Source organism: Vigna angularis, chromosome 8 (genome assembly GCF_016808095.1).
Source record: "Vigna angularis cultivar LongXiaoDou No.4 chromosome 8, ASM1680809v1, whole genome shotgun sequence".
Lineage (NCBI taxonomy): Eukaryota > Viridiplantae > Streptophyta > Magnoliopsida > Fabales > Fabaceae > Vigna > Vigna angularis.
Genome location: NC_068977.1, coordinates 24,562,578 through 24,634,666, shown reverse-complemented (window position 1 = coordinate 24,634,666; position 72,089 = coordinate 24,562,578). Strand labels below are relative to the sequence as shown.

At 33.7% G+C, this 72,089-nt stretch overlaps 1 protein-coding gene and 3 long non-coding RNA genes across 4 annotated transcripts; 1 reads left to right on the top strand and 3 right to left on the bottom strand.

The window, feature by feature from the left end:
* Positions 1–36,327: 36,327 nt before the first annotated feature.
* On the bottom strand, positions 36,328–36,928 carry LOC128193647 (uncharacterized). The gene is made up of 4 exons (XR_008245064.1): positions 36,830–36,928; positions 36,681–36,728; positions 36,512–36,565; positions 36,328–36,426 (listed from the first exon to the last, which is right to left on the bottom strand). It is a non-coding gene; the product is annotated as an uncharacterized LOC128193647 (long non-coding RNA).
* Positions 36,929–37,224: 296 nt separating this feature from the next.
* Positions 37,225–37,988, bottom strand: LOC128193616 (uncharacterized). The gene is made up of 4 exons (XR_008244968.1): positions 37,815–37,988; positions 37,656–37,720; positions 37,393–37,488; positions 37,225–37,278 (listed from the first exon to the last, which is right to left on the bottom strand). It is a non-coding gene; the product is annotated as an uncharacterized LOC128193616 (long non-coding RNA).
* Positions 37,989–41,497: 3,509 nt separating this feature from the next.
* Positions 41,498–44,131, bottom strand: LOC128193559 (uncharacterized). The gene is made up of 3 exons (XR_008244878.1): positions 43,330–44,131; positions 42,506–43,210; positions 41,498–41,737 (listed from the first exon to the last, which is right to left on the bottom strand). It is a non-coding gene; the product is annotated as an uncharacterized LOC128193559 (long non-coding RNA).
* A 12,267-nt stretch (positions 44,132–56,398) lies between these two features.
* On the top strand, positions 56,399–59,100 carry LOC108344199 (pectate lyase 1). The gene is made up of 6 exons (XM_052867873.1): positions 56,399–56,731; positions 56,837–57,192; positions 57,284–57,419; positions 57,552–57,741; positions 58,515–58,942; positions 59,068–59,100. Exons 1-6 carry the CDS (start codon positions 56,465–56,467, stop codon positions 59,098–59,100), a joined length of 1,410 nt encoding a protein of 469 aa, XP_052723833.1. The 5' UTR covers positions 56,399–56,464.
* The last annotated feature ends 12,989 nt before the right edge of the window (positions 59,101–72,089 follow it).

Here is a 72,089-nt window from a genome sequence, read left to right as displayed (position 1 = left end):
TTCAATTTTCACCTTTTTATCCTTTTTTTTCTTCCTGACCTATACATTCAATTTTGTTTTTTTCAAAATTTTCTTTGTTTTTGATTTTTTGTTAAGATTATCTTCATTAATTATGTGAAACTTAATCTTTGAATTGAAACTAATTCTATTTTCCTAACAAACATTTATTTGAACTACAGCATTATCGTTTTGGAAATCATAAAGAGATGGCGGAGGAGTTTACACGAGACTTGACTTAATGGTCTCATGTATAATAATTTTCCGGATTCCTTATGTCATTTCACCAATATCAGCAGTTCCATTCTCAAGATGAACAACAATAAATGAAAGAATATTTCAAAGACGAACTTCTGCAGACATTTGCTTAATTAAAGCATCAGCTCTTCGTCTGTTGGGTGAAATGCGAATTCATACAAAATTGTAGAGAGATATGTGATGGAAAGGATCAAAGGAGAATAAGAGAAACATTTCTTATAATTTATAAATATACGTGTGATCTTAACTTTTCGATGTAATAATCATGTAATTGAATCTGAGCCACTGTTGTCCAAATATCATCATCCAGAATAATATTTGACTCTGATGGAGAAGACCCCATCAAGAAGAAAACTCTAACCAAATTTGGTAGAACTTACCTTGCATCTGTAGTAGGGGCTGAATGCCTTGATGGAAGATAAGTGGCTGAAACTGAAACCCATATATGTGAAACTAGTTGAGATCAATGTACTTTGGGGATATCAACTTTCTTTCCTTCCAAAACAAGGTGAACTCACATTGCTTTTCTTCGTTGGAGATCCACCGCTAAGATTATTGTCACGACTTCTTGGATTGGTAGAGTTGGATGAGCTAGAGCTCCTTCTTATTGGAAACTTTCTTCTATCAACCATATGGAGAAGGTAGGAGCAATGAAAACTAAGGGGTGGGAAGCTAAAATGCAAAAGAACGTGCAAAATTGCACAAAATGATAAAGTAAGCATACAAGAAAAAAATATATCCAAACAATCGATTATGGACCCTGTATATAGCAAATGGACCCCACTAGTGCAGAACTGACCTTTAACGTCACCTCAAAGACGTCCGTCTTTCAAATAAAAAAATTAAATTTGATGAATTCAATTAAATTTTAAATTACTCTATAATAAAATAATTAATAACATTACTGCAGTGCAAGTTTTAAAACACCTTTCATTATCATAAAATAATTAATCTCTAAAATATTGTTTTAATAATTAAATAAATCTATATTATAAACAAAATTGACCGTGCAATTTTATATATAAACTTAGAAAACAAGTAGTATATATTTATATAATATTAAAAGTTTAAATAGGATACAATCATTTATTTTTTATTATTTATCCAGAGGTGCAGAGGATAAAGTACTGATAAAGAACTGCTTTGCACAGAAAAGTAAAGGAGAGAGAAAAAAAGTTAACCCCGTTAGTCTGTATTTAACGGAAAGGACTTGATTGAAACAAATTTTACCACGTTTGGACGAAATTGAAACTTTTAAACCACGTTTGAACGAAATTGAAATTTTTTTAAAAGGGTGGACGAACTTGACACACTACACCCAAACTAGGGACAAAGAAAGCAATTAAACCTTGAAAAAAACATTTATTGGAAGTGCTGAGGATGAGGTTGTGTGCAGACCCCGAAATGGTGAAGAGGTGTACAACGAAGTCAAAAACATTGACATTGTGTTTGGAAAACATTGTAAAACTACCTCTGCAAAAAACATTTGGAAGAAACGATCAATATTTTTTAAGCTTCCATATTGGTTTGAACTTGATGTTAGACATTATATTGATGTGATGCACGTTGAAAAAAATGTTTGTGACAGTGTCATCGGAACTTTATTAAACGTCAAAGGGAAGAGCAAAGACATAATAAAAGCACGACAAAATTTGGCTGACATGGGAATCCGATCTGAGTTACATCCACAGATAATAGGAAGACGCACCTATTTGCCCCAGCCTGTCACACACGTTCTAAAAAAGAAAAACAAAGTTTTTGTAACTGTTTAAGAAGTGTGAATGTTCCACAAGGTTATTCTTCAAATATTAGTAACCTTGTGTCTATGCAAGACTTAAAGCTAGTTGGTTTAAAGTCTCACGATTGTCATGTATTGATGCAACAATTGTTACCTGTTGTTATTCGAGGCATATTACCTCCTTCTGTTAGGGGTATTCTGACACGTCTGAGATTTTTCTTTAATGCCATTTGCAAGAAAGTTGTTGACCCTCGAGGTTTAGATGAATTGGAAAATGAGGGAATAAGACTACTATGTCAATTGGAGATGTATTTTTCACCTTCGTTTTTTAACATCATGATACATTTGATTTTTCATCTAGTCAGAGAAATTCGATTATGTGGGCCGGTCTTCTTAAGGTGGATGTACTCAATTGAAAGATACATGAAGATCTTAAAGGGATATGTCAAGAATCAGTATAGACCAGAAGCTTCAATCATAGAGCGATATGTTGCAGAAGAAGCCATTGAATTTTGTTCAAGTTATATGCCATCTTGTGAACCCGTGGGTATTCCCAAGAGCATACATGAAGGAAAATGTGAAGGTAAGGGTACTATATAAACAATATTTCTTTTCAGACAAAGGTAGAAGATGACAAAAGTAGAGTTCAAAATAGTGGTGTCACACTACAAGCTGAGGCTGTGCACTTTGCTAGTTCTAAAGACAAAAATCCAATCACAGCATCCATCAGTTATTTTGGAATAATACAAGAAATATGGGAAGTTGATTACGTCACTTTTAGAGTCCCAGTTTTCAAGAGTAAATGGGTTGATATAAATTCTGGTGTCATGACAGATGACCTTGGTTTCACATTGGTAGACTTGAACAAGATGAATTACACTGATGAACCATTTATCATGGCTAGTCAAGCAAGACAAATATTCTACGTAAATGATCCAGCGAATAACAAATGGTCAGTGGTTTTAGAAGGAAAAAACATGCATGGACATGATGATGACGATTCTCTTGATATACTTGAGACAACATCTGTTGCATCTAGACCCACTGAAGACCCAGTTGATGACGTTGCCGATGTCATCCAGGCAATTCGTAGTGATCACAATGAAGGGATTTGGGAAAAAATAATATCTTAATAGGTTGATATTTTTGTTTTTTATTGACTTTATATGTATGTTCATCATAATTGAATTATTACTAACTTTATATAATTTTTCAGGTATGTCGGCCTTAGACTCAGGATCGGGAAAGACCAGACGTGGTCAAGGCGTCACCCGAGTGGTAGATGTGACATCCGGACGTGTGGATGGTCAGAGGAGACATGTTGACATTGACCCCAGATCAGGTCATCCATCAGGGCCAAATGCTGATAGGTTTAGGAGTTATCTGAGTAAGTTAGCAAAAAGTCATGTCTCTATCCTTCATGCATGTTAGGATGACGTCCCAGAGGTCGACAAGAACCTCTTATGGCAAGATATTCAGGTATGTTTATACTTCATGCAATTTGTGATATACTTATCTTTCATGTTTTCTTATCAATAACATGTTTTTTGTTTTAAACAACAACATTTTGATATTCCAAACACAATACAAATTAGAAAGAAAGTGTTATCGCATATAGCGATAAGATGGAGGGATTTCAAGACAAGGCTGACACGACTATATGTCTTTGGAGACAGGCAACATGAAAATCCCTGTCAGCAATATACATTCACAGAGGAGGATTGGATGCAGTTTCGTGCATCTAGAGAGTCTGAGGAATGAAAGGTATGTTTCTTAAAATCTGAAAATGTATTCATTGAGTTTTTATGATTTTACACTTATTTATATACACGGTTTCACAGGGTAAAAGGTTAGCCACCCAAGAAAGACAAAGGCTAAACGATGCACCACACTTGTTATCACGAGGTGGTTATGCAAAACTGGAAAAGAAACTTAGAAAGTCTAGAGCGGATGCCTTGGGACTTGAGTTGCCGGACCTAGCACCTGCACTTGCTAGGTACGAGCTGTGGAAGGCTGCTCGGACTAAATCTGATGGGAACATGACATCTTCCTCAGCTGCCTTGATCTCACAGAGAATTGTAAGTTCAAATTATAAGCAGTTGTTTGATTGTGTATCTATCACAGCATGTCTTCTAAGTAACGATTGTTTTTTATGTGAAGGATGAGTTGGTTGAGCAGCAGACTCAGGGCACATTTACTGGCCAAGGTAGGGACGACATTCTAACAACGGCCACTGGAAGGCCCGAGCACCCAGGACGTGTACGTGGAGTTCTTGGGACGATTGGTCTTCGTGACTACTTTGGCCCTACACAGAAAACCCCCCCATCAATGAGTCAGGAGACACTAAGGCAGATGAATCTTCAGTGGGAGGAAAGACTCAACCAAAGCATGAGATCAATGGAGCAACGATTCATGGAGCAGGTACAAGAACAAAAAGAAATACAAAGAGCGCTTGAAGAAAAGCTGCATTCCATGACGCAAGGCAACATGGGGGTCGCTGAAACTCCCACACCACCTCGGGTCAGCACTAGAGGATCATGCTCTGCTGTAGAACCCACTTAGTATAGCGGTCAATATGAGCTGTTGGTTGATGGGGATCCCCCACGCATTGTGGCTGTCGGACGAGTGCTTGAGGGAGGGCAGACTATTCATGGTGTTCCCATATTACCCCAGCACGTGCGTGTGACGATTGACGAGGTTCGGGATCCCCAGGCTCAGGTGCCTGTACCCACTCCAGAAATTAACGTTGTGGGGGAGGCCATAGGATCATTTATAGCCTGGCTTAGAGCACTGATCATGTCACACATCCCTACTCCACTGGTATAATGTCTTTTTTATTAGTATGTCTATGTTTATTCTTCAAATATTTGTTGATAACTCTTTGACGTAAATTCTTATCTTCAGTTCATACATCCTCAGAAGCAGCCAATTCATGATATAGTCATACATGAAGATGATGAGATGGCTGAAGCGGAGGATGATCCTCTATCAAAGCTAATGACAAGATTACCCAGGTTGAAGAAAGCACCATTAGAACTATACTGGGATTTGAGAGTATTTGGTCTTCCCCCACATGTGCCAGTTTATATCACATTATCTGATGCATTGGAGATGATTGGGGGAGACCAGATGTTGAATATTTCCATCATTCAACTGTGGTGCATGTAAGATAGTCAATTTGGTCTTTCATATTACTTTGATTTAGATTCTTATAGTTTCTAACAACTTAACTTTGTTGTTTTAGGTACATGGGCACAATCGTTGTAGAACAAGGTCGGTCTTCCATGTACGGATTTGTTGAACCTCAGACCATTCAACCGTCTGGTAACACACTTCAAAACAGACAACATTATTTGCAAACATGGATGGATGAGTCAAAAAGAGACGTATACCTTGTGCCATACATTGATGGGTAGGTGTTGTTATATGTGGCCAGTTCATTATTATAGTTTCCTTAATTAGTTAAATAACTATTTATCCTTTATGATAGCATGCACTGGCAGCTGATGGTCATCATTCCCAAAGCATGTAAAATTATATGGTTTTGTTCGTTGCATAGGAAGATGAAAAATGACTTGAGAACAATGCTTCAAGGGTAAGTGTTTCTCCAAAAATGACTTTGAATTTGATGTTCACCTTCAACTTTTATGATAAATATAGTCATATTAATTATACTTTGTGTTTTCCATCTGTACAGAGTTATTGGTAAATCACGTGGTCAACTCGTTCAAATTTTGTATCCAAAGGTTTTAAGTCATTTATAGTTCTAATTCATTATTTTCTATGTTATTGAATGATCTAAATTCTTAACTATTTAGCAGCTAGATTCATGGGAATGTGGCTTCTATGTGATGTATTGGATTAAGACCATCATTCGAGCTGGCATTACAGATGACTGGAATGAGGTAATGACGTATACCTTGAATACATTACAAATCAAATTTATCTTCAACATATATGAAACCATAATGAATCTTTCTTGAATTTTGCAGCGCTTCAAGAGTACATCGCCTATACCAGAGGACACAATTAGACAGATAAGGCAGGAGTGGACCGCTTATCTCCTACAAAGATGGAGTTAGGAATAGTTTTATTTGTTGTTGAACATTGCTTAGTTTTAGTTTAAGTTTTAACTTGATAGTTTTGGTAGTGAATTATATTTTACATTAAGTAGAACTTTGTTTATATGAAACGCATATATATATTATTGCAAAATTATTCTCGGACAATTTTCTGCTTTTCAGGTGTGGTTTTATTGCAAAAATAAATTAATTTTTAAAAAAAACGCCTAGTAGACGTCGTTAGTGCACTGTCAGACGTCTATAGACGTCTGGCAGTGCACACACCGACGTCCAACCCCACCCCCAGCACAAGACAATTCAGGCATGTGGTCGTCGGGTGACACACCTCGGACGTGTGTATAGACGTCGGGGGAGGAGACGACGGACGTTTGTATAGACGTCTGATGGAGGCACATTGGACGTCTATATGGACGTCCGAGGGGGTACACCGGATGTCTGCATAGGCGTCGGGCCTGACACATCGGACGTCTATACACACGTCCGATGTGGACCCCCCGACGTTTGAGTAAAGTCACCCACAAAGACGTCGGGGGAAGGTCGGACGTCAAAAAGCCAAAAGAACGGATGTCTAAAGCCCTTTCTGCACTAGTGCCCCTATATACAACGTTTAGTTTTATAGTTCTAAAAGTCAGAAATCGTGATAATCGATTATTTTTAACAGATAATCGATTATCGCTTCAAAAAACAAAAGCTCATAACTTGAAATAATCGATTATTCCCCAACCTATGACATATTCTAAAGGGAGGGATAATCGATTATCATCTAGGGATAATCGTTTTTTGCACGGTGATTTTTGAAAACATGAAAAATGCAACAAAAAATACCCTTCAGTAATTTCTAAGATCCCCAAGTCCTTCCTAAGATCATGAAATCTATTTTTGGACAATGCTTTGGTGAAATTATCTGCTAATAGGTGCTTGGTATCTACATATTATATCTCATAAACCGCCTTTTGGATATGATCTCTAAGAAAGTAGTGCCTATTATGTGTTTGGTTCTAGAGTACATAATGGGATTCTTAGTAAGATTGATGGCATTGGTGTTATCACACTTAAGAGGTATATGGTCAATGTATATAATAAAGATCTTATCATGCCTCTATACAGAGTTTGGTTTACGAGCGTACCTGATTCATCCTTGTCAAGACAACATGACGTTGACATAGGAGTGAATGCCTCCTTAGCTTTGTCCATTTCAAACTTCTTTAGAATTTCCTTAAAATATTTAGATTGGGAAAGAAACGTACCCTATTTCATTTGCTTTATTTGTAAACCAACAAAAAATGTCAACTCACCCATAATTGACATCTCAAACTTACCCTGCATAGTCTTAGTAAAATCTTCGCAAAGAGATTTATTAATTAATCCCAATATAATATCATCAACATATGCTTGGGTAAGCAAAATATGTTTTCCTATTCTTTTTATAAATAAAGTGGAATCAACTTTACCTCCATTAAATCTATTTTTAACGGAAAATTGCTAAGCCTTTCATACTAAGATCTAGGAGCTTTCTTTAATTTAAAGATGTGATTTAGATATTTATGATCTTTTGAACCAGGTGGTTGTTTATATATTTGATTGTACTTGAACTATATGATATGCATATTCATCATGTTTATATCAGTGATATGTGACTGTATCTGTGGTATGCATATTCATTGGTTAAGATTGATAAAAACTCTTTGCATATTGCATATCTATATGAATTAACTGATTACAATGTTTATGTAATTTATTAGATTCATCAAATATCGGTATTTGCTTAACAATGGAAAAACTGCAAGTTTTAACCGATTATATTATGTAGATAATCGATTAAAACTCCTGTCGTTTCATATACTTGTTTACTGAGTGCAGTGATGAGGTGTGAAAAAGTTTTCAAATTTGCTTAAGTGTTATATTTAATCGATTACACTTTTTTCTTAATCGGTTAAAATGTTCATTAGTTGAAAACTATTTTCTTGATAAGTCATAACTGCCTTAACGGTTATATTTTTACATGCTATGACTTGCATTAATTGCTTAATCGATTACGTGTTATGCTTAATCTGTTAAATGCATTAAATGTATTTCTGTTACAGTAGTGTTAATTGCTTAATTGATTACATTAATAACGTAATCGATTAATTTGCGTCAGAATCATTTCTATAAATTGACGCATAACTCTTTACATTAAACAACTTTTGAATAATATCTTTTATATCTTAAAAAGTTTGTTAAGTTCTTAAATATCAAGAGCGTCTATTCTCCAAGAATCAAGAAGCATTTCATTTGGAAAGAAATCAAAGCAAGGATTCTTGAAGAGTTGTTGAATTTTCAAAGTCTGATCAATCTACACTGTGAGGTGTATTGCTAGAAGATCAAAATTGTTTGCAATCTTTTGAGATTGTGGTTTCCCTGTTGCTGCTTGCCAGGAAGAGAACTTTTGTGTTCTAGTTACTTTGAGTGTTATATCTCAAAGAGGGTTCAAAAAGAGGATTGTTCTTTTTTGTGTTTCATTATAGTATATTTAGAGTTAGAGAGGAGGATACATATAAAGGGTGTCTCTTTATTGCTTGCTGTAAAACTCGATCTATATAGTGGATTACTTTCAATTTCAGGTTGATTGCAAGAGACTGAATGTAGGCAATGAGGTCGAACTAGTAAAAACCTTGGTGTTGTTCTTTCTATCCTTTATCTCTTTTATTTCCTTGCATTCTTTATTAAACAAAACTAATTCACCCTCCCCCCTTTTGGTTGAGAAACTAGGCAAATCTATTTCTACAATATGTTATACCCCCAATAATAGGGTGTGAAAGAGTTTCCGATAAAAAAACCAATTTGGGTTTTCAATAAGCCAAACTAACTAAGCATAATGCTTACAAATGATAACCAAGAAGATGAAAATTCTCCAAAACAGAGTTGTTGATCCGAGGCTCTTTTCTCCCAAACTAAACCTTTGATTGACGATCCGCACGGTCAGAATGAAGAACCATACGTTTGGAACCCACTGTCCAAAAATCAGTCTAATCCAACGGTGAACGACCAGTGCAGATTTTATGAAATTATCCAAAACAAAGTTGTTGATACGAGGATGTTTTCTCCCAAACTAGACCTCCGATTAATGATCTGAACGGTTAGAATGAAGAACCCTAAGTTTGGAACCCATTGTCAAAAATCAATTTGATCCAACGGTGAACTACTTCAGAATGACGAAAACACCAGTGCAAATTTTATGTTATGCGGGAATGACTTTTTCTCTTCCTTTCTCTCTCACTTGGATTTTGTCTCTCTTCAAATGACTCTAATGTGCCCTACTAATCTGACCCATCTCCACTAAAACAAAGTGAGGCATAATGATCCACATTATTTGGCCTATTCTCCACATCGGAAGGGAACCCAACAACCCAACACTTAGCATCAAACCCTTTGTTAGGATAACCCAACAAAATATACATAATACATTCATATGGAAAACTCATCACAAATGTTAGATAATCCCTATGCTCATTCATACACAAACTCTTACCCAACAATAACCACATATAATCATAATCATATACACATGTATCAAATCAAGGATTCCTAATCAAGATAATCAAGAACACGTATAACATACAACCATAAACAAACAAAAGTAAGTTTCCCTATACCTTGACCAATCATAAGACTTTATCTAAAACCCTAAAACACCACCAATCTTTCTTTACATTAAGAGTTTATCATCACTCTCTCTCTCTTCTTCTCCCAAAACGCCAATTTCCATCCTTTCTTTGTTTTCTCTATCTGATTTAGAGTTTCTAAACATTAAACCACCCCTTAATTAACTTCTACACCAATTAAATAAAGATAAAAGACCCTTTTGCCTCTAGGAAAAAATATAAAAATAAAGAAATAACATAACAATTATGTTCTAATAAAAATATACACTCAAGAACACTAATTTGCAAACAAAAACCTAAAATCTCAAACTACTTTATTCTTAAAATCTTTATTTTTCTCCTTCTTACTAGAGTTGTCAAAATGGGTCACAACCCGTGAGCCAACCCGACCCACCACGTGTTCGGGCCGGGTTGGGTTTGAAAAAATTGTATTTTTTTTATGCAAGTCAGATTTCAACCCGACTCATTTAAACCCAACTTATGCGGGTTGAACCCATGGTGTGCCGGGTTGGTCACCTACCTAATTTTATTTTATTAAAATTTTATTTTAATTTTATAAAAAAATATTTATTATAATTTTTTACTTGAAAAAATTGTTTAAGTTCTTTATTTTCAAAATTAATTAAACACCCATGTTGAGAGTGAAATTTGGGAGTGAAATTTGTTTAGATTTGAATTATAGAAAGTATGTAATTTTTTTTATTTAAAAAAATTGTATTAAGTGAGACAGTGAGTCAACCCGTTTATCCACCAACCCGTGGTGGGTCGGGTCAGGTTTGAATTTTTTTGGCTCGCTAATAAATGAACCGGGTTGAGTTGGCTCACTAAGTGACCAACCCGTGGTAGGCCAAGCCGAGTCGGGTCGTATGACCCGTTTTGACGGCTCTACTTCTTACCAATAGAATGTATACTTATATTAATATTTACAAATAAATAAATGAATTGAGGTTATTTATGTTACATTAATATATACATTAATTTGGTGTAACATATTTAATGATATTGCATAAATATTATAACGCATGCATTAATTTATTATATTAATGACATTATTTATTAATCAAATGCATTCATTTATTACTTTTCTTATTTTAAATCTTTTTGAAACGGGAAATACTATAAAAATTAATATTAATCCTCTTCCGTGAAACTATTGTCGAAGTTTAAACCATTGTCAACAGTAATTCTTTTAGCTGTCTCTGAATATTTAGAGTTCAGAGAAATGGGCATCATCATGGAAAATGATGAAGACGAGGAAGACGCAGACATAAAGTTTTGAAAGAGTGATGAGATTATCTCAAAATCAAATCAAGGAAGTATACCAAAGGTATAGTATATATAAGCATTTCATTAATTAGATCCTCCACTTTTATTGTTTTATTTTATTTAGTTTTTCAAATTAAAAAACATTTCGTTTACTGAACATTGCATTTTTTAGTGAGACACACATATTGAGAACTGTTTCAGAATTTTTCTGTCAGAAAACATACATGAAAATGGAGATTATAAACATGTCAACCTTAACATATATGAATGAGTGCAGCATAATCTTTGATTTCAAAATGATTCTAGTTTCTAACAGAAGCTTTTTTTTTATGAATGACAGGATAATGATTTGGGATTATTTAGAAATGGGGATAGTTTTGCAGTCAAATTTGTCAACGTAGGATTCCCCCATTTCATTAATAATTTCCCATCTGTCAAATATCTTCAGCTCCAACCTCAGATGGAAATTTAAAAGGAGAATAAGATAAGGATGTTAAGTGTCTGAGAGTTGCTGAAAAGAGAGAATATTTTGAGCACTGTTGAATGGTTGGAGGCTTCTCTGAAAAGAGAGAATAAGAGAAACATTTATTGATCTTTTGTAAATATTATAACTTTTCAATGTAATACTACATTTCATAGTAATTATCAGTTGAGTGTAATATTAATTTGATCTTCAAACTATTCCAATAAATTTCATGAATTCGTAGTTGACACTGAATGTTTGTTTTTAACCAATCATAATATAAAATTTTGTTCTCTCTTTTTATTGATCTAGACTTTGTGTTTTAACATAAGCCTTTCCATTAACCATGAGTTTCGGTTCTTTATGGCATCCGTAAACCTTCGTACAAAATGTCTTGAATAAAGCACTAGTTGTTTGCCGTGTGCTTTTGTTTTAAGCAAAAGCTAATGTGACTAAGCAAACTTTACAAAACTAGAATAGAAAGAAATACCTTTCAGGATTTTCATCTCAAAGTTCAAGAAGCTACACTAAATGTAATACACATTCAAGATTGTGTTGACTTCCATGACTAAATGTAATATCATTCCTGCACCGGATGGTTTTGGTGTTTTCATTTATGAGAAGTATTACAAGATCATTCATATGTTCAGTGCAAATATATATTCTATTCACAACCAACTGACTCTTACCCAAAGAGGAGAGGTTGATAGGATTGATAATTTAGACCTATATGGATAACTGACTTCTAGTATAAAAACTATCTATAAAGTTTATCCAACTAAATTGCTCATAATATGCTAAAAATTATGGATTAATGTCACAAAATACAACTAAATATTTCGATGCATAAAACACAAAGTACATATTCTCCTGAATTGAGTACGATGTTTGGTAGTGCAAGTAATATTCTATCCATATATTATAGTTTTATATCAAATAAAATTATATTGTTTATTACTTGAATAAAATGTAATATCTATAGAGTATATTGTTTAGATAGATTAACATGATATACTTTTCTTTCACAAAATGAAGAGAGTGGACAAGATTTACCAACATAACAAGTAAAATCTTCATCTAATAATAATAATTATCATAGAGTTTGACATATGATGTGATTCTTTACAGTAAACTAATTTTACATTGTGATATTTCTAAAGTCAGTAAACTAATTTACTATCCTATTGAGAATGTGAGATAATTTATAATACATACATTTAAATACTTTGTCTAAAACAATATTGATTTAGTAACTTTTTTAAGAAAGCTAAACTTCTGACTTTTAATATTGTCTAAGATTAGTTCGTTTGTTATATTCTACAATCAGACTATCCATTTTTTATGTGAAAATTTATTATAATTTAAAATCAATTTAACTAGAATACATAATTTAATTATTGATCATAAAAGTTATTAAAAAATAACTAATATTTTTAACAATTTGAAAATTTTAATAAAATAATTAAAAAAATTAAACAATTTTTTTATTATTTTAATTGTATGATAAATGATAATGGGAATAAATTTTGTTAGGCATTTCTTAATTCAAGTGTTGGGTTGTTTTGGTTGCGTGAAGGATTTTTTATGTGTATTCTTCATATTTTACAATTTGCTTATCTTTTTATCCGTGTTAATGGTGGTTTGGTTGGTTACTTTACTTGTGGTAGAGTGATTAGATAGGAGAATAATCTCTTTTGCTTTTTTGTTTTATTGAGGAGATTTTGAGAAAGTGCATTTTAGAGCTTATTTCTAAAGACTTATGCTTCTCATTATTGGTCACCGAGGGATACAATTTCCTTCTCATACTCTCTATGTTGATAATATATTTGTTTTCTTTAGAGGAGAAACTAGTATCCTACAACATTTAAAATCTTTTTCAAATGTTGTTTTCTTAGGCCAATGGGTTGTCAGACTGGTGCAGCGGAATGATTAGTGTGAACAACAAACCAAGAGAGAAGTGAATTAGTTTCTTATCCTAAATCGTGTCTTAAAATATTTTCTCTTGTAATTTAAATTCCTTAACAATAATTTAAAGCAACTAAGAGAAAATTTGCACAAATGATTTTATATTGGTTCAAATCACAACGATCTTACGTCCAGTTACTAATCTCATATGAGAACTAAGGATCCACTGTCACAAACTAATAAACTGTTACAATCACAAAGAAAATAAACAATTTTAAAACACTTCTCTTGTTATCCCAAGAGATGAAACTCACTTCCCTTGGAACCAACAAGGATGAACACGAATGCTTCATGAAGCATGACCACCTCCTCTGAATCTTCACAAAGGATGACAGGCTTTTACTCAGCAACAACTCCCGTGAAAGTTCTTGCTTTATGCCAACACCAACTTCTTAAAGCCACAAGTACAAGGGTTACACAAACCCTATAACACACCTATCACAACACACAACAAAACAGATAAGATTTTTGAAATTCACGTATTTTGTCTTTTAGAATGAGAGTCTCAATCCAATATAGAGAGATCTCACTCAACGATTCCTCCAAAAATTCCTTGTCAGTTATTTCATGCATGATAATCGATTATCTAAATGACGTAATTGATTATGCATTTAATGTATGCACAACGATCAAAAACGTGCTTGAAAACTCTCATAATTGCTCGTTATAATCGATTATGATAAGTCTTAATCAATTATGGATAATCGATTATCATAAGTTAGTAATCGATTATTCCAAGAAAAAATTAGTTTTTGGAAAACCTTTTTAATACACAATACATGTAATAAGGAATAAATAATCCTATACATAAAACTAATGAATTAAAAAAGCTTTAACAAAAAAAAAATTCTTCATGAAGATCTTGCAACTTGAGAATTTGAGACTGGACTTTGAGACATCATCATAACTCTTAAGCTTCACCTTTATGCTAACGATCTTCCCTTTTTTTATGATGATTAAAACTCCTTTAATTTAAAGGCTTTTGTAACATGTACTAATTTGTAATGCATACATAACTTTAGGAAAAAGGATTAATGGATAAGAGATAAATAAATTAAGTTCTCTTTAAATATATTTCTCCCCCTTTTTTATCATTTTTAAAAGAAAAGTTATGTATGATTATCTTATAACACCTCCTTAATATAAGAACTCCCCCTGAATATAAACATAACAAAAATAAGACAATAAAAAAAATAAGGCAAATTATTCATTTTTATTAAACACATGAAACATAAGACATGAAGAGAATAAAACGCAAATGGGATGCATGAAGGACATTTGGAACTCATCGTTGTCATCATTAACTAGGGGGTTAACTAAGTCTTCTAAGGCATGGACCCTATCGTATAGACTCATAAGGAGAGAACATACTTCTTCATGCCTAAATGCTTGAAGAAGAGACATATCGGACAACTACCAAGACAGACTCTTCTAAAGAGTAAGAGGAGTTGGTTAGAGCTGACGCAGACGGTCCCGCTTCATCTTGGATACCATCCATCTACTAGTTTTCATCTTCATCCTCTAGGTACCCCACATCATCATGATGGACGTAGGTATTTCCTTGCAAGATGAATCCCATCTAACGGAGGAAAGATCTCTCTATCTGACTCCTATTGTGCATACTCTGAAAAGCCTCATTAGAGACATCAACTCCCTTGTACTCGCACATCCTGGATACCAAAAGAGCATAGGGAAGAGGGTAATGAGTGAAACTATTAGCCTTCATCATAGTTTCACAGATAAGGTTGGGCAATGAATCATAATTTCATTGATTATCCTATAAATTATCATCAAATCCGCCTCTAAGCATTGCACCTTATTAGAAGCACAGGGACAAAGCAGCCACACAATCAAGAAGTGGATTAACCTCTCATCCTTCTTGAGACCATCCACAAGCAACTACTACCTGTTTATATGAACCTCAGGATTCTTCAAAAAGGAGCGGAAGGCCAAAATCTTGTTGAAGCCTTCTGATAGATGGGGCTCAAGCCCAATTATCCTTTTAGTATTTCTTTTATTTGTTATACAACATATGTACAATGTGTTAGGCATGTGGTAGATAGAAGGGACTTTTAGTCCTATATATAGATGTTAAAATAGAATGGCTCAATTTCTCACACCAAGAGGGGGGTGAATAGTTGAAGTATAAAATTTAAAACTTTCAAAATCTTTTTCACCAAAAGAGATGCCTTTATACTTTCCTTGAAACGCAAGTTAAAAGATTTTCAATGCAGCAGAAATTTAATCGAATGTGTATAAACTATAATCGATTAAATGTAAAAGAGTAGGGATAAGAAAGATCAAACGCTGAGTTGTTATACTGGTTCAGCCAAGCCTACATCCAGTGTCCTTCCAACCACAGGAAGCCAATGCACTATAATGACCAAGGTTTTTACAACAAGGATTTTATAGAGACCTTATGTCAAAAATATAAAACACACCTCTCTAACCCTCTAATCAAAATATAGGTAGTACACAATGCAAGAATCCCTTCTTCTGCAGGCCAACCCCTTTGAGGCACCCTCAAAGTCAAGAACGCAACACATCCTTCTTCCCATAATCACAACAGGGAACTCAACCCAATCTTCAGCAGATTGTAGAACCTGATCTTGCAATAGCCACCTAAATGTGCAGATAGATCAGACTTTGAAAACTCAGCAATCTTGCTCTTCAAGAAATCACAATTAGTTGATCACCACGGTCAAACTAGTTTCTTGGAGCTTTTTCTCTTTTTGTAAACTTTACACTTTTCTGCAAAAGAATATGAAAATGTTAGAATCACAAAAGTCTTTACAGAAATCAAATTCACGTCAATATATAGATAAACTTATATCAGACGCGACATAATCGACTTTGCTACTAATGTAGTCGAATACACCAATTCAATTATAACAGATAGTAGCAATCAAAGCAATTAATTGAATTCACAATTAATGCAGTCGAATATCATTTAATGTTTGGTCAACACATTTAAAAATATAGCCGTTGTGACAGTTATATCAAGCATTACCAGATTTTAAAACAGTAATAAACTTAATCGAATACATATCGCATGCCATCGATTATGCAACAGTGTTATGCAAAGTTTTGAAAACTTTTCTCTGTGAAAAACTTCTCACAGCACACTTGAAAAAGTTTGTGCAAAAACACGAGTTGTAATCGATTGACCCCATAATGTAATCGATTTCAAACTGTTGTTTTGCCACACAATTAAAGTTCAACATTAGTGCTTGTGGTTTTTCTCAACCAAAAACATGTGTCATGTATTCATATATAAAATCACATATATAACACAATGAAATGCAATGAACAACACAACAACAACACAATCATGTTCTCATATACGCATATAACATGTAAGCATAGAACATGTAACACACAATACACATGTGTTATTAATTATGCGTTGTGATCATCAAAAACTCAGATATTACTAAAATTGTGGGTTTAGCTAAACCAGTGCTCCCCCTATCAACAATCTCAACAATAGACATGTCAACACCATTTGTAACTCACTTTTGAGAATAATGAATTAATTTTTCTATAGAGAAAACTCCATAACTCAATTTCCTTTAGCCACCTTCCACTCACATTTTCATTTCTTTCATTTTCCAAAATCCATTTTCTCACTCCTCCACCTAAGAACCTGTCGCCTCGAAATTACAGCCTTTATGCGCTTATGTCAACACGCTTAGCAGCCTCACATGCACGTCATCAGCCACGACTTCACTCGCATTTTCTCACTTGAGAATTCCTCCTCGTAGAAGCACATCTTCATTCGTGTGTCCAAACCCTATCTCAGCCATTTCTCTCACGAGAGTTCTTAACTCCTTCGAAGAACTCCATTTCGGTCTCGCACATCACCAAATCCTTATTCCTTCTCCATACTTTGCAAATCCAAGCCATGGAAAACCTCTCCCATTAACTTTTGGATCAATCCACTGTTTTGTTTTCTCCATTTTCGCCCTTTCCTTCAGTTTCAAAGATTGAATCCTTGATGCCATCCATTTCCACTAATTAATTCTTCCTTTCCAGTATTTAAATCGTTCTAAATCACCATATCTCTAACCTACACCGAACAAACCCTTGAATCTAGGGTTTGTTCGTCACTATCCCTCTTTGACACCAAAACCTAGGGTTCCTCATCTCTTTGCTTCTTCCGTTGCTTCTTCAGTTCATCAGCTCGATCTACTCCAGATTTTATGTCTTCTCATCGATTTTCCTCATAGCGTCGTCTATCACCTTCAATACTTTGAGTCAACATCACAACATCTTCATTCAACTGAATCTGAGACACTGTTATCCAAATATCTGCTCCTTTGACTCTGATGGAGTAGACCGCATCTCGTACCTTCAAGTTAAAGAAGAAAACTCAAACCAAATCCGGTAGAACTTACCTTGCATCTAGTAGGGGCTGAATGCCTTGGTGGAAGATAAGTGGCTGAAACTGAAACCCATATATGTGAAACCAGTTGAGATCAATGTACTTTGGGGATATCAACTTTCTTTCCTTCCAAAACGAGGTGAACTCACACTGCTTTTCTTGGATTGGTAGAGGAGGATGAGCTAGAGCTCCTTCTTATTGGTAACTTTCTTCTATCAGCCATATGGAGAAGGTAGGAGCAATGGAAAACTAAGGGGTGGGAAGCTAAAATGCAAAAAGAACAAGCAAGATTGCACAAAATGATCAAGTAAGCATACAACAAAAAAATATATCCTAACAATCGATTATGGATCCCTATATATAGCAAATGGACCCCTATATACAACGTCTAGTTTTATAGTTCTAACAGTCAGAAATCGTGATAATTGATTATTTTTAAGAGATAATCGATTATCGCTTCAAAAACCAAAAGCCCATAACTTGAAATAATCGATTATTCCACAACCCATGACATATTCTAAAGGGAGGTATAATCGATTATCATCTAGGGATAATCGATTTTTGCACGGTGATTTTTGAAAACATGAAAAATGCAACAAACAATACCCTCCAGTAATTTCTAGGATCCCCAAGTCCTTCCTAAGATCATAAAATCTATTTTTGGACAATGCTTTAGTGAAATTATTTGCTAATAGGTGCTTGGTATCTACATATTATATCTCACAAACCGCCTTTTGGATATGGTCTCTAAGAAAGTAGTGCCTAATCTCTATGTGTTTGGTTCTAAAGTACATAATGGGATTCTTAGTAAGATTGATGGCACTGGTGTTATCACACTTAAGAGGTATATGGTCAAGGTATATATCAAAATTCTTTAATTATTGTTTCATCCATAAAATTCGAGTACAACATCAATATACTCAACCTTAGTGGTAGAAAGGGCTACACATGCTTGTTTCTTAAAATGCTAGGAAACTAAGGAACTGCCTAAGAGGTGACATCTATCACTAGTGTTTTTTCTATCTATCTTACAACCTCTATAATTTGCATCTGAAAATCCTATAAGACTAGGTCCAGACTCAGAAGGATACCACAACTCAGAAGACACAGTTTCCTTAAGGTAAAGGATATACTTAACTACGATAAGATGAGACTCTCTAGGACTAGCTTGGTATCTAGCACAAACACCCACACTTTGCATGATATCTAGTCTACTAGTAGTAAGATGTAATAAAGATCCTATCATGCCTCTATACAGAGTTTGGTTTACGAGCGTACCTAATTCATCCTTGTCAAGACAACATGACATTGACGTAGGAGTGGATGCCGCCTTAGCTTTGTCCATTTCAAACTTCTTCAGAATTTCCTTAAAGTATTTAGATTGGGAAAGAAACGTACCCTATTTCGTTTACTTTATTTGTAAAGCAACAAAAAATGTCAACTCACCCATAATTGACATCTCAAACTTACCCTGCATAGTCTTAGCAAAATCCTCGCAAAGAGATATATTAGTTAATCCAAATATAATATCATCAACATATACTTGGGTAAGGAAAATATGTTTTCCTATTCTTTTTATAAATAAAGTGGAATCAACTTTACCTTAATTAAATCTATTTTTTAACATAAAATTGCTAAGCCTTTCATACCAAGATCTAGGAGCTTTCTTTAATTTAAAGATGTGTGTCAACACCCAATTTCGTCCGGGTAAGTAAATCAATAAAAAAAAAGAGAATAATAATTAATGGTGGGTAAAAAGGGATAAAATAATAACTTTAATACCAAACACAATATTTTTGAAATGTTAGTTTAATATGGTAATAATTTGAATTAATATTATGCTAATAATTATAAACAATAATTAAAATAGTATATTAATATAATTTGTTGCATCAGTTGCTTTTAAAGAGGAAAATATGATTTTCTGACAATAATGATAATCAATGTTTTGAATATTATTTAATTTGTTTTCTGGCAATCATGACCATTTCTTTCTCTATTTTGTTTTATTGTCAATTAATTCACAATTAAGGCAAGTTTTCCATAATATTATAATGTGTGTATAAATACGCACTCTGTCATAGAGAAGAGAGGACGGAAAAAAAATATACAGAAGCATGCAGAAATAATAGAAAGAGAGTATAGAAAAAAATAGGTTCTCACCCATAAGGGTTCTGTCAACGACAATCATCAAAGAAGAAAGAGGAGAGTAATGAAAGCTAAAAAGGTATGTCACGTCTACACCATTCTTTTTCTCTTTTTATTGTACTTTGAAGTTTTTTTCTAAAGATATGTTTTTTTTCCTACACACAAAGAATGTTTTTTTAAATCATTTTTTTTATAAGTATGTGTCGGCCTATGGCCGGTTTCTTTCTTTTTCCCACCATTCTTAAATAAATAAAAATACAAAATCTTCAAAATCAAAAAAGGATGTCAATCTTGTTAAACCGAATCTTTTTCGGATTCACTTTTCAAAAAATCTAAATCAATCAATAATATTTTTTAAACAAACTCACAAACCTTTTTCTAGATAAAGAACTACGTGATCCCTGATTGTCCATTATAAATTGATGTACGTAGGACCAAGGTCAATTCTTGTCGGGTTCATAAAACAAAAAATATATTTTTTGTCTCTTAATAGTTTTTTTATTTATTTATTTTTTAGGGAAATTTAAACATTTTGAAAAACCACGTCAACTTTATACATTTAATTAAAGGTACTGCCTTTGGGCAAGCGCGGTAGGGTACTAATACCTTCCTTACGCGTAACCGATTCCCGAACCCTAAAATCTACTTTTCGCAGACCATGTCTTATTTTTTGGTTTTCCATAGTTTTTCCATAATAAATTATGGTGGCGGCTCCACGAATCTATTTCTCAAACCCGTTTGTTTTTCGGCTCGCCGTCCCGTCGCGATCCCGGTTGTGACAATGTGATTTAGATATTTATGATCTTCAAAACCAGGTGGTTGTTCAAGAAATACATATTCTTTTAGGAAACCATTTAGGAAAGCACTTTTAACATTCATTTGATATAATTTAAATTTGGCTTAATACCATTGTTGGTCCCAATTTTTTTCAGCTTTGTTCGAAATGGTCCTAATTTTTTTAAAATGTTCAATGTAGTTCTAAACATCGTAATTTATGTTCAATTTAATCATTTTGGCTAACGACGTTTAAATCGTTAACGACACATCATTAATAAATGAATTACATGACAGTTATTGGCTGACGTGACTAGGATTAGAGTTGACAAAGGATGGTTGCGCCAATGAGGGTTGACATGTGGCAACCCCTTTCTTCACCCAAAAATTACGGTTTCAGATTTGCATCTACAGATTGGGGAAAAGCTTGCTCCAATGCCGTCACACAAGAATAGGGTTTCTCCTTCATGGTGGATATCGTGAACTTCGTGATAGTTGGTTTCCTTATAGGTTTTTCTCCTGCAGGTGAATGAAGAAGGCGCGACGGAGAAGCTTGCGGAGAGGCGCTGGTGCGATAGTTGAAGATGATTGCGTAATTCAAATTTGCGTTTCTACGATTTGGGTTTTGCTCGCGAGAGGTTGGTGATGATGTTGGTGGCTCTTCACCGTTGCGGTGCGAATCAGCTTCTGGTTTGAAGGAGATTTTTGGTTCTATGGGTTTTGATCTTTTGTGTTTCAGGTTGATGCTGGCTGGTGGAGAATGAAGAAGCTTCACGACGACGTTGGTCAAAGGCGCAAGGAACTCGCGATTCGGTTTCGCGATGCTTGTGGTGGAGCCTTTGGAACAGCGGCGCGACCATCTGGTTAGGGTTTCAAAATGTCAGATGATGGAGGTGCGAATATGGTGGCTGGCCGTTAGCGTGGCGGCAAGGGTTAGTGTTAGGTGATGGCTAGGGTTTCTCTATAGGGGGAAATTAGGGTTTCTAGAGGTAGGAGATGATGATGACGTGTCAAGGGTGATGTGTCACTGATTGCTCAGCTAGACATTTAGCCGTTAACGATTTAAACGTCATTAACCAAAAAGACTAAATCGAACATAAATTACGATGTTTAGGATTATATTGAACATTTTTAAAAAATTAGGACCATTTCGAATAATGCTGACAAAAATTGGGACCAACAATGGTATTAAGGCTTTAAATTTCATAATAGATACATAAGCAAGAAGTAGGCTTATTGCTCTAACTTGGAAATAGGAGCATATGTTTCATCATAATTTATACCTTCTTCTTGATTATAACCTTGTTCAACAAGCCTAGCTTTATTCTGGGTGATGTTTCCATGTTCATCCAGTTTGTTTCTGAACACTCATTTAGTTCTTATTTACTTAGATGAGTGTTTTCTTTAGGGATTAACTCCCACACTGGATTCCTTTCAAACTGGTTGAGTTCTTCTTACATTGTTATACACCATTGGTCATCTTGGAGAGCTTCCTTTATGTTCTTAGGTTTTAACTGTGAAACAAAAGCCATAGTCATAATAATTAGCTAAGTCTATCCAAGTATTTACTCCTTTTGAGACATCTCCAATAATATTGTCTAATGATAATCCTCAAGGTTGTTGCCATCTCTTAGCCAAATCTTCAATTTGAGGATTATTTGTCTCTTCATTTGTTGTCTCTTGCAAGTCTTCTTCTTCACCTGCATCTGGTTCATCTGACTCAAAAGGTTTTTCCTCAAGGTTCACAATTTTATCAAAGAAAACATGCATAAATTCCTCTATTTCAAACATTCTCCGATTAAAAACTCTATATGCTTTACTTGTTACAAAATAACCAAAAAATATAGCTCCATCGAATTTAGAATCAAATTTTCCTAATTTTATTTTCCACTATTTAAAACACAACATTTGCATCTAAATATTTTTAAATGAGAAACATTTGGCTTTCTTCCTTTAAACAGTTCATAAGGAGTACATTTTAAAATAGGTCTAATATAAGCATGTTATTCAAAACATAACATATAGTATACATAGTGACAGCCCAAAAATGTTTTGGAATCTTTGATTCATTTAATAAAGTTCTCGCAAGTTCTTCTAAAGACCTATTCTTTTTTTCTATAACTTCATTCTGTTGTGGAGTTCTAGTTGCAATAAAGTTATGAGAACCAAATTCTTCACAAAATATTTCAAATGATTCATTTTGAAATTCCCTTCCATGATCACTAAGAATATATTTTATTTTCAAATTTTTTTCATTTTTAAATTGTTTTGCAAAATTTTTGAAAACTTTGAAAGTTTCACTTTTTAGAGTAATAAAGAATGTCGATGTATATCTTGAATTGTCATCAACTATAACTAAAGCATAATAATTTCTCCCAAAATTTTTTATTCTTGAAGGACCAAATAAATCCATATGCAAGAGTTATAAGGGTTTTTCACTTGAAACAATATTTTTTGAATTAAAAGATGATTTAATTTCTTTACCCTTTTGACATGCGACACATAATTTGTCCTTAACAAATTTTAGTTTTGGTAGACCAATTACTAAGTCTTTAGATATCAGTTTATTCAATTGTTGCATATGAATATGAACAGCTCTCTTATGTCACAACCATGAATTTTCTTCTTTTACTACTAAACATGAAATATTTTTATTTGATGCATTTTCTTAATCAAATAAATAAATATTTGCATGTCTAATACCTTTCAAAGAAATTTTAGAAGAATCTTTTGCATTGATAATGCAGTAATTAAGTTCAAAAGTTACCTTGAAACCTTTGTGACATAGTTGACTAATACTTAGTAGATTATGCTTCAATCCTTCTATAAATAGTACATCCTCTATCATCATGGTATCTACACTTCCTATCACTAGTGCAGTCAAGGGAAACGACAACGGTTATTTTCGCCCATAGGCAGCAATTCCTAAACCGAGGAATATACAGGTGAGACAAAAAGGGGTAGGCTTTTTGCCTCGGTTGTGAACCGAGGCAAAATGGGGTAGGATTTTGCCTTGGTTCACAAGTAACTCAAGTAGTAAAGTGATTTTTACTTTTTTTTTTGTTTTTTTGCCAACCTTTTTGCCTAGGTTGTAACCTAAACCGATGTTATAGAGGGCTTTCTGCCTTGGTTATGGTCACAATCGAGGTGTATTCCCCTATTTTTTTAAGAACAAGTTTGTTTCTACAACATTCCCAACTGCAAAAACAAACATGCATATATTTAACAACCCAGAACAGTCCAGAACAATCCAAAAGCATATATTTTCTATAAAAAATTTATTAAAACATAAATTCATTCAATGTAATCATAAATCAACTTCTTAGAAGCATAAATCAATTCAATGTATTCTTCAATCAAGTTAGAAGCATAAATCAATCCAATGTACAAATTTAAACTAAGAATAAATATGTTAAGGTAGAACTTACTATATCCTAATATCTACATACTATTATACAGTTGAATTATATATTTAGCCAGTGCTTTCCTCATGACTTTAAGTGACTTCTCTGGAATTGAAGTACTAAAATTGAATCTATGCATAAAACACAATGATTTCAATTAGTGTATATGAAATCTAAACTATAGAGAAAATAAAATTCAAAGCAAAATATTACTGTTTCCCATCCATTGGTAACATGTGCACGAATAGTGGTCATCATCCAATACATGATGTAGTAACCACACTCATGTGACCCAGTTTGTCTATTACACTACAGTATATCATCATAATTATAAAATGTTAAGTAACATAATTGGAATGGTATAAAATGTAACAAAGTATGGACTAAAATACCAAACCTTAAGGGTCAAACCATGCAAGCCTTTTAGCTTTAGCAATTGATCTCCCAAACAACATCATATGTGCTGCAAGGGAACTATTAAAAAAAATTGCTTTATCATATATTTATATAACATAGAAAGTTTAAACGTTGAGGTTCTTACCAATCTACTACTTGTCTAAGAGGGTTGGGAGGAGACTTGTGCAATGAACAAAACCATACAACAGTGTTCTTCAGTATAGAGATCACAAGTAGTTGCCAATGACGCCTGAAATTGGTAATCACTTCATTATCATATACTAAAATCATAATTGAAATTTTAAAGTTAAAAAACTTCACTTACCCAAGTATATAAGGGAAAAAATATATCTCTTTCCCCGTTCCAAAGCAACTGGTGATGTAAGCTTGGATGTCATCAAATCCATTTCCTTCATGAGTCATTTGGGGGTCAATGAACCCATATACATCATTGAACCCCATCTAGTTACTGACACCAAACATATACCTGAAATCAAGAAATGATCTGATATAAGTAACTTGATCAATCAAATTTATATAAAATATTTCTCATAAAGTTACATCACCCACAACTGAACGAGAGAAATATTAATCTCTTCTCTCCCGGACGCAAGCTCCTTAACATCTTGCTGATGCAAGTACAACGGGATCTCCGTATGTCTTCCAAATTTAGTAGAATCCCATGGTACAATCATCGGCGCATCAGAAATGATGTTACAAAGCTCGTCTAACACACCAACAGGGTCATCCTTGTATTGTATTCGTCTAACACATATTCATCTTAATCACCAAATAACAATAAAATTGATAATCCTATCACCAATATATCAATCTCAAAACAATTATTATCAAATACATATCAATCTAATCATCAATTAACAATACAATACAATTGAAATTTATTTGACCATTATATTAATCTAATTATCAAATGACAATAAAATTGCTACTCCTATAACCAATCATCAAACACATATTCATCTTAATCACCAAATAACAATAAAATTGATAATTCGATCACAAATATATCAATCTCAAAAATTATTATGAAATACATATAAACCTAATCACCAAATACCAATACAATTGCTAGTTCTACTTCTATGGCCAATATATCAATCTCCTAACAAAAATTATTATCAAATACAGAAAAACACAATGAAAGAACCGTGAAGTTGCCAAGTAGAGAGCCCTTCGCACAAAAGAAATGGAGGCAGCAGGAGAGCAGTTCATTCCGCCAAGATAGCGCAAGAAAACGAATTGGACAATGGGGCACCGTGGGCAGGAAGATTGGGCAGGTGGTTAGCATAAGCGTTTATGCCTCGGTTTGCCAAGGAACCAAGGTAGAAGCGTCTTCCAAAAAAGGCTGTCAGACGAAAAGTCTGATTTGTAGATTGGGCAGGTGGATGGCATAGGGTCCTATGCCTCGGTTGCCCTGTTAACCAAAGCAGTATACCGTTTATGCATCGATTCTCAATGAACCGAGGCACATAATGTCGCCTTAATTACAAAAAAATGTCACCGTATTTTTATACGCTTCGGTTTTAGCGAAACTGAAGTGTATATAGCGCGTTAAAAAGCTCGTTTTTTACTAGTGTATGTTTCCTATTCCAAGGATCTTTTCTTTATTGTTGTCACCATATGTGACATAACCTTGTTCCCTCTTCTTGAAGTTTGAAAATCCTTTTTATCCCCTATCATGTGCCTTGAACAATCATTATCAAGGTACTACATGGACTTCGTGAATTTTGAACTTATCTGCAAAATAAAAATAGAATAAGTTATTTTTGGTACTCAACAATTTTGTATGGGTCCGTTGGGTTAGCTAAACAAATATTTTTAAATTATTTTATAACCCAAGTATATTTTCCACAAGAAACACAATAATGTTTAATTTTACATTTGTTTGAGGTATGATCCTTTTTCATGCAATAAAAACAAGTAGCAACATTTGGTTTCCTATGAGTAGTTCTTTCTCCTACCCAAACTTTACGGGTTCTTCTATATTATTTTATTTTTATAATTATAATCATAATATTTTTTATTATATTTAGGAACATACTTAATTTTACTTTTATAATTATAATCGTAATAATTATAATTATATTTAGGAACATTTTTAATAACCTTTTTAATTTTTGAGTTATTTTTACTACTTTCAACATGAGTTGCTTTGTTTGGAGGCTTCTTTTTATTCAGAACATCCAATACTCTTGGATTAAAGTACTCCTTCTTGCCCTTCTAACATCATTCGTTCCTTCGTAAGTGACCCTTATAATCTCCAACATCTCTTGAGCATTCTTACAAATAGAGATCTTGTAAAACTCATCAACAGTTAAAGCATATGATATTATGTTACGAGCCCTTACATCCTGTTGTGATCTTCTTCTATCGTTAGTGTTCCATTAGGTTCCTACAAATTGTTAATAAAAACAGTAGGAACAAAATGACCATTTGTGACAGTTTTCCAAATCTCACGATCAACCGATTCCATTAAAATTTGCATTCTAACTTTCCAAAAAGCATAGTTTTCTCTAGTAAATAATGGAGGTCTATTGATAGAGGTATCCTCAGCAAAGGTTTGATGTTGCCTCGTCATTGAATTACTATCAAAGCAAGCTTTGATACCAATTGTCAAAGCAGTGTAACGGAATGGTTAGCATGAACAACAAATCAAGAGGGGAGTGAATTGGTTTCTTATCGTAAATCGTGCCTTTAAATATTTTCTCTTGTAATTTAAATTCATTAACAATAATTTAAAACAACTAAGAGAGTAAGGTAGAGAGAAAATTTGCACAAATGAATTTATATTGGTTCAGATCACAAGGATCCTACATCCAATTGTTAATCTCAAATGAGAATTAACTATCCACTATCAAAAACCAACAAATTGTTACAATCACAAAGAAAATAAACAAGTTTAAGGTTAGAACACTTCTTTCGTTACTCCAAGAGATGCAACTCACTTCCCTTGAAACTCATAAGGGATGAACACCTCCTTCGAATGCTTTACGAAGGATGACCACCTCCTTTGAATCTTCACAAAAGATGAAAGGTTTTAACTCAGCAAGAACAACAACACTCAATCTCCTGTGAAAGTTATCACTCTATGCCCACACCAAGTTCTCAAAGCCACATTAGAGAAACCTTAGAGCACACTTATCACAACATACAACAAAACAAATAAGCTTTTCGAAATTCACGTATTTCGTCTTTTAGAATAAGAATCTCAATCCAATATATAGAGATCTTACTCAAAGATACCTCCAAAAATATGTTGTCAACTATTTAATACGTGATATTCGATTATCTAATAACATAATCATTTACCTATTTGAAAACTCTCATAATAATCGATTATGGTAAGTCATAATCGATTATAGATAATCAATTATCATAAATTGATAATCAATTATTCCAAGACAAAATAAGCTAGTACTATTGTAATTGTGATAAATCTCTTTTAATCAAGGAATATATTGTAAACTGTATAATATTAATTGCTACATCTTATAGTTTGTATGTTTATACTAACTCCATAGACTAAATACATTATCTTTTATATATATATATATATATATATATATATATATATATATATATATATACACTTTTGCTAACTTACATAATCTTTTAAAATATATTAAATTTTAAATTAACAAAAAATATCTCTATATATATTATAAATTCTAAGTTCTAAGGTTAAAGATATTTAAATAATTTTTAATTTTTTTATTTTAAGTTAAAAATAAAAATTATTAATATATATATATATATATATATATATATATATATATATATATATATTATATTATGAATTCTAAGTTTAAAGGTTAAGAGGATTTGAATCATTTTTAATTTTTTTTATTTTTTATTTTAAAATAAAAATAAATTTTTTTAAAATATTTATATATTTAAAGTATGTCCTTTTTATGAGTAAAGAATATTTTGTAAACTAAAATTTGGTACACTTTAAGAGGTTAGATAAGTTAGCAAATCCTCTGTATATATATAATGCATTAAATTATATATTTCATTTAATTAATATAATAATTAATATCATTGAAATTGTGATGAAGGCACCCATTAAATCAATAAATGTATTCATTGTAAGCAGTAGAATATTAATTGTTAAGGACTACACACATCTCATAAATATTATTTAATGTTCGTATTAATTTTATAGTAATGAAAACAGCGTTTAATATTTACTCCATGGATTGAATACATTGTCTCATATATATATATATATATATATATATATATATATATATATATATATATATATATATATATATATTTATATATATATATATATATATAAATATATATATATATACATATATATATATATATATATATTAAACTTAATTATATGTTATTTTTAATTAATATAATAATTAATATTATTGAGTTTGTGATGAATGCACCCATTGAATAAATAAACAAGCGCGTGTATTTTAAACTGCAGAATATTAATTTCTAATGGTACATGTTACTGTTGATAAATTAAATGAAATTTATTTATTGTTTGTATTAATTTTATTCTTAGTTAAGTTTTAAATTTCTCGTAAATTGTTAAAATGTATCAATTAAAAAAAAATTTACGTAAACTCATATATATATATATATATATATATATATATATATATATATATATTAAACTTAATTATATGTTACTTTTAATTAATATAATAATTAATATTATTGAGTTTGATATGAATGCACCCATTGAATAAATAAAGTTGCGCGTGTATTTTAAACTGCAGAATATTAATTTCTAATTGCTACATGTTACGGTTGATAAATTAAATAAACTTTATTTAATGTTTGTATTAATTTTATTCTTAATTAAGTTTTAAATTTGTCATAAATATAACTATTTTCAATTAATGTTTTATTAATTTATTTTATATATGAAGTATTTAGAATTTTTATATTTTTTTCAATTGGCTCTTTACTTATATTTTTTTCAATTAGCTCTTTACTTATATTTTTTTCAATAATTGAGTAATGTGGTTATGAACTTATCCTACGTCTTACTAAATTACTTACGAAAAATATAAAATTTGGAATAATAATAAAATAATTTTTTTCTGTTTGTATAAATTAGAGGTATGAAATAAAAATATTATCTTGACATTAGAAAATGATAAACAAGACAGAACAATTTTTTATTAAAAAACCAACCATGTAAATTTAAGAGGTATATATATAATTTATAAAAAAAAACATAATTGATTATTCAATAATAAATTTAATAATTTAATGAAAATATAATTCATTTTAAAAGAAATTACTAAAATAATTTATTCTTTTTAACCTACTTATTTCATCTATATATAGGTGAGATTGAAAGAGTTGTCAAGCAAGTTATGAAATGGACAGCAACAGCCTAAACAAAGATGAAGAAGACGAGAAGGAGAAAAATGTATACTTTTTGAAGACTGAGATCCTAATCTCAAAATCAAATCAAGGAAATACCAAAGGTATCTCATTTATAGTTAATCACACTCAACACAAAACACCTATGCAGAGGACGCCATTAAAGTTCACTAAACCAACTTTAAAGCAATGTTGCATCTTATAATTTCTTTACTGATTTTTCTATATCTTTTTTTAAATTAGGAGAAACCTTTATGATCGGAGGGATAATCTTCCGGTTAAAGGTTAAAGGTTCTTCCTCCATTAAATGGTTAGTTCTTACTTCACTTCTATATTTAGGTTTTCTTCTTCTCTTCTTTCATATTACATCGAAAACAACTACTTTATATTAACTAACAACTTTTATTACAGTTGCCCCAAATTTCACATCCACAATTCGCTTAATTCGATGTGCAACATATAAGGGTAAGATCATTCTTAATTAATGTATGATTTTATTTGATATGTAAATGTTATAATATCTAATTATTCACCCACTAGATTCAATTTTTATTATATCTAGACATTCCTTCATGTTATTTACGAGTATTTGTTTTTTATACTACTTTCTCTAATTGTACGAACTTCCCTATTTAATTGAAATATCTGCATTTTTACATTAGTTCCTTGCTTTAAACCTTTGGCTGGTACAACTTTGAAATCTTTTATATTTTACAATTTTTATTTTATTTTTAAAACGTATATGTAAATTATCGTTATTAATACTGTTCTCGTACAATATTATCTCAACATGCTTAATATGTTTGTAGGAAGGACGAGGAATCCAGATGATCAATATGTTCAATGTACTCGCAGCCCATGAATCCTCATATTATTTGAAAAATGTGATGAGATGAATAGAAATGGGTTGCGCAATTCAAAGGATATGATTTGGTGAAAAGAAAGACGAGAGAGGAGATTCTGAATTTACAACGTCATTTTAGCTTTTTAATGTAATGTTATTTTTTTTCATAGTAATTATCATATCAGAAGAAAAAAGAAGTCATAATTTAAATGTAATTTCTACTTTTACTCCTTTGAAGTGTAATTTTAAGTTTTCAATCTAATATCATCTCTAAAATTTTAATTGGATTGCAATATAAAGAACTTTAATGTTTTAAAACTAAATGTATGACCAACTTCAATTACATTATGTTTGATAATAATTAAAAATATATTTATATTTTCATGTAATATAACAGTTTGTTTCATAAACTCTACAAGATAATATGAGTTTTCCTCTTATACTTCGATTTATTGATTCAATCAAACAAATGATAGCAAGACTTTGTTTCACTACTGTTCCTTTAAAAATACTTCAAGGCAGAAATTCGAAGTGTTTAAGCCTTTAATGTGTTTCTATTTATAAGTATTTCAGTCACGTCCAAGATAGAGATAATAATAAAATATAAATCTTTTTATATTTTGCTAAAATATCTTTAATATTATAAGATATGTTAATTAAATTTAACCGGTCCAAAGTAGATATCTTAAATTTTTGGACCGACCTTTGAGTGTTCTATCCATCTTTATGTATTAGTTGATTTTTAAACAAGCATTCCTATACTAGTTGAACTAGAATCAGTCACTTTACATCGGCGTACTCATCCTTACTCTTTCTTAAACTTTAAGACCTTTTTCATTTGAATAAATTTTGGAGAGTGATTGAATGAATTTGAGAGGATTTGAAGATAATTTTTTTGTTGTTTATTTGAGTGAATTTTGGAGGTAAGTGAGAGTAGATTTAGAAGTAAATTTTTTAATATATCACATCAATCAAATTCTACACATTAATTCTCACAAACTTTATTTCCAAATCTACTCTCACTTACCTCCAAAATTCATTCAAATAAACAAAAAAAAATTTACCTTCAAATCCTCTCAAATCCATTCAATCACTCTTCCTCAAATTCATAGTGAACAAGACATAAGTGAGCTTAAGTTAGTCACTAACAAACATACTAACCAAACTAACTTTAAATCTAATAATGAACTTTGAATATAACTTCCAAATCAAAATTATTATCCATATAAAATATACTTATATAACTCAAATTATAGCTACAAAATCAAATTTAAAAATCCTCATAACGTATACCTATAACATAAAAATGTACACATTAAATAATTTAGTTAAGATGACAGAATATTTAAGTATATGTTTATAAAAATATTGTTCAACCTAAATCGTATATTATTTATAAAACAAGCAATTTTAAATATAATAACTACCAATATTTAATAAAATACACGTACACTATCAAAATGTATTAAAATGTTAATCTAATTTTAAATGCATTAAAATGATTTTATTTTATTATTAAAGTATAAGCTGAAATAAGTATATTGAGATTTTGAAAAGACCTTTTCCTAAATTATTCTTTTGAAAATCTCACCTAAAATGTCTCAAAATCTAAGATCTTTCCTATTAAAATAATTTATTTTATAATATAATTTCAAACACTAGTACAATCAAGGGAAACGACAACGGTTATTTTCGCTCATAGGCAGCGGTTCTGGAACCGAGGCATATACAGGCGAAGCAAAAAGTCTATCCCTTTTACCTCGGTTGTGGACCGAGGCAAAAAGGATAAGATTTTGTCTCGGTTCAAAAGTAACCGAGGTAGTAGGATTTTGCCTTTTTTTTTTTTAAATGACTTTTCGCCTCGGTTCCCTTTTGAACCGAGGCAGTAGGTTGGAAAATTCAACAAAAAAAAAATCTAGCCAATTTCTTAACATTATTTGGAACAGAATTATTAAAACATAAAAAATCTTGTAAAATTAGTAATTTCTTAACATTATTTGCACCTGTATACTTATTTCATCATAACATCAAATAATATATATATATATATATATATATATATATATATATCAAATTTCTAAGAATTCATATAAGCAACTAAAATGTATCACAGTCAGCAGAAAACTGTAATCATTTCACAACATTTTGAATAGATGAAGTCCAATTTCTCTGTCCAGTGCATGGATACGTTGAAATCCCAATCCTTCTTCCCAAGTCTCTTACCTATCTCTTTCATTACTTCTACTGTGTATCAAAGCCAAACAAGAAATTAGTTTTAACTTTATAAACATAAATTCTCTATAAAACTTTCTACTAGAGAAAAATATGAAAAACAAAATTAAACATGACATCTTTATATAGTTAAAAAATTAGGTTGGATACTAAAAAGAAAATCCAAACAATTTTTATAAATTAATTCTAATTTGTAATGAAGTCAATTTCATTTTTTTTCTTTCATTTTCTTTAAAAGTTTTATCCAAAATATATTCCTATATAATGAATGAGTTGTGTACCTTCATCTTGAGGCAGAGTAGCTCCCCAAGCTGAAGAAGAGATCAAACAAAAGGCAAGAAACCAAAGAAAAAAAAGTAGATAAAAACTCATGTTGATGATGATGGCAGGAAAGCTCTAGTTTGAAAGCTCAAAGAAGAGCTTATGAAATGAAGCAGCTAGATATTCCCACAGAAAGAGAAAACTTTAAGGATTATATATAGAGTTGACAGTGTTGAAAATAATATATTCCCATAGAAAGAGAAAAATTCGGCCCCAGCTTACTACTAGGTTTATGACTGAAAGACTTTATTTGCCAACTTGTGTCTAAACAAGAGAAAATAGAAAGTGTTGAATAGAAAAGTTGAAGGTTGCTTTGAAACTCTGGCTAAGTTGTTACTACTTGAGTTAAATATATGAATGTTGATGAAGTATGAAGGAGGCTTCACGTGCATACCTTGAAATGTGCGTCAAGTCAGAATTTTGTTTCAATTTATGATAATTTTTTCAGCAAGTTGCTAGTTATGATAATTTGATAACAATTACGGTGTTTCTAGTTATAAAAGTCTTGTTTGTTGGTTAACAAAGTCAATGAAGTGAGAAATAAAACAAATGAACCTTGATGAAGCAGAACAATCCAATCAATAACTTGATGCAAAAGGGCAAAGCAGATAGCAATGTGAAGGGCAAAGCAGATAGCAATGTGAAGCACAAATGGCAAGAGCAATGTCAGAAAGATCTCCATCAGCTAACCAGAACAAGAGCTAACCAGAACAAAGACTTTACTCAATACTATATTCAATAGAACAAAGACTTTACTCAATACTATATTCAATGTTTCAAACAAGAACTAACTAATTATCCAACAAAGTGAAAAAAAATCTGCTTACCATCATCTTCCAAGCAAGATACCCGGTTGACCCTCCTTTATGCCCTTCTTTATCCTCCGAAGCATAAGGGATTCCGCGCCTCAAAACCTCTTCCACAAACAAGACAGCTCCTTCCTTCTCCCCAATTCATCTTCCCCAGCCCCACTCGCATTGACGCAAACCCCTCTTCCTTTCTCATCCCATTCATCCGTAACATAAATTCAATCCCCGACAACCTTCCTCCTCTAAGGATATCCAACAGCGCCCCTGTCACCCCTCCAATCGCAAGGCTGACTTCGATTCCCTCTCCAACACTTCCTTCCGCCACTCTGTTTTCGCCACCTCCGCCCCCTCCATACCCTCGCGCCGCCACCACGTCGCGACTTCCACCATCCCCAAGTCCGACGCTTCCACCATCGACTCTGCCTCCGGCCGTTGGGTTAGTTTTCATTGTCAGACCCCCGCCGGTCCCCCTTTCCCTACTTTCAACCTCATGAATAGATCTGAATCAAGAAATCAGTAAAAAAAAAGAAATGGAAAGGGAAAAGAAGGTTGAACCTGATGTTGGAGACCTGATGTTGGAACTTGTGGTAATCGCCCTTCATCTTGAGGTAGAAGACCTTAGAATCGCCGGAGGAAGCCGAGGGAATAAGGCGAGAGTTGAGGAGCTTGAGAATACCGTCGCAGATGTTGGAGAGCTCGAACTCGATCTTGGATCGATAGTCGCGGATGACGGTGACGTGATCCTCGTTGTCGCGGCTCTTCCTTCTGCTCGATCGAGGAGATGATGCGCCACGAGGCGTGGCGCGCTCCGATCACGTTCTTGTAGGCTATAGAGAGGAGATTCCTCTCTTCGATGTTGAGTTCCTCGTTGTCTGCAGCAGTGAAGTGGAGAGCATTGCGCCAAAGATATGAAGGCAGCGGCGGAGGGAGGAGGCGGCGTAGGGAGCAGAAACGCAGAAACGTAAAGGAGGAAGCAGCGTAGTTGTGGAGGTAGGAACGCAGGGGAAACACGCGAAAGAAAACAATGGCATATGTTTTTACTGCCCTAGACCAGACCTGCTAACTCCGTTCCCAAAAACCCGAGGCAATATCCAGACTACTGCCTCGGTTGTGATGCCACCCGATGCCTAATCCTTTAAAAAAAATTATTAAAAAAGCATACACCTCGGTTAGGGGAAACCGAGGCAGTATTAGGAATATCGTAGAGTTATATGCTTCGGTTCACTTAAAGACTGAGGCAGTTACTGCTTTAGACACCAGTTAGTGAGGAACCGAGGCGTATACCTTGACTTTTATTACAAAACTGCCACTGTCTTTTTATACGCTTCGATTTTTACGAAACCGAAGCGTATAAGGCGCGTTAGAAACTCCTTTTTTTACTAGTGAAACAAACAAAGTTTTCATACTGAAAATATATTTAATTTAAATAGAACAACCTATATTTCATAAAATATTCAAAAGTTAAAACTTTTGTAAGAAGACAGTTTATTTTTATATTTTAAAAAATTAAACGAAAAACCAATTTATGAAACTTTTATGATTCATAAATTTCATGATTTTATTTTTTGAAGATAAAATAATTAAAAATAAATTTTTAAAAAATAAACTATATTGTATAACATATTCTAAAATGACGATTGTGTGATGTGTTTATATTGTAAACTATAATGTAAATTTATTTATCTCTAATGTGTATATAATAACATTATCTTTCACTATAAAATAACAATGAAAGTATAATTAAATTAAATAATATAAATGTTTTATAAAGCACTATTATTTTTATGAAATTAATCATTTGGCAGTTATTTTTTGTAAAAATAATATTTTTAACAAAAAAAATTATTTCATTAAATTTGTGACTGAATTTTAGGTAATATAAAAAAAATAATTATTTATGAATGTGGGATTATGAGATTACTTGTAAGGACTTTGATTATTGACTAAAAGAGTACAAATGTCCCAAGATGGAGGGATCACTACAAAAAAGAAGGGCATTACCGAAGGCCAGAAGCCCTCGGAAACCGCCCAAAACCGTCGGTAGAAGGTAATTACCGAAGGCTTATCGATGGTCAAAGAGCCTTCGGTAAATCCCTTGTCGCTAACATTTACCGAGGGCTTCTGCCCTTCGGTAATTACCGAGGGCCAAAAGCCTTCGGTAATTACCGAGGGCCAAAAGCCTTCGGTAATTTCCTTCTAAAAGATAAACAATCATACATTAAAAGCATCTAAAAGATTGTTAACAGGTTCATGCTCATGAGCCCAGGGCTACTTGAAATGTTGGAGTGAATCTTTGCGGGAGCTAACAATCAATCCCTATTAAAGTTTAAACAAAAGATTAATGAAATGGAAGATGAGAATCTACTTCGAACAGGTGGGGCTAAATTGGGTTTTAGACAACCTTTGAGTCCACCAACCAAATATTCTTGTGCACTTCCTCCAGTGGAGCATTTGTCTGCATAAACAAATGTAGTTTCTCAATAACTAAATTTCATGCATTGTTCACATTTCAACATTCTGACCATCCGCCACAGGAAAAAAAAACACAACACTAAAAGCAGCTAACAAACCTGTTTTGATGTTTCAAGTGCTATGAGCTCTGTTATTCCAGTGCCAGCCTGCAACCGCAAGACAATGCAATTAAGCCAGAAGGATAAAAACAGGCCAATCTTTATCTATGACCAATAAGGAACGTGAGCCCAAAATTGTACACATTCACCTCTCCAGCACCAAGAAACAAGAATCTGTGATCAGTTAAATTACCACCAACCAATTTCAGAGCTGCAACTAATCCAGCAAGGACAACCGATGTTGTTCCATAGAACACAGTAGACACAATATCAGGGCTGGTTATAGGTTATAAGTATAGGTAAGTACCTGAATTCATTAGTGAACAAAAATTTCTTACCTGAATATCATCATTAAAGACCAGATGTGTTGACCTATATTTCTCAAGCAGATCAAAAGCATTGTGGTTTGCAAAGTCTTCAAACTAAATACATGACAAAACAGGTATAGAAATCAGAAAAACGAAACTAGCAAAGACTACAGTATAATATGCCAAGAAATATTGTCTCTTGAAACACTTGTTAATACCTGAATTAGGACTTTTTCTCCATAAGTTTGCTTGAGTGCTGTCATAAATTCGTGCATAAGCTTGGCGTACTCCTGGAACCAAAGAAGTTGAAACAGAGTAGGTACTTAGCATAATAGGAAATTAGGATGCCTGAAATTAAAAATTACTAATTTCACATAATTGAGCAAGGAAAATAAATCACGAACCTGCCCAGTTGCACGTCTTTGCTTTAGCCCAATGTATAATTCATCATTCAGCAATTGCTCATTGTTTGTACCCACATCAATGGTAATAGGCAAACACTGAAAAACATAACATTACAGGATTACTAAGAAACAAAAGTTACAATATGCACAACAATTTGTAATGTCCGAAAAAAAAGGTTAAGATCTTCAGACAAAGAAACAGATGATTATATGTTTATGACAGTCATAACTTATAGGTTAACAGTGTGATCAAATATACTTACAGCTGATGGGCGAACTCCTCCAAGTGCTGTATATAAAGAAAGTTTCCCATCGGTATTCCCATTCCCTAAGAATACAGTAAAGCAGAGATTATAACATCAGATTTTGTGATTCAATATAACTCATAAATAATAAATGTAAACAGGTATAATGGAATTTACCTGACAACCAAGATCACCAAGACCCAGGATTCGTTCTCCATCAGTTACAACTATGACTTGGATGTTCTTCTCAGGCCAATTCCTTAGTACTTCACGGATCTTCCCCCTTTAAGTTCAAGTACCACCCAAGAGACAAAGGAACAATAAAATCAATACAACCAGTGATCACTTACAAAGCATTCTAGGGGAATAAAATAGAAATCAAACAGATTGAAGAACATCAACACACACTGCTGCCACAAGAACATCAAACAGATTGAAGAACAATTAAACTCAGAACAAATTTTTAAACGCACAACTTACCTCAACCAAGATAGCCCTAGACGATGGCAACCTTTGTAGAGCACGACACCGATAGAAGCCCACAGTGACCCCTCCAACGAAGTCCGTTGACCAAGTTCCTTTAACTTCAGAGCACATCGTGGTGAGGTCGCCAGAACACCGTTGATGAGAGGGTCGCACCTCCCACAAAAGTTGATTGCAAAATTAATGCAGTATAGACTAGGAAGTGACTCCTAGGTCGTCTCTCAAGGACCAAATGTGGTTCGAGTCTTAGGTCTAACACGTAGTGGGGGGGGGTTGAAAGAGTTTTTGTGATTCGAAATGAACTAAATTAAAACTGGAAATTAAATACAACCAAACATAATTGAAAACATTGAATTAAATGGACAAAGCATGAAGACCGAACGCTCCTACAGATGTTCGAACGGTTCTACATTGAGACCGAACGGTCTCTAAGCCAAAGGTGGAAATTGAAATGCAGGTAAGAAAGGCTGAACAGAACAAAACAGCATGAAAACAGTAAATTGAATGGTCCTAAGCAAGATGTTGAACTAATTAAGATGCAAGAAATAAATGACAAAGCACATCAATGCTCTTAAATTGCAATTTGAACTAACAAATTAAATGCACATAAAGCTTGGAAATTGTAAAACAAAAATCACCACCGATTCTAACATCAACACAATGGAAAGAGACTTTTTTTACAGCTAAAGCAAAATAAAAGACAAATAAAAAAAAGAAAATGCTTTTCTAAAAAAAATACAAATGAGCGTGTGTGCTGCTGTTACCGATTCCTTCTTTCCAATTAAATAAAACCCTAGAGCTAGAAGCTTCCCAAACAAAGAACGTTTAACAGCCAAAGCTTTAATCAACACAAAACCAAAATGATATGACAATGAGAAATCAGCAAAAAAAAATTAACATAAGCTCTTCATTCATCCCATTGAAAATAATGTTCAAAGCCAAAAACCCAAAGAAAATGAGTGTGACCTCCAGCCAAATGTATGCATGCTGCTTTAACTTTAAAAAAAAAAATACAAAACGGTGCTCTCCATTGGATGGCTGCTAGAATAAAATGAAAGATGATTCTCGTTGGCGGCTTCCACACGTCCCAACTCTCGGTGGCTCCCCTTTCTACAAGAAAGAAAATTAAATCTACTGGACATCACCGTCCATCAATGCACCGTTGCTTCCAAAAGAAAGAAAAATGAAATGTGCTTTTTCCTATATTCTGGATGTATCCTATGTCTAAAAACAACGTTCCAGCCAGCTCCTTCCTCTTGGTGGCTATAGCTGAGCTTCTTTAATCTCTTTTTCTCCAAACTTCTAGACCTACCTCCACGTGCCCCATGCCTAGCTGGACCGCCTCTCATACTACCAAATCTGGACGCTGAAGTTATTTCCGTGTGCACCCCTCCAAGCTTGCGGATGGAGCTTCCAGAATCAGGCCGTGACACTCAAGCTGCTGGATGCCACCCCTCGTGCTTGCTGGACGCGTCAGCTACTGGATTGTGTGAATGTTGGATGTTGGACTAACATGAGTGCTGGATGCTCCCAATTTCATTTGTCCATGGGCCCCCCTATGCCAGCAGCTGTCTTCTTTTGCTGCACCCCCATCTGCTGGATGCGTGATGAAATGAAGACTGGATTAGGCCTTTGCTTCAATTTGCTGGACGCGTGCAGCCAAGTGTGGGCCGGGTGTGCTTCTCCCTCTGCCACCACATGCTTCCAGCCGTGACACACATTTCTTCTGCTGGACCGTTGCTCATCCATTACGTGTGCACCTCTCCAAATGAATCTAGCCCATTGCTTCCTCTCCTCATTCCCGTGAAGCCTATTGTCTTCAAACGCACACTGCTGGACTGCTTGGACGTGAAGCTGCTGGATCAGCTGGACCGTGTGTGCTTGCTCTCTTTCTTCCAGCCAGCAGCCTCTGATTTCTTCCGTGTGCACCTCCCATTCTCTCCAAGCACACACCTTTTGGACCTGCTGTCCGTGTGCTACCAACATCAGCCCTCTCCTCAGCGTTGCACACCAAAATGAAGGCCCCTTTCTCTTGGACCGTGGTGGGCCTCGCTGGACAGCGCGCCCCCTGCATTCATCCAGCACACCTTCTTCATTTAAAAAGAAGCCTCTCCAATCAAGCCCATCTCTGTGTGCACTCCCATAATTTAAATCCACACCTCCTCACTCATTTTAGTTTAAAGTATATTGATGTGGCATTTTCTTTTGACCTCTAAATGTTCCAAATTGTATTTCCAACATTTTCCCTGCAATTAATAATGCAAATAATTTGCTCAAATAATCTAAATTAATTAAAATTAGAATTTTTGGTCAAATTAAGCACAATTAGTAAAAATGGGAAAATACTGGACAATTAAGCACAATTCCCCAATTAATTCTAGCACAATAAACTAAGTGAAGTGAACAAAATATTGACTCATCAACCGTCGTCAAGTCGCAACACCAACCACCACCCTCGACCAGCCCCCTCGGAACAATTAATTTCGTCAACCACCACCCTCCTTACCGTCATTATCCTAACGTCCACACACCAATTGCAGCAACAAATGGGTTAAACTGCAGTTCTGAAGTGAGAGAGAAAAATTTGGGGGAGAGGTTCTGCGGAAACAAAAATTGGGAGAATAGAGAGGGAAATCCCAAATTTGCATTTCATTAGGTCGATTAATATACCGACAGCCTATGGAGCCTCCGGTAAACTTAAAAAACCTTCGGTAATTAATCACTTACATGACCGTCGGTACATCCTTCAGTAAGTCAACTTTATCGAAGGCCCTCATAGGCCGTCGGTATTATTCCTTCAGAAAATAATGCTTTTCCTGTAGTGGATAATGTCTCCGACCAAGCCAAGCTTCAATCACAAGGATTAATTGTTGAGTTATAACCGGTGAATAAGTAGAAACCCACCATCTTCTCATGAGTTACACATGTCGAAGGTTTCTTGTGATGATTGTGGAGGCATAATGTGCTACATTGTTAATGTTAGTCTGTTATTCTTCCCATAGTCACCTTGATGATTCACGCTCCTCCTAGTCCTTGTTCACTACAAAAAAAAATTAAATTACATACAGCCAAAATCCGTATATAAGACTCAAAATCCGTATATAACACTTGGTTACATACAGCTTACATACGGATCAAAATCCATATATAAAACTGACGTAGTTAAGTTATATACGGATATATCCGTATATAACTTATATAAGTTATATACGAATTTATTTATATATAATTTATCTGAAAAATTCATATGTAGTTACATACGGAAATATCCGTATATAACTTTATGACTTTATAAAAAAAATTAAATAATCCCATTTCTGCATCCAATAATTAGAAGTTTTATATATTTGATAAATGTCAAACACAACTGCCAAATTACAGAAAATAGTATCAAATTATCAAATAATAACTGATTGTCCTTTACATAGTAGTAAACTAAACTACTTATACAATTGCCTATCGGTGAAAAACTGTCTAGGAATTGCTCCACCAATATTTGAAGCTCCACCAACTAGCCATTTATCATCAAAGTGGTGGCTCTAAACCCCAAATCGAGAATCTTCAACTCTTGTATTAATGAATAATTTAATAGCTAGTGTTAAATCCAATGAAATGACCTATCAAAGTGATAATGAGAAACCAAGTTATAGAAAGAGTTATAATATTATAGTTAAAACTGCAAGGTTTATAAGAAAAATAAAGATAATTTATCTTGTTATAAAAAATGTATAGTAAATTGTAATAAGAAATTAACTCCTAAAAGTGAACAATAATAATTGAATATAAAAAGTAAAGTGTAATAATAAATTAACTCCTAAATTGTAATAATAAATTAATTGAGTTTGATTAGATGAACATGGATTAGTATAATAATTCTAATAATAAGTATGAGAAATTTTAAAATTTCAAATAAAATAGAAAAGGTAGCTACAATTGAAAAAATTTAGTACCAGCACAAACAAAGAGAGCAAGATGATGGGGCATTCAATACAAGAAAAAGAAAACAGATCAAGAAAGAAAAGCTATAAAATAAAAGAACATGCAGCTAAAATGAAAAGAAAAATAGAAACATGACGATTGAAATGATTCAATAGCAGTTTTAAAAATACAATCCAACACAACATTAGCATTAGTGATTAGAAGAAAGGAGCCATACACATACTGTTGTAAAAGATAATATCCTCTAAAATATAAAAACATTTTTTATTAACGTATATATCTTAGAAACCTTTACTTTATATCTTAGAAAAAAGATTTAATTTTCTTTCATAATTAATTGCTTTATATCAAGTAGTCCACATTCCATAATAATTTGGTTGCAAATAACTATGCCTCTGAGATTGCTACATCGATCTGACCAGAAAAGCCAATAGAAAAAAACACACCAGTCCAATTTGGAAGCCACATCCAAGGAAAATGTAGATTCAATTGGTGTCATGGCCTCCTCAGCAGTCTGCATAATGATGTAGAAATGTTTTCTATTATAAAATCAAGCCAATATAATAGATATATCTCGGTTAGGATTTATCTTGAAACTGAAACAGAGGATTGTCTGAAAGAGTGGGTAAATTATAACATCCATAGACTACTATTACTGGGATTGTTACCGTAAAACAATAAAGAGAACCCAGCTAAAGCTCTTCAGAACATGTCCAGTTGCTAAGCAAAGGAACTGGCATGGATGATGAAGCAATGACCATACATACAAATTTAGATTTAAAATTCGAAAAATCATATGATAGTTACTTCTTTGCCAGAAAAACATGCTCTCCTAACTTGGGCACTCATGATCTACAGCTTTAAACACAGCCAAAATATCATACATTTAGGGGCATAAATTGTCTCATTGGCACAGTATATTCACTTTTCTAGGTATATCAGGAGCAAATTTCACGCCATTCATATATTCTGATGTAGGTAGTCTTTAAAGAAATGACAACTGTCAAATTCTTTGTAACATATAGATGGCAAGAGATAGAACTATCATAATGCCTTTCTCCAAGCCAACAGTAGCTATCTTCTCCGTGAGATCTAATGCTCCGCTGATAATTGTTGCCTCTTCATGAAAGCAACTTTCATGATCTAAAAAACTACATACAGGAGCCGAAATAAAATAAAAGACGGAAAATTTTTAAAAAAAATCAAAATGAAAAACCATTAAATCTCAGAACGATTTGAAATGAAACAAGAACACAAGAAGACTGCTCACTTTCTATGTTGATCGTTTAGAATCTCCGCAGCAGATTTTGTCACCACTTCCTGGTTTTGGTTCAAAAACAATCCCAACAGCACCTTCAGTCTTCAATCCAGCCTCTTCTTTGGGTTTCAAAAGAGTAGTAGCGCCGAAACGCCGTCGGGTGTGATTGATTTTGCGGCCACTTGACGGAAGAGCCTCCGAGGAGATGACCAAAAGAGCGACGCAGACTCGACTCGAACTCCTTCGAAGCTTCCTTGATGAGCAAACACAGCGAAATAATTAGACGGACTCGAGATCGAGCGCGAAACGGAGAATGATTGGAAGAAAATGTTAAAAAACCCTAAACAAATGAATAGAAGCCAGAAGGATTGGGGGAAAACTCCAAAATGGAGGAAGTACCCTAATCTGGACCGAAGGAACCCTAAAAATGGGGAGAAACTTAAAATGAACCGATTAATCGGTTCAAACACAAGATTGATCGGTACAAAAGTGTTGAAACGGCGCAAATGGAGGTTTAATTGGTGGAAATCGAAGAACAAACGGCAGAAAGGGTTTTAATTAGTAGAAAAGTGGTTTTAATCGGTTAAAAATGAAGGAAAAGTGAAGAGGAGGATGAAACTCTAAGATTCGGAAGTGGTTCTGTATATGAAAGTGAAAATAGAGAAGGAGAGTGGAGAGTTAAAGTTAGGGTTGCAGAGGGATCTGAGAGTGTAGAGTTAGGGCTTGAGAGAGATTTGAGAGAACACACCTCGAGTGAGTGTTCTACCAAACCAGCTTCGAATTAATGAAATATAATTTCAATTTTTTTTAAAATAATTAATTTCCAGTAAGACAATACTTGCTTTTACTTACGAGTACAGATTATAACATTTACATACGGATGTTATTCATAAAAAACTCTCCCGCCATCACGCACGAAAAGTACATACGGATTTTATATATGGATATATCTGTATATAAAATCCGTATGTAAAATCCGTATATAACACTTTTTATAGAATCCGTATATAATATCCGTATGTAATATTTATGTTATATACGAATCAAAATCCGTATGTAATTATCGGTGGATAATAACCCTTTTTCTTGTAGTGGTTGTAGGTTGAATGATAAGACTTTGTTGTATCTTCAAGGACTCCAACTGGTCCAAGGTTGATACCTTAAATGTTTGGATCGATATTTTTGATTGTTTTGTACATTTCGAGTATCGAGTAGGTCTCCAATAGGAGGCCATACCGTAATTTAACAAACCCAATTTTAATTTAGAAATAATAAAGTCAATATGATATAGAAATCCAATATATAAAAACTAAAACATTATTTCTTAAGTTAAGACAAACTCAACATTTAATATTAATTATATACCTTGTTTAATATATGTAATACATTTAATTTTAATTATATGTTATATTTAATTAGTATAACAATCCATATTGTTATATTTGTGATAAAAATCCTCTAGTCCAATTTTCAAATTTTTTAACTTTGTCGTAAATTTTGAAAATATTTCATCAATTATCTTCTACTGTGGAGAATCAATTAAATATAAAAAATGGTTTTTACATTTTCTACTATTTGCATCAAGTCTTTTGCATCTAGTTTATCGATAACCAATCTTTTAAATCTTGATATTATTGATAAATATCATGACACTTTAATAGAATGACAATATGTTTTTTCCTCATCTCTATTTCCGTCAAATTTCTTTTTAATCATGACATTTAATGTGAGAGTTTTAATGTATCAAACTCAATTTTGTTAGGACATGAATGTATATTCATGTCATAACCATTCAACAATATATATATATATATATATATATATATATATATATATATATATATATATATATATATATATATATATATATATATATATATATATATATATATATATATATATATATATATTTCTCATAGTTACGATATTTTTACTACTAAAAAAATAGAAAATAATGACTAATTTTAATGTGCATTTTTACAAAATACATTGACAGAAACCACCAAAGTCGCCCTCACCTTTCACTAACCACGAAAGTTGCCCTCCCCTCATTATTTACCAACCATTAGAGTTGTAGTAGGCCACTTCACTAACCAGACCAGGCTCTTTTTGAACTAGGTCCTTATGAACTAAAAGCAGACCCATTCCTGAACCAGCTTGAGCATGACCCTTCACGAACAAGCTTAACGAACGACTTTCATGAACTAGACCAAGAAGCACAAATGGAAAGCATAAACCCTTTGCGAAAAGTTAATTAATCAAGTAAATGAATACAATGTCTATTGGTTTATTTCTCTAATTTATGTGGGGTTTTATGATGGGTTTTACGTTTTGGTTTTGCTTGATTTTATCACGTATTTGATTTTATTTTATTCAGGTTTTCTTGAACTGGTGTGTGGACATGCTATATGGTTTCCAGATTTATGATGTGTGAACTTGCTGGTGTGTGAAATGTTTATTTAAGACATTAGTAGAAGATTCCACTATGTAGCTGGTAAGATCAACCATCTTGGTCTCAATACTGTCTTATGCACTTACTGGAACTATAACAACATTAGGAAAGTGATAGCAACCTCCTTAAGCTAGGTTAGACCAAAACTAGAAGAAATGTTATGATGAGGATGAAGGTGCGGAAGCAATGGAGGATAAGGGTAAGACTCATGATTTTGGTGATTTGGTGATGATGGGATGTTGTTTAATGGTATCTTTAGAGAGATTAGGCCAACTCTAGAAGAAGGTGGCTAGATGAGGCAACATAGAATAATGCTCTAGCCTTGACTTTAGAGATTGATATAATGGCTCAACATTTTGGCAGCATTTTATTATTATTCTCAAAGTGGAAATACAAGGGTGGAAAACAACTCTATTTATAGGCTAAGGGTGTCTCCAAAATGTAGAAGTAGAACCCTAAAAACACTACCTTGACCTAACTTGGAGACAAAAAGCAAAATTTTTTTCTAATAGGAGGAGGACATGTGGTCATTACCCATGAAGAATCCTCTTCAGTCTTAGAGTGACATATATGACCACTTACTATGAGAAAACCTCTCCAATGTGAGCATGACACATGACCACTCTTACTTGGGACATCCCAGTCACCCTTATCCACCAAACTAGGTAAAACTTTGACCACAAGGTCAACCTAAGCTCATAGACATCCACTTTTGGTCAACATTGGGTCTTGATCTTTGTTGGCTCAAGTGGTCAAAAAAACCTATACTACTTGGCCCAAAATATAAGGCCTAAATTAAATCCTACACTTGGCTCCTAATACAAAGCCCAAATTAATCCTAGCTACTTTGCCTGAAATACAAGGCCTAAATTATTCCTACCCTACTAGAAGCTCCATGATGGCCCAAGATGACCCAAGACAGAGAGAGAGAGTCCAGGCTCATCTTCTACAGATGACCACAACTTGACTGTGCTTGGCTATTGCTAGTGTTACCAATAAGGAGTATTGGTAAAACTTGAAGATGTGTTTTGATGATTCTGCAACTTATAGATTTTGGATGTAGTAGGAAAATATTTAAAAAAGCAACTTGTAGATTTTGAATGTAGTAGGAAAATGTTAAACATTGTAATTTTTACTAGTATAATCGGCTATGGTTAAGCAATAATCGATTATCACAAGTCATACTTGAATAATCGATTATCACTTCATATAATCGATTATCACATTTTTGAAAACCTGTAACGGACTTGAATAATCGATTATCACTTACAATAATCGATTATTCATGGCAGTTGAGAGCTGACCTTTGGCACTCAGTGTACTTGGCTATATAATTTGATTTGGAGAAATCAGAAGGTAACGTTTTTTGAACTGAGAAAGCTTAGAACACTGTGTATCAGAGGAACGTTCTTAGAGAGCTTTTTGTTCATTGTTCCCTTGCTTGGTCTTGTGAAAGGAGAGGCTCGCGTATCGTGTGTCGATAGTTGGAGAAGACTCTCTTCAAGTTAGCAAGGTGCTCTGCCTGGTCTTGTGAAAGGAGAAGCTTGTGAATCGTTGGTCGATTGTTGGAGCTGTTCTCTTCAAGTTGGTAGAGTGGTTCTTTTCATTTTATTCCTATTCATTATCTTGTAATCTGTTAAACGATTTTTAGTGAAAAAGGTTAACCACTATTTATAGTGATTAACGACTGGACGTAGAATCTTTTGATTCGAACCAGGATAAAAATTATGTGTTGATCTTCTTATTCCCTACACTCATTTTATTTTACGTATATCAACTGTTTGATTAATTTTCTGAAAGAAAATTATTTTTACTAAAAGGACCAAATTAATTTTAATTGTGATCGAACACGCTTTCTACTCTCTGAGTTTTAATTTTGCTGCGCTATACTCTTCGAAAAATACCCCCTCCGATACCATCAATTAGTATCAGAACTTGCTTTGATAGTTTTTCAAAATTTGCGAAAATGGCCGGTCACAATCAAAACCATGTATATGCTGAGGGTGCTTCCATTAACAGACCTCCATTGTTTACTGGTGATAACTATGCTTTTTGGAAAGTGAGAATGGAGATTTTTATGGGGTCTGTTGATAGAGGTATCTGGGAAGCTGTACAAAATGGCCCTTATATTCCTATGAATACTGTTGATGGTGTAGAGACTGAAAAACCTTATTTTAATTGGACTGTTGAAGAAAATAGACGAGCTCAGTTTGATATTAAAGCTCGCAATATAATTTCATCTGCTGTTGTACTTGATGAATTTTATAGAATTTCAGTGTGTAAGACAGGCATAGGAGATGTGGGAAGTCCTCAGAGTCACTCATGAAGGAACAGAGGACGTGAAGCGCGCTAGGAAGAACACTCTCATTCAGGAATATGAGATGTTCAGAATGCAACCTGGAGAAACGATCTCTGACGTTCAAAAACGATTCACTCATATTGTGAATCATTTAACAGGGTTGGGTAAGACTTTTGATACTGATGAACTTAATGTGAAAATTTTGAAATCTCTGGACAGGTCTTGGCAACCAAAGGTGACTGCCATCTCGGAGTCTCAAAATCTTACTCAAATGTCAATGGCAATCTTGTTTGGAAAGCTCCGTGAGCATGAACTTGAGCTGAGGAGATTGACTGCTGAAGAGGATCAAGGCAAAAGGAAAACTCTAGCTTTCAAGTCTGAAATATCTAAAGGAAAAAGCTCTAAGAGGATCGAAGAAGATGATTCTGATGATGAAGAAAACATGAGCTTGATGATAAAGAAATTTGCAAAGTTCATGAAAGCAAAGGGAAAGGACAAGTTTCACAAAGATAGGAAAGAAAGTCAAGAATCTCCATCAAACGTAAAGTGCTTCGGTTGTGGAGAAAGAGGGCACGTAAAATCTGAGTGTCCAAAAAGCAAGAAAAGTGAAGACAAGAAGGAAAGAAAATTTCAAAAGAAAAAGAAAGCATACATAGCTTGGGAAGACAATGCATCTAGCTCAACAAGCTCAAGTGATTCAGATGAAGAAGCCAATATTTGTCTAATGGCTGACTCAGAAGATACTGGAAGACAAGTAAGTGATTCCAGCTTTGAATCTAGTGAATTAGACTTGCAAAAGGCCTTCTTTGATTGTTGGTTGAATCTGAAAAACTTGATGCTGCACATAAAAAACTTAAGAAAGAGCACAATGAATTAAAATTGAATTATGAAAAGTTGCTTGATGATGAAGTTGTCTTAAGAAATAAATTTAGTACTTTAGAAACATAATTATCTGATGCAAATGCTACTGTTGAACCTGTTGAATGCTTGTCTTGTAAGAGTCATATGTTTGATATTGACATACTTGAAAACTTACTTGCAAAGGCAACCAAGACAAATTCACCTGCTAAGACAAACCTAAATAGAAGCAATATTGAAAATAAAAATATGCATCAAATAAATAAGTCCAAAGTAAGAAGAACTCGTAGAGTTTGGATTGAAAAAGGGACTTTTGTTAAAAACAAAGTAAGTAATGCTTGTTGTTTTTACTGTATGAAGCATGGACACACATCAAACAAATGCAACATTAAACATTTTGTTATTCCAAATGGTAAATATGCATGGGTTAAAGTTGTGAAATGATTTATACTCTCATGAACTAACCCCAAGGACCCATAATTAGATTGGGGACCTAAAACTCTTGCTAACTTGTTTTGTAGGATCAATATAAGTCCAAGAAGTCACTGTGGTATCTTGACAGTGGTTGCTCAAGACACATGACTGGTGATAAGAAAAGATTCATCTCTTTTGAGAAAAAGAAGCAAGGATTTGTAACGTATGGGGATAACAACAAAGGCAGAATAATGGGTACTGGAAACATTGGAGGAGGAAACACTTTGACAATAAAAGACGTCTTATACGTTGAAGGCCTCAAACATAATCTTCTAAGCATAAGCCAACTATGCGACAAAGGTACTGTTTATTATAAAAATTCTGCTGAAATTGCTTTGCAAGGTGTTAGGCATAATAACATATATTTGATTGATATTGAGAGTGCATCTAGTCATAGTATAACATGCTTAGTTGCTAAAGAAGACAATCCATGGCTATGGCATAAAAGAGCTGCACATATTCACATGCAACACTTAAATAAATTAATCTCTAAGGATCTTGTGATTGGTTTGCCTAAACTAAAATTTGAGAAAGATAAACTTTGTTCTGCATGTCAAAAGGGTAAACAAACCAAATCTTCATTTTCATCTAAAAGCATGATTTCAACATCAAAACCTTTAGAACTTTTGCATATGGACTTGTTTGGTCCATCTAGAATTAAAAGTTTTGGTGGAAACTACTATGCTCTTGTAATTGTTGATGATTACTCTAGATTTACTTGGACTTTCTTTTTAACTCTGAAAAGTGAAGCTTTCAAAGCATTTAAAACTTTTGCTAAACGTATTCAAAATGAAAAAGATTTGAAAATCAAAACTTTGAGAAGTGATCATGGTGGTGAATTTGAAAATGAATCGTTTGGAAAATTTTGTGAAGAATTTGGCATTGCACATAATTTTTCTGCACCTAGAACTCCCCAACAGAATGGTGTTGTTGAAAGGAAAAATAGATCATTAGAAGAATTAGCTAGAACGCTTATGAATGAATCTAATGTGCCAAAATACTTTTGGGCTGATGCAGTAAGTACTGCTTGTTATGTGTTAAATAGGATGCTGATTAGGCCAATTCTAAAATTAACTCCATATGAACTGTTGAATGGTAGAAAACCAAATATATCTCATTTGAAAATTTTTGGATGCAAATGCTTTGTCTTAAATAATGGAAAAGATAATCTTGGAAAATTTGATGCAAAATCTGATGAAGCAATTTTTCTAGGATATTCTTTGACTAACAAAGCTTATAGAGTGTTCAATAGAAGAACACTGATAATTGAAGAATCAATGCATGTTGTTTTTGATGAGATTGTAGACCTTGAGGTAAATCCTCTTGAGTCAAATAGACTCATTGCAGGTGATGAGGATTACTTAAGAGAAGCCCTTGAGGAGATGTATCTAAATGAAAATTATCCTCTGGAGCTTCAAGAAACACCCCAAGTCATTGATTCCAAAAGCTATCAACAACCAAGAGGACTATCTTTGGACAACATCATAGGAGATATATCAAAAGGGGTAACTACTAGACATAATTTAAATAATTTTTGTCTAACTGTTGCTTTTGTGTCTCAGGTAGAACCTAAAAATATAAATGAAGCTCTTCAAGATGACAAGTGGTGCATTGCTATGCAAGAAGAGCTAAATCAATTTGAAAGGAATGAAGTTTGGGAACTTATTCCAAAACAAGAAGAATTCCAAGTCATAGGAACAAAATGGGTATTCAGGAACAAGCTTGATGAGGATGGAAACATCACAAAGAATAAAGCAAGGCTAGTTGCTAAGGGATACTGTCAAGAGGAAGGTATAGATTATGATGAAACGTATGCACCGGTAGCCAGGTTAGAAGCAATTAGATTATTACTTGCATATGCATCTTTGATGAAATTTAAACTATATCAAATGGATGTAAAAAGTGCTTTCTTAAATGGTTTTATAAAAGAAGAAGTGTATGTTAGTCAACCTCCTGGCTTTGAAGATTTTAAATTTCCTGATCATGTTTACAAGTTGAAAAAGGCCATTTATGGTCTTAAACAAGCACCTAGGTCTTGGTATGAAAGACTTAGTACCTTTTTAATTGAAAATGAATTTTCTAGAGGAAAGGTTGATTCAACCTTATTCATTAAGAAAGTAGGAAAACACATTTTAATCGTGCAAGTTTATGTAGATGATATCATTTTTGGGTCAACTGATGATTCTTTGTGTGAAGAGTTTACAAAAATAATGCAAGGTGAATTCGAGATGTCCGTGATGGGTGAGTTAAACTTTTTCTTAGGACTACAGATAAAACAAATGAATGGTGGAACATTCATCTCCCAAACTAAATACTGTAGAGAAATTCTTAGGAAATTTGGTATGGATAGCTGCAAGGAAGCTAGTACACCCATGGGTACTTCATGTTATTTAGATAAGGATGAAATTGGAAAAGGAGTGAATGAAACCATGTTTAGAGGCATGATAGGATCCTTGCTATACTTAACTGCTAGTAGACCAGATATTATGCAAAGTGTTTGTGTATGTGCTAGATACCAAGCCAATCCTAAAGAATCTCATTTGACTGCAGTTAAGAGAATTCTAAAATATCTTAAGGGAACTACTTCATTTGGACTTTGGTATCCCTCTGATGCCTCACCTAGTTTAATAGGATACTCTGATGCAGATTATGGTGGTTGTAAAATTGATAGAAAAAGTACTAGTGGAACCTGTCATTTCTTGGGATGTTCTTTAGTGTCATGGAACTCAAAGAAACAAGCATGTGTAGCTTTGTCTACCACCGAAGCTGAATATATTGCAGCTGGAAACTGTTGTGCCCAAATTTTGTGGATGAAACAACAATTGGAAGATTTTGATATCTTCCTTGACAAAATTCCTCTAAAATGTGACAATACTAGTGCGATAAATTTGACCAAGAACCCCATAATGCATTCAAGAACTAAGCATATAGAAATTAGGCACCATTTCTTAAGAGATCATATTCAAAAGGGGGATTGTCAAATTGAATATGTTGATACCTTACATCAATTAGCTGATATCTTTACCAAGGCTCTACCTAAAGATAGATTTTTTGAGCTTAGAAGAGAGTTAGGAGTGTTAGACATATCTTAGAATCAAAATCTATGCAAATTTTTGCATTTTTCGTAAACTTAACGCTTCATAATCGATTATCACTAAGTTATAATCGATTATTCATGTTTAAAATTCAATTCTGGAAAATCTTGAGCAGATAATCGATTATCATTATGCATAATCGATTATCATGCAATTCTGGGCAGTAATTATTGAACGGATAATCGATTATCACGAGCCATAATCGATTATCGCACTGACAGTTTCAAAAAAAAGAGTCGTTGGAGCATCCCATAACGGCTATAAACGGCCATAAACGGCTAACTTTTCCATTTTTCTTATAAATAGCCCCCCATAATCGATTATTACACACTCCTTTGCACCTAAATACTGCTGAAATCAAATCTAGAGCTCAAATCTTCTTCATTTCTCTTTACCTTCTCAAAATCTCATTTTCCCATTCTTCCTCCATGGCTCACTCAAGAAGGCACCGTCGCAGAACAGCTGGAGCCTCCTCTTCTTCTCAACCACGTCTTGCAAACATAGATGGATGGATATCAGATCCAGGGAAACATGCAGAATTTGTTAATTCCTGGCAAGAAAGGAAGATCATGGCGGTAAAGTTTATTCGTCTTGACTTTTTCCGCTTCTATGGCTTTCAATTTCCAAACACTTTTGTTGAGCAGGGGTTAACGTATCTGTTAGAACAAAAAGGATGCATTTATCCTGATCTTATAAGAGTCTTCTACTTCAACTTGCGCTATCGAGATGGGATAATATCTACTAAGGTCAAGGGAGTACGCATCATTTTAGATGATGACGTTTGGACAAATGTTGCTCAACTTCCCATCTGGGATGATGCTGTCAAAGTCCATTTAGGACTTGAAGATTTCAACAGGATGATGACTTTTCAATCCTTCCTGCGTCATCCTGAACGGCAAACAAATAGAAGGCAATTACTGGTTGGAGGTTTTAAAGTTGAAGAAAGGATGATCCACTACTTGATTGTTTGGATTTTATGTCCTAGAGCAACAAACCATGCTCAATGCTCTGAGCAGGATTTACTTCTGTTGTATGGGATTCTAAATCACATACACATCGACTGGCCTGCTCTCATTGCTGACACAATGGTAAAAGCCAAGAAATCCCATTCATATCAATTTCCCTATGCTCTTCTTATTTCTAGGATTTTAGAATTCAAAGGTGTACCTGTTGAAGGAGAACTCGTTCAAACTATTGAAGCTGTGGGATCAGAAATTGGAGATACTACCTTTCGTCAAATGGGATTCATTACTAGAGGCAGAGTCCTTATTCACAAAGATGATGACCATCCTGATGTAGATGAAGATGATGGCATGGATATTCATATGGCTGACCCATTAAGTGCTGCTGCTCCGTCTGATGCTGAACCATCCAACATACCCTCCTCTTCCTCAACTTCTATGGAAGAACATTTTGCAAGGTTATCTAAACAGTTGGAGGATATGAGTCTTGCACAAAAGACTCACTTTGAGGAGATTTATGAGTGGCAGCGATCTGTTGATGAGTACATGGTTGATCAATTTCTTGATCTTGATGTTCGCCTATCTAACATCGAGGGTCATCTTAATATCCCACCTCCTGAACGTTCTCCTAGTCCTGAATTCTAGGTTTTTAGGCCTCTAAGTTTGATTGTTATGTTATTTTCTTTATGGTATTTAGTTTCTTAATCTTTATGAATTTCATGTAATTCCTTTCTATTCTTAATATAATGAGCTTTCATTTTGTGCATATATTCAATTTTTGAGGGGGAGCTCATATTACGGGGGAGGTTATTACATTATTCTTTTTGCTTATGATCAAAAAGGGGGAGAAGAAATATAAGGGGAGGATTAAAGAAAAAAATAGTTTTTTAATTGTACAGGTACTGCTAACTCTGTGGTTGTCCATTAGTTTATATATGTTGCAGGTAAACCTGAGTTGCTTTTAAAAAGAGAGTTTTTGATCATCATCAAAAATGGGGAGATTGTTACCAATAAGGAGTATTGGTAAAACCTGAAGATGTGTTTTGATGATGCTGCAACTTATAGATTTTGTTTGTAGTAGGAAAATATTTAAAAAAGCAACTTGTAGATTTTGAATGTAGTAGGAAAATGTTAAACATTGTAATTTTTACTAGTATAATCGATTATGGTTAAGCAATAATCGATTATCACAAGTCATACTTGAATAATCGATTATCACTTCATATAATCGATTATCACATTTTTGAAAACCTGTAACGGACTTGAATAATCGATTATCACTTACAATAATCGATTATTCATGGCAATTGAGAGCTGACCTTTGGAACTCAGTGTACTTGGCTATATAATTTGATTTGGAGAAATCAGAAGGTAACGTTTTTTGAACTGAGAAAGCTTAGAACACTATGTATCAGAGGAACGTTCTTAGAGAGCTTTTTGTTCATTGTTCCCTTGCTTGGTCTTGTGAAAGGAGAGGCTCGCGTATCGTGTGTCGATAGTCGGAGCAGACTCTCTTCAAGTTAGCAAGGTGCTCTGCCTGGTCTTGTGAAAGGAGAAGCTTGTGAATCGTTGGTCGATTGCTGGAGCGGTTCTCTTCAAGTTGGTAGAGTGGTTCTTTTCATTTTATTCCTATTCATTATCTTGTAATCTGTTAAACGATTTTTAGTGAAAAAGGTTAATCACTATTTATAGTGATTAACGACTAGACGTAGAATCTTTTGATTCGAACCAGGATAAAAATTTTGTGTTGATCTTCTTATTCCCTACACTCATTTTATTTTACGTATATCAACTGTTTGATTAATTTTCTGAAAGAAAATTATTTTTACTAAAAGGACCAAATTAATTTTAATTGTGATCGAACACGCTTTCTACTCTCTGAGTTTTAATTCCGCTGAGCTATACTCTTCGAAAAATACCCCCTCCGATACCATCAGCTAGGAGGTATGCCACCATTTCCCATCCGTGTTGATTGCTTACTTGTATAATAACCTTTTTTAAGTTTCGAATTTTCCAATATGATGCTTTATGCTACTATAATGTTATTTTTTTTGTTGGAAATATTGTAGCTCTTTCAATTCTAACAAGAAGCTTGAATTTAGTGAGAGAGATACATTGATCTAAAATCTTATAATGATATATCTGTGGTTAAAATGCTTAAAGTGTATATCAGTCTTAAACAAATTTTCATGTAACACTTTTATACCATAAATCTTGAAATGCTTATAACTTGATAGGAAACCCGGATTGAGACACTTTATGTATGAAAGTTGCTCGAAATTTTGCAAGGAACGCATTGGCCAAACTTTATCTTTATGGTGTTTCTATAGTTGTGCAAAATAAATTATGATGATGACTCTAAAACTTTTATTTTTAAAATTTATAGTTTTTGTTGTAGTTGTAACTCTAATAGTTAATGCTAATTACAATATCCATTTATGACATTGATATTCAATACACTGTGATATTAAATTTAAATCAGTATTTAATAAATTTTAAATTAAATTTCAGCCATGGAAAACAATATTATTAAAATTTTGTAGATTGGCTTTTATAGTTAATGCATATATTTAGGTAAGAGGTTAAGATGTAAAACTACTTAAACTTTTCTACTCACTTATTTCTATTCATAGCTTCTTTTGGTGAAGTATCCCGCTTTATCATAGCTTGAAAAAATAACTTAAACTAACACAATAACAGTTTTTTCTCATATATAATACTTTCTTACACCACAACTTCATACAAAAAGAAGAGATACTATAAAACCACCATTATCTTTTTCTTCTATCTATCTTATCTTGGTTTTGCTTAAGAACAAGTATTCTTCACAATGGCCTTTCTTAAACCTCAATACTTGTTTTTGCCTCTTTTGATTTTCTTTCTCCTTCCAAAACTTACTTTTGCAAATCAATCAAGGATAAATGGTTTGAAAAGGAATGTTAATGATCAATGTTGGAGAAAAAATCCTGAGTGGAGGAGACATCGTTATCAATTAGCCACATGTTCTATGGGTTATGCTGGCAAGATGATAAAGAACATTGGGAATGACCTCATTTATTATAAAGTTACTGACTCTAGTGATGATCCTATAAATCCCAAGCCCAACACCTTGAGGTATGGAACTTCTGTTATTCAAGGTAATGTGTGGATCACATTCCAAAAGGACATGCAAATTAAACTAGAGAAACCTCTTCTCATTAGTAGTTTTACCACCATTGATGGTCGAGGTGTTAATGTCCACATCGCTCATAATGCATGCTTAATGATCTTTAAGGTAATTAACACTTGCCATTAATTAAGCTTGTGACAATAATAAAAATTAATAAAATGATTTTCATGATTTACTAATATGTATGTAACTGTGCTTATTTGATTACAGGCCACCAACATAATTATCCACGACATTCGAGTTCACCATTGCAAACCTCAAGCCCATGGGATCGTGATGGGGCCTGAAGGAAAGGTTATTCCTATAGGTCATGTAGATGGAGATGCAATAAGATTGGTTACTGCTTCAAAGATTTGGATTGACCATAATACACTTAATGATTGTCAAGATGGTTTGCTTGACGTAACACGAGGTTCTACTGAAGTGACTATCTCCAATAATTGGTTCAAAAACCAAGATAAGGTTATGCTTCTTGGACATGATGATGGATATCTGAGAGACAAGAATATGAAGGTTATAGTGGTGTACAATCATTTTGGTCCTAATTGCAATCAACGTATGCCAAGGTAAATAAGTATTTTTATACTAAATAATTAAAAATACATGAAATAATAAACAATTCTATTTTCTCTTATTGATAAACAAATAAATTTCTAGGATTCGTCATGGATATGCACATGTAGCCAATAATTTTTATCAAGGATGGCTTCAATATGCTATTGGTGGAAGCATGGAACCTAGTCTTAAAAGTGAAGCTAACCTCTTTATGGCACCAATCATAGGAAATAAAGAGGTAATATATTTTAAAAATTTTGCTTGAAGTATTTGATATCCAACTTATTACCAATCAATTAAGTATTTGTTTATATATATAAATATATATAATATTGAGATTTTATTAATGTTAATTATTTATTACGTGTAGGTGACATGGAGAAAGAGTAGTGATAAAAGTGGAGGTACATGGAACTTTCATTCGATAAGGGATATTTTTGAAAATGGAGCTTCCTTCAATATAACAAAAGGAGGCGGTGTGAAAAAACCAAACTATACTAAAGAACAAAATTTTAAAGTTCTTGATGCCAAATTCGTGAGATTGTTGACGCGTTCATCTGGTGTGTTGCGATACAATAAAAATTCAGTATACTGATTAACCAAATTATATTTTTAATTAAAATTCTAAAGCTCATAAATTTATTGTACAATAACTAACATATTGGACTATAAGATAAAAATCTTGAAAGATGTTCCAAACTAATTTTTATCAAAGTTGTTTAGGAATTTAGAATAAGTACTTTTTTATGGTATTTTAGGGATATACAATACTATTGCAATGTATTATGTAAGATTACAATTTGCCTTTTAAAGTTTTATTTAGATTTTTTTCATATTTAAATATTAATTGTACATTAATAAATTAAGGGTGTTAGCAAATTTGATTGGATAAAATTTGAGCAAATCCTACACAACTCATTAAAAAAAAGGTTAAATATGTTTAGTCCATATGCAAACACTAGTAAAAAAAGTGGAATCTAACACGCCATGTACGCTTCGGTTATGCAAAACCTGAAACGTAAAAGACTATATACCTCGATTACATCTTAACCCGAGACAGAATAATGATATTGCCTCGGTTAGAAGAACACCAGAGACCTATACTCTGCTTTTTTGTCTGACAACTTTATGAAAAGGTTCTATGGTCTCGGGTTTCCAAACAACCGATGCCTATACACATGTGCGAAAGGTTCTATGGCCTCGGGTTGCCCAACAATCGATGCCTATACACCCTTTCATTTCTCTGATCTTCTTCATTTCCACGGCCCAACATCTTCTTTTTCCCTTGTGCTCTCACTTCTTCTCCCTACGTGCTCTCCCATTCTTCCCTCAGTGCTCTCACTTCTTCTCCCTCCGTGCTCTCCCATTCTTCCCCTCCGTTCTCTCCCATTCTTCCCCTCTGTCACAACTGTAGCCTCCGCCGCTGTAGCCTCCTCCGCTGATGCCTCCTCCACTGCTACCTCCGCCACTACTGCATCCGCTGCTCCAGATCGCCATCTCCAAGCCGCTCTAGATCGCCAAGCCACTCCAAATCGGCGAGCCCTCCGTCGTTGTTGCCTCCGCCGCTGCTGGCTCCGTCGCTCTCGATCCACCGGTCCATATCGCCATCGCCAAGCCACTCCAGATCGGCAAGCCCTCCGTCATTGCTGCCTCCGCCGCTGCTGGCTCCGTCGCTCTCGATCCACCGGTCCAGATCGCCATCGCCAAGCCGCTCCAGATCGGCGAGCCCTCCGTCGTTGCTGCCTCCGCCATTCTTCCCCTGTATATCTTCATCTTCATCCACCGCCCAGATCCACCGTCATCCATCTACTCTTGTTCGTCTGCCTCTTCTTCATATCTTGTTCGTTGTAGAAGTTTAACCATGTTAGATCTGTGAAATTTTGTAGATTTTGGCATTGTTATTGAGGCCAGCCCAATGAAGAGATTTTGTAGATTTTGGCATATGTTAGGTCTGTTTTGATCTTGGATTGGGATTAAGATTTTTCGGTTGTTTGAAAAACAATGACTTCCACCACTGAAACAATTTCTGGTTGCTGAGGTTGTTGAGAACTGAACAATTTCTGGTTGTTGAGAACTGAACAATTTCTGGTTGTTGAGGATTGAAACAATTTCTGGATGCTGGTTGCGTAATGAAACGGGTTGCATCTGACAAAAAAAAAACGATACTGCCTCGGTTATCTAAGAACCGAGGCATATTCATATCTGATTTTATCACAGTCCATGACCGAGGCATAAAATCTGGTCTTTTTACCTCGCTCACATATACTTCGGTTGTAGAACCGATGCCGATAATAAAAAAGAATCGGTGCCTTTTCTTCTTATTGTACTAGTGAAAATTAGAATTCATTCTTGTTTGAAACTTTGATACATTTTGGTCCCTAAACTTATAAATGAAAGGTAATCTTTTTTCGCACGTCAAAAGTGTTGCACGCTAGCATTTGAGTTTTTTACACTATTTGACATGTTTCTAGTTCAATGTCAACTATGAAACACGTTTGGTATGTAAAACATTAACGTAATTGCATTCAAATAACTAATCCATTCATTTTGAAAGTTTATAGACCAAAATCTATTAAAGTTTCAAACATGAATGAATTATAATTTCATGTCAAAGTCTACCATTTACAAACCTTTAAATTTTAGATATTTTATATTTCATGTGCAAAATCCTTCATTGAAAATGTGTTACGATAGTTCTTTGTTTGACATGAAATTGAAATGAAATGTTTTGTTGTTACTGAATAATGCAGTGAAGAAGTTAAGAGAAAGAACTTTTACAATGTGAGAAAATGAAGGTTATGAGCGTTCTAAAGGATTGATAGATCTTACGGGAGTGAGTGGAGTGACTGAGTTGAGTAGCGAGTTTTAAATGAAATGGCTTATATAGGAGTAAATTAGCAAGGTTTAAATTTTTAAAATCAGTGTGACTCATCAATGAGTTGTGGCTCAACTGCCAATTCTACCGCTTGAGCCACATACTTTGCTTCATGTTTAAAAATTCACTCTCTATTAGATTTTTCTATCATATTTCTCTTAATTCCTCAATAATGTTCTAACCTTTTATTATCCTAAATGTCTTATACTCATGAATGCAACATTTAATCAATGAAATGATAAAAAAAAAAAACTAATTATTCTAATTAAAGTTAGGCTACCTCTTAGTAACACTTATTTAACGTCTTTAGCTCGACACCTATTCTTTTCATGATTCCTTCAATAGGGTCTTTGTGGTGAATCTAGAAAAAAATACCACCTTGATATTTCTTTAACATTTGTCCATTCACTGTCCAATTTCATTTTTTCTCAAGATCTTCAATTTCAATTTCCCCAAATGGTTTCATAGTCTTGACAATACATGGTCTACACCATTTGGATTTCAATTTTTGGATACAATCCCAATCTAGAATTATAAAGAAGGACCAATTCATTCGACCTAAATTCACGTTTCAAAATCTTTTTGTCATGATAGGCCTTCATCTTTGATTTGTATATTCTTGTGGAGTAATATGTTTGTAATCTAATCTCTTCAAGATGATGCATCTTTAACTTTCTCTTTTCACCGACACTATTTAGATCAAAATTGAGGGCCTTGAGAGCCCACAAATTTGTCTTCTAACTCGACTATTTGTGGAGTTAGAAACTATTTTTTCCATAATTCTCTTCAATTCTCTGTTTGAAAACTTCTAATTCACCATTAGTTTATGGATGGTACGCAGTGTCAACTTTTATGTTTGACATGATAGTGCTTAAGCTTCATGTTGCAAAAGTGGCTTCCAAATCTAGAAAAGATGTTTTTCTTTAAGAATTTTATGACATTTTGTTTTGCATTAGCCTTCTACATTATAGTTGCCTCCACCCATTTTGACACTTAATCTATAGCCACTACTCATGTGAATGAGACATAGGCAATGACCAACAAAGTCCATACCCCAGCAATCAAAGATTTCTACTTCTATAATGTTCTGTAGAGGAATTTCTACCTTCTTGATATATTTTCAGTCCTTTAAGGGAGAAAATATATCTACTTTAAAGTTAACAAATTTCACTTACCCATTTATATAAGGGAGAAAATATATCTCCTTTACCATTCCAAAGCAAGTGGTGATGTATGTTTGGATATCATCAAATTTATTTCTTTCATGAGTCATAGAGGGGTCAATGAACCCATGTACATCGTTGAACCCCTTCTTGTTACTAACATGAAACATATACCTAAAATGAAGAAATAATCTGATATAAGTAACTTGATAAAAAATAATTATATAAAAAAGTTCGCATAAACTTACATCATCCAGAGCTGAACGAGTGTAATATTAATTTCTTCTCTCCCCGACGCAAGCTCCCTAACATCTTGATGATGCAAGTACGATGGGATCTGAGCTTCTCTTCCAAATGTAGTATAATCACAATGTACATTAATCGGCGCATCTGAAATGATTTTAACAAGCTCGTCTAACGCACCAAGAGGGTCGTCCTCAGATAAATGAGTCTTCTTCGGTCTAGGACTTCCCTCTTGACCTATTTGTTGTTACATGCAAAAATGGTTATGTTATAACGTCAATTAGAAGTAAATATTAAAATTGAGAAGTATGTAGTACGAGTGTTTACCGGGAGATCAGATACATCACCAACCACTGGTATGACAACTTCATCCACCGTCACCTGAACCTCATCTTTTGCAAGCTGTACACCATGCACTATAGTGGCTGTCTCATAAACTGAACCACGAGCCACTAGCATGGTCCCAGTATCAGAGAGAATATATAACTGACATGGACGAGTGTCATCCATGTCGTCCCCTAGGGCACCGGGAGCTGAGCAACTTCCTTTACCGCTTCTACTTGTCAAATTAAATGTTAGGTTATACAAAAAGTAAATTAATAAACAAAAATCATTAAGTTTACTTGTATGGGGAACAACATGTTCCGCTACAGGAGATGGCGGAGAACGATTGCCATAATCCTCATAACGCTGCTGGAACTAGCACACAACCATTTCAGCAACTTCATCATACAACTCTGCCCGAACCTTCTTTGTGATCTCCTGCGTCATCTCTTTTCTTATGTCCTCCTTCATCTTTTCGTATGAATATGGACGCAAAGAAGACCCAAATAACTGTTGTATGCCTATGCCAGTCCCAGCAGCACGCACTCGTCCTAGGTGCTCAGGTCGTCCAATAGTTGTGGCAAGAATATCCTGACGACCTTCTTGTGTGAATTGACCTTGGGAGCTCTGCTCAACCAAGGAGTCCTGTCACATAACAAAACTTCAAAATCATTTGAAAGATCTATATAATATGTATATAACAAAAATAATGTAAAAATATGAGAAATGACATCTTACAATTCTTTCAGATATCTCTCTAGTAGAGTCGGAAGTGTAGGAGTCCGATGGTCTTATACGGGCTAACTTCCACTTCTCGTGCCGAGATGGTGGTGAAGGAGGAGGAGGAGGGTCACCACCCTCAGAAAGTAGAAGTCTACTATCTGACCTCTACTTCATTATTTGTTCCTCAAGCTTCCTATATCCACCACGAGACAGTAGGTGTGAATTTTTATTCTGAACACTTATTCCCTATGCTTTTGACCTCTTTTCCTGTGACAAAATGAAACAATTGTCATAAAAAGGAATTATGAATGATGAATGATTTTACTACACTTACCTGTCATGCCTCGGATGAACGAAGCTCTACAAATTGACGCCATGTTTCTTCGTCAATTGCTGAATATTTGGAACATGGAGTTTCATTACTTTTTGGTCCAAATATATATATGGACGTCAATTTTGTCTTAAACCCTCGAAATCTTTCTGCAATTGCAGATAAACACCTATTCCTTAAGCTCTTGATATTTAGCATATCAAGTGTCATCTGCAACAAAGAAAGTAATAACCTTATATCAATACAAATTTATCAATATAATGAATCTAGAATTTGGAGCAATATTGCTTAACTTACCAATAGATCTTGCCATATGAGATTCCGATCAACGTCAGATACATAATCAAAGGATGGAGTAAGTATAGAGATCTGATCACGTGCTAGTACTCCAAGGTAAGATCTAAATACATCTGCATTTGGGCCAGATGCAACTCCAGTGACCACGTCAATAATGACAGGTGTCCTCTCACCTGCATTTCTTCTAAGTATAAGCTGTCGTAACCTCGTCGCTCCTCTCGTCCATCTAAAAGTGGTGGGGACTTCATCGCCTGACGAATGAGGTGACTCAGCCATATATCTGTCACAATAAATAAGATGAAAGATTAATAAAACACTTATAAAATAACATATATTATTTAACAAAAGCCATAAATATTTACACAAACATGAAATTCATACATAATCATATGGATTGGTCATATATATATATATATATATATATTCCCTCATTGTGATCTTCTCGTCTTGCTTGTATATCATCAATTAGAGGGTCGTCATCCAAATTTATTATCGTTTTGAACCAGGACAAGAATGTTCTCTTATGCTCCATCAACTGCCATTTCTCTGCTTGTCGTGGATAGTTGTCCTTTTCAACGGCTTTGTGTGCTTCCAAAAATGGGATCACTTCATCTGTGTTGTTTAATATGTACAGATGTGCTTGCATCAATTCTTCACGACTTTTCGTCACCAGATTCACATCTCGAATGCTTTTACTTGTAGAATATCTATTCAACCATGATGTCCGAGGGACTCCTATCGAATTTGCTTTAGTCATATAATCAGAGCAAAACTTAATACTTTCTTCAGCAATATATCTTTCAATCATTGAACCTTCTGGATGATATTGGTTTTTGACGTACCCTTTCAGAATCTTCATATAACGCTCAATAGGGTACATCCATCTTAAGTATACTAGTCCACACAACTTTATTTCTCTAACCAAATGAACAAGTAAATGCACCATGATGTCAAAAAAGGATAGAGGGAAAAACATTTCTAGCTGACACAAGATGATGATAATTTCGCTTTGAAGTTCATATAACTTTGTAGGATCGATGACTTTACTACAAATTGACGAGAAAAATGAGCACAATCGAGTTATGGTCTGCCTAACTTTTTTGGGCAAAATTCCACGAATTGCCACCGGTAACAACTGTTGCATTAAGACGTGGCAATTGTGAGACTTCAGTCCAACAAGCTTTAAGTCATGCATTGACACTAAGCTCTTGATATTTGAAGAGTATCCTTGTGGTAGCTTGATACTCTTTAAACAAAGACAAAAACTTATCTTCTCTTGTCTGGACATTGTGTAACATGCAGGGGGCAAATAAGTACGTTTACCAATCTCTCTTGGTGCCAACTCTTCTCGGATCTTCATGCCAACTAAATCCAAACACGCATTCACTCCATCTTTTGGTTTTCCTTGGATGTTTAGTAGTGTACCAATCAAGCTATCACAAACATTTTTCTCTACATCCATGACATATATGTAATGTCTAACATCTAACTTTGACCAATATGGAAGATCAAAGAATATTGATTTCTTCTTCCAAGGGGTCGTTAGAGAACACTTCTTCGACGTTTTCCCAAATACATGATGTCCTCTATTAACTTTTTCAAGAACTTCAAGTCCAGTAAGTGGAATGGGTGCATTGTTTTTCTCTTGTTCTCCACTAAATGCTTTCTTTAACCTTCGATATGGATGATTAGATTGTAAAAATCGCTGATGACGCATATACACTGTCTTCCTTTCGTGTTTTAATTGATGAGCTACAGTGTTTTCTTCACATATAGGATATGCTTTATGACCCTTCACACTGTACCCCGACAAATTACCATAAGCTGGGAAGTCATTAATGGTGCAAAATAACATGGCATGCATCATGAAAGTTTCTGAAGCAAAGGCATCAAATATTTCAACCTCATCGACCCACAACAACTTCAAGTCTTCAACTAGTGGCAAGAGATAAACATCAATGTCATTTCCAGGCTACTTTGGACTGGATATCAACATTGACAACATCATGTACTTTCTTTTCATGCACAATCCAAGAGATAAGTTGTAAATCATCATTATAACGGGCCAACAACTGTGATTGGTACTTAAATTACCAAATGGGTTCATTCCATCAATAGCTAAGCCAAACCTAAGATTTCTACATTCTTCACCAAATTGGGGGAATTCTTGATCAATATTTTTCCATTGCTTTGAATCAGCTGGATGACGAAGCAGCCCATCAGTTGTTCTCTCATCTGCATGCCATCTTAGGTTTTTAGCGTCTTTGGGATTCGCAAACAAACGCTTAAGTTTGGCCACGAGTGGAAGGTACCAAACTACTTTCAAAGCAGAACCATTCTTTTATGTGTGACCACTATCTTCACCGTTTTTTTTACTTGTATCGTGATAACCCACATTTTGGACACTTTAACAAAAGTTCATTCTCATTCCTATATAATATGCAATCATTCGGACATGCATGTATCCGTTTATACTCCATACCCATTGGACAAAGAGTTTTTTTTCCATCATAATTACGAGTGGGTAACGTATTTCTGTCTGGAAGCATTTCATTCAACAACGACAACAATTCTATAAAAATCTTATCAGTCCATCCATTGGGTACCTTTAAATTCATGAGCCTTAACACCGCTGACAACCGTGTGAACTTAGTTGAATCGGCATACAAAGGAGTCTCTGCATCAGTGGACATCATTTCATACACATGTGATTGGGCAAAAGCTTATGTCCTCTAAGTTGTCTTCTTCCGGTCGATCTTCCATATCCATAGTGGAACCATATACATTTTCAGTTGGACAGACAGTTGGAAAGTCTGTTGCCTCGCCGTGCCATATCCATGTTGTATAACTTCGTATGAAACCATCACAGATAAGATGTTCCCTAATATCGGTTGCGTTTAACTTCCTCCCATTCAAACAGTTCACACAAGGACATCTAAACTTGACTTCATCATCACCATTTATACTCACATTACGTTGCACAAACTCTATAAATTCTTCTACCCCTCTCTCGTACTCAGTGCTGATGCGTGGTAAATTAATCCACCCTCGATCCGTACACATGTTTACTAAAATTGTTTACACAATTTCAATAATCTTGAATGATCACTTTGATAGTGTTTGTATTCAAGGTGTGACCCTATCCCATTCAAGAAGATTCACTTTTTTTAGTTTATTAAACATATCAATTTTAAACAACATATCTTAAATTTTACGAAATTCTGCCAGCATTTTCGCATGGGTCTTCAGGTTACACGAAATGAAAGTGATCATAAATCACAATCAAATATGCACCCGAAGATCAATACAAAACACAACTGCAAAATTTCATGAAATTTAAGACATGTATATTAAAATTGATATGTATTAATAAACTATGAAAAAGTTGTTACTCTTCTTAAACTGTCCAACCGGACAATTCAAGATTCAATACTTGTAAATTATTATTACCATCTCCTCTCTTTTCATTTGGAAAAGGTACATTTCTTCAAAAATCTCTGAAGATAGTAAATAATTTTTGTATTGAATCTCAAACGGGAAACTAAGGCTAATTCAGAACAACAATATATATTCAAGCAAACAAATAATTACATATGCAACATGCAATATAGTCAAGCAAACAATATATTCAAGCAAACAAGTTCATATTAAAAGGAAAATTTTAAGAATAGGAACCTGGGAGCGTGAAAGTCGGTCAACTATCAAGAATGTCCGCCAACTATCGAGAATGTCCGCGTATAAAACCTCACCACAACAGTACAATATCTAGACAAAAACAAACAACACATTAATTAGTTTCATAATTTCTAACCTTAAAGTTTATTTCATCACCAAATCAAGATTATGTTCCTATATCCCGAATTCAAATTTATACACTAATTTACATTATCAACAAATTCAATAAAATTAATTCAAAATTATACCATACCTAATTCAAATATTATATAAAACCTAATTCGAAATTTATATAAAACTTAATTCAAGCAATTAAAACAAACCTAATTCAAAATTTACATACACAAATTATATAAAATCTTATTCAACCAATTATAATACAAACACAATTAATAAAAAAAACACATGTAAATACACAAATTTTCCCATCACCACGCCTATCATCTTTAGTACATACACAAATTTTCCCATCACCACGCATATCATCATCAATACATACACAAATGTACATATCCTATCATCATCATCAAAAAACTTACCACTAAGAACCAAGACAACTCGGACAAGAGACGAAGAACCAACAGCGACGGCGACGCAACGAGGATCGTGGCAGTGAGAACAAGGCAAGGACGTCTTCACAGCTTGGAGGTGAAGCAGTAGCGCAAGGCGACAATGGCGACGCAGCAGCGACAACGGCGAGCAGAGGCACCGTGAGCACACTGTATTAGGGGCGACGAAGCGGCGACCCTGTAGCGGTGGCAAAGGCGGACTGACGACCCTGAGTGGTGGCGCTAGCGAAGGAATAAGGTCCAGCGGCGACGGAGTAAAAAAACCAGAGGAAGAAACGAGTGAGCGTAGGGTAATCTGGTTTGGGGTGAAAATATAAAGAAATTATGCCTCGATTTTAATCTGAACCGAGGTCATAACACGATACTACCTCGGGTGTTCTAATCAACCGATGCCTAAACCCATAGTATACACCTTGGGTGTTAGCAAAACCGATGCCTAAAAGCATCACCAGGTCCACGTGGAAAATAATAGCCGAAACAGGCAGAGTGGCAGGGTGGCAGGTGAAAGGTGCAGAGCATTCTACCTCGGTTCCTGAAAATAACCGATGCCTAAACCCCATTTCAGAATCCTGACTGCAAAATTTCAATTGAGGCGGGAAATTGCAAAACTATAGGCATCGGTTTTTCCCTTTAACCGAGGTAATTTAGCCTTTATGCTTCGGTTCCAGACGAACCGATGCCTATAAGTTGGCTAAAATTGCAAATTTACCATCGCGTTTGCATAGACTTCGGTTTTCAAGTAACCGAGACATAATGCCCGACTTCTTATCCCCATATTCCACTAGTGAACCACCCCTTAATTAATTTCTACACCAATTAAATAAAGATAAAAGACCCTTTTGCCTCTAGGAAAAAATATAAAAATAAAGAAATAACATAACAATTATGTTCTAATAAAAATATACACTCAAGAACACTAATTTGCAAACAAAAACCTAAAATCTCAAACTACTTTATTCTTAAAATCTATATTTTTCTCCTTCTTACTAGAGTTGTCAAAATGGGTCACAACCCGTGAGCCAACCCGACCCACCACGTGTTCGGGCCGGGTTGGGTTTGAAGAAAATGTATTTTTTTTATGCGGGTCAGATTTTAACCCGGCTCATTTAAACCCAACTTATGCGGGTTGAACCCATGGTGTGCTGGGTTGGTCACCTACCTAATTTTATTTTATTAAAATTTAATTTTAATTTTATAAAAAAATATTTATTATAATTTTTTACTTGAAAAAATTCTTTAAGTTCCTTATTTTCAAAATTAATTAAACACCCATGTTGAGAGTGAAATATGGGAGTGAAATTTGTTTAGATTTGAATTATAGAAAGTATGTAATTTTTTTTATTTAAAATAATTGTAAAGTGAGCCAGTGAGTCAACCCGTTTATCCACCAACCCGTGGTGGGTCGGGCTGGGTTTGAATTTTTTTGGCTCGCTAATAAATGAACTGGGTTGAGTATGCTCACTAAGTGACCAACCTCTGATAGGCCGAGACGAGTCGAACCGTGTGACCCGTTTTGATGGCTCTACTTCTTACCAATAGAATGTATACTTATATTAATATTTACAAATAAATAAATGAATTAAGGTTATTTATGTTACATTAATATGTACATTAATTTGGTGTAACATATTTAATTATATTGCATAAATATTATAACGCATGCATGAATTTATTACATTAATGACATTATTTATTAATCAAATGCATTCATTTATTACTTTTCTTATTTTAAATCTTTTTGAAACGGGAAATACTATAAAAATTAATATTAATCCTCTTCCGTTAAACTATTGTCGAAGTTTAAACCATTGTCAACAGTAATTCTTTTAGCTGTCTCTGAATATTTAGAGTTCAGAGAAATGGGCATCATCATGGAAAATGATGAAGACGAGGAAGACGCAGACATAAAGTTTTGAAAGAGTGATGAGATTATCTCAAAATCAAATCAAGGAAGTATACCAAAGGTATAGTATATATAAGCATTTCATTAATTAGATCCTCCACTTTTTTATTGTTTTATTTAATTTAGTTTTTCAAATTAAAAAACATTTCGTTTACTGAACATTGCAATTTTTTAGTGAGACACACATATTGAGAACTGTTTCAGAATTTTTCTGTCAGAAAACATACATGAAAATGGAGATTATAAACATGTCAACCTTAACATATATGAATGAGTGCAGCATAATCTTTGATTTCAAAATGATTCTAGTTTCTAACAGAAGCCTTTTTTTTATGAATGACAGGATGATGATTTGGGATTATTTGGAAATGGGGATAATTTTGCAGTCAAATTTGTCAACGTAGGATTCCCCCATTTCATTAATAATTTCCCATCTGTCAAATATCTTCAGCTCCAACCTCAGATGGAAATTTAAAAGGAGAATAAGACAAGGATGTTAAGTGTATGAGAGTTGCTGAAATTTTGAGCACTGTTAAGCTTCTCTGAAAAGAGAGAATAAGAGAAACATTTATTGATCTTTTGTAAATATTATAACTTTTCAATGTAATACTACATTTCATAGTAATTATCAGTTGAGTGTAATATTAATTTGATCTTCAAACTATTCCAATAAATTTCATGAATTCGTAGTTGACACTGAATGTTTGTTTTTAACCAATCATAATATAAAATTTTCTTCTATCTTTTTATTGATCTAGACTTTGTGTTTTAACATAAGCCTTTCCATTAACCATGAGTTTCGGTTCTGTATGGCATCCGTAAACCTTCGTACAAAATGTCTTGAATAAAGCACTAGTTGTTTGCCGTGTGCTTTTGTTTTAAGCAAAAGCTAATGTGACTAAGCAAACTTTACAAAACTAGAATAGAAAGAAATACCTTTCAGGATTTTCATCTCAAAGTTCAAGAAGCTACACTAAATGTAATACACATTCAAGATTGTGTTGACTTCCATGACTAAATATAATATCATTCCTGCACCAGATGGTTTTGGAAAGTTTATAATATAAATATAAAAACTATCTATAAAGTTTATCCAACTAAATTGCTCATAATATGCTAAAAGTTATGGATTAATGTCACAAAATACAACTAAATATTTCGATGCATAAAACACAAAGTACATATTCTCCTGAATTGAGTACGATGTTTGGTAGTGCAAGTAATATTCTATCCATATATTATAGTTTTATATCAAATAAAATTATATTGTTTATTACTTGAATAAAATGTAATATCTATAGAGTATATTGTTTAGATAGATTAACATGATATACTTTTCTTTCACAAAATGAAGAGAGTGGACAAGATTTACCAACATAACAAGTAAAATCTTCATCTAATAATAATTATCATAGAGTTTGACATATGATGTGATTCTTTACAGTAAACTAATTTTACATTGTGATATTTCTAAAGTCAGTAAACTAATTTACTATCCTATTGAGAATGTGAGATAATTTATAATACATACATTTAAATACTTTGTCTAAAACAATATTGATTTAGTAACTTTTTTAAGAAAGCTAAACTTCTGACTTTTAATATTGTCTAAGATTAGTTCGTTTGTTATATTCTACAATCAGACTATCCATTTTTTATGTGAAAATTTATTATAATTTAAAATCAATTTAACTAGAATACATAATTTAATTATTGATAATAAAAGTTATTAAAAAATAACTAATATTTTTAACAATTTGAAAATTTTAATAAAATAATTAAAAAAATTAAACAATTTTTTTATTATTTTAATTGTATGATAAATGATAATGAGAATAAATTTTGTTAGGCATTTCTTAATTCAAGTGGGTTGTTTTGGTTTCGTGAAGGATTTTTTATGTGTATTCTTCATATTTTACAATTTGCTTATCTTTTTATCCGTGTTAATGATGGTTTGGTTGGTTACTTTACTTGTGGTAGAGTGATTAGACAGGAGAATAATCTCTTTTGCTTTTTTGTTTTATCGAGGAGATTTTGAGAAAGTACATTTTAGAGCTTATTTCTAAAGACTTATGCTTCTCATTATTGGTCATCGATGGATACAATTTCCTTCTCATACTCTCTATGTTGATAATACATTTGTTTTCTTTACAGGCTTTTACTCAGCAACAACAACAACACTAAATCACAACTCCCGTGAAAGTTCTTGCTTTATGCCAACACCAAGTTCTTAAAGCCACAAGTACAAGGGTTACACAAACCCTATAACACACCTATCACAGCACACAACAAAACAGATAAGATTTTCGAAATTCACATATTTTGTCTTTTAGAATGAGAGTCTCAATCTAATATAGAGAGATCTCACTCAACGGTTCCTCCAAAATTCCTTGTCAGTTATTTCATGCATGATAATCGATTATCTAAATGACGTAATTGATTATGCATTTAATGTATGCACAACGGTCAAAAACGTGCTTGAAAACTCTCATAATTGCTCGTTATAATCGATTATGATAATTCTTAATCAATTATGGATAATCGATTATCATAAGTTAGTAATCGATTATTCCAACACAAAATTAGTTTTTGGAAAACCTTTTTAATACACAATACATGTAATAAGGAATAAATAATCCTATACATAAAACTAATGAATTAAAAAAGCTTTAACAAAAAAATAAATCTTTATGAAGATCTTGCCACTTGAGAATTTGAGACTGGACTTTGAGACATCATCATAACTCTTAAGCTTCACCTTTATGATAACGATCTTCCCTTTTTTTATGATGATTAAAACTCCTT

Bases quoted from the DNA above. Each gene is read 5' to 3' on its own strand.
- LOC108344199 (XM_052867873.1), top strand. From the start codon at position 56,465: ATGGGTTATGCTGGCAAGATGATAAAGAACATTGGGAATGACCTCATT. The intron at 57,193-57,283 runs GTAAATAAGTAT...ATAAATTTCTAG, and splicing joins TGCAATCAACGTATGCCAAG to GATTCGTCATGGATATGCAC. The intron at 58,943-59,067 runs GTATATCTTCAT...GAAATTTTGTAG, and splicing joins GCCTCCGCCATTCTTCCCCT to ATTTTGGCATTGTTATTGAG.